Raw genomic sequence first — 72,089 nt, 5'->3', positions numbered from 1 at the left:
CATTCCATTATGATCAGATAGGATGCATGGTATTATCTCTACTCCTTTATATTGTCTAAGAGTTTCCCTCTGACATAATATATGATCTATTTTTGAGAAGGATCCATGTGCTGCTGAGAAAAAAGTGTAACTGCTTGATGTTGGGTGGTATATTCTATATATGTCAATTAAGTCTAGGTTATTAATTGTGTTATTGAGTTCTATAGTTTCCTTATTCAACTTTTGTTTGGAAGATCTGTCCAGTGGTGATAGAGGTGTGTTGAAGTCTCCCATGATTATTGTATGGTGGTCTATTAGACTCTTGAACTTGAGAAGAGTTTGTTTGATGAACATAGCTGCACCATTGTTTGGGGCATATATATTTATGATTGTTATGTCTTGTTGGTGTATGGTTCCCTTGAGCAGTATGTAGTGTCCCTCTTTATCCCTTTTGATTAACTTTGGCTTGAAATCTATTTTATTTGATATGAGTATGGATACTCCTGCTTGTTTCCGAAGTCCATATGAGTGATATGATTTTCCCCAACCTTTCACCTTCAGCCTATGTTTGTCTTTTCCTATCAAATGCGTCTCCTGTAGGCAGCATATTGTTGGGTCTTGTTTTGTAATCCATTCTACTAGCCTGTGTCTCTTGATTGGTGAGTTTAAGCCATTAACATTTAGGGTTATTATTGAGATATGGGTTGTTCTTCCAGCCATATTTGTTTATTTATGTTACTAAACATGGTTTGTTTTCCTCTTTGATTATTTTCCCCCCTTTAGTGTCCTACCTCCCACTGTTGGTTTTCATTGTTATTTTCCATTTCCTCTTCCTGTAATGTTTTGCCAAGGATGTTTTGAAGAGATGGTTTTCTAGCTGCAAATTCTTTTAACTTTTGTTTATCGTGGAAGGTTTTAATTTCATCTTCCATCCTGAAGCTTAATTTCGCTGGAAACACAATTCTTGGTTGGAACCCATTTTCTTTCAGTGTTTGAAATATGTTATTCCAGGATCTTCTAGCTTTCAGAGTCTGTGTTGAAAGATCAGCTGTTATCCTGATTGGCTTACCCCTAAATGTGATCTGCTTCCTTTCTCTTGTAGCTTTTAAAATTCTCTCCTTATTCTGTATGTTGGGCATCTTCATTATAATGTGTCTAGGTGTGGGTCTCTTATGATTTTGCACATTCGGCGTCCTGTAGGCTTCTAGGATTTGGGGTTCTGTCTCATTCTTCAAGTCTGGGAAGTTTTCTCGTATTATTTCATTGAATAGATTGCTCATTCCTTTGGTTTGAAACTCTGTCCCTTCCTGTATCCCAATGACTCTTAAATTTGGTCTCTTGATGTTATCCCATATTTCTTGGATGTTCTGCTCATGGTTTCTTAACAGTCTTGCTGAGCTGTCTATGTTCTTTTCAAGTTGAAATACTTTATCTTCATTGTCTGATGTTCTGTCTTCTAAGTGTTCTACTCTGCTGGTAGTATTCTCAATTGAGTTTTTAAGTTGGCTTATTGCTTCCTGCATTTCTAGGATTTCTGATTGCTTGTTTTTTATAACCTCTATTTCCCTGTATAGTTGATCTTTTGCTTCTTGGATTTGTTTATGTAATTCATTGTTGAAGTGATCTTTCATTGTCTGATTTTGCTGTCTGATGTCTTCCTTGAGACTCCAGATCATCTGAAGCATGTATATCCTGAATTCTTTATCTGACATTCCATCTGCTGCAGCTATTACCTCTTCTAACGTTGAGTTGACCTGCAATGCTTGTGGTCCTTTCTTTCCTTGTCTCTTCATACTGTTCGCGTTCCTTTCTACTTGGTGAAACTGTTGTGCTATTGAATTTTCCCCCTATATATTTATATTGGTCTTGTATAGTTGCAAAGTCTCCCTCGCAGGCGTGGGCGGCGGCTCTGCCCCTCCTTTAATTGGGGCAATGTGCCTACCACGCCGGCAGGCCGCTGGGCCTGCTCTGCCGGTTGGTAGCAGGTCCGCCAACCTTGCAGGCGCGGGCGGCGGCTCTGTCCCTCTGCGGGCCGCTAGGCTTGTTCTGTCGGTGGTCGCAGTTCTGTCTACTTTGCAGGCGCAGGCAGCGGCACTGCCCCTCTGCAGGCCTCTGGGGCTGTACTGCCAGTGGGTCGCAGGTCCGCCTACCTTGCAGGCGCGGGGGGGGGCGGCTCTACCCTTCCTCAGGCCACTGGGCCTGTTCTGTCTCTCGGTTGCAGGTCTGGCCTGTTCTGATGGTGGTCACAGTTCCCTCTACCTTGCCGGTGCAGGGGGAGGGGGCGGCTCTGCCTCTCAGCAGGCCGCTGCTCCTCTTCTGCCGGTGGGTCGCAGGCCCGCCTACCTTGCAGGAGTGATTGGAAGCTCTGCCCCTCCGCGGGCCACTGGGCCTTTTCTGTCAGTGGTCACAGTTCCGCCTACCTGGCAGGCGCGGGGGGTGGGGGGCGGCTCTGCCCCTCAGCAGGCCGCTGGGCCTGCTCTGTGCGTGGTCACAGTTCCCTCTACCTTGCCGGTGCCGAAATTTTAGTTTTGATTTGCATTTCTCTAATTGCTATGTTGAACTTTTCATATATATTTGTTGCTCAATTGTATATCATATTCTGAGAAATGCTTTTTGAGTTCCTTGGTCCATTTATCAATTGTGTTCTTTGGTTGTGTTTTTTTGGTGTCAAGATTGAGTTCTTCATATACCCTAGAGATGAGTGCTGTATCTGACGTGTGAGTTGTAAGAATTTTCTCCCAGGATGTTGGCTGTCTCTTCACCTCACTGATTGTTTCTTTTGCTGAGAAGGTGTTCAGTTTTGATCCATCCACTTATTGATTCCTGGTTTTAATTCTTATGCTATAATAGTCTTATTAAGGATGTCAGGGTCTAATCCAACATGATGAAGATTTGGACCTACATTTTCCTCTCTTAGGTGCAGGGTCTCTGGTTTAATTCTTAGGTCCTTGATCCACTTTGAGTTGAGTTTTGTGCATGATGAAAGAGAGGGTCTTAATTTTATTTTGCTGCATATGGATTTGCAGTTTCCCTAGCACCATTTGTTGAAAAGGCTATTTCTTTTCCAATGTTTTTGGTACCTTTGTCTAGTATGAGATAACTGTATTTTTGTGAGTTATTCTCTGTGTTCTCTATTCTATACAATTGGTCTACTTGTGTATTTTGGTGCCAGTACCATGCTGTTTTTGTTACTATTCCTCTGAAGTATAGTTTAAGGTCTGGTATAGTGATGCCACCTGCCTTCCTTTTCTAAGGATTGCTTTGCCTCTTCTGGGTCTCTGTTTTACCAGGATTAAATTTTATTTCTTTTTCTATTTCCATGAGGAATGTCATTGGGATTTTGATAGGAATTGCATTAAATCTGTATAGTGCTTTTGGTAGCATGGTCATTTTGACAATATTAATTCTACCTATTCAAGACAAGGTAGAACTTTCCATCTTCTAGGTCTTCTTTAATTCTTTTTCTTTAGCATGTTGTAGTTTTCATTGTACAAGGCTTTTACCTCTTTTGTTAAATTAATTTAATCCCTTTCAATTCTCATTACCTTATTTTTTTCCCTTCATTCTTTTCCCCCATTTTTCTCCTCAATAAGTTAGACAGATATAATTAAATAGATATTTTATTAATCTTTTTATTCATTTATGTTTGATGCTTTCTACATATACAGGAAGGTGGAATTCACAGTGGTATATTTTTATATACCCATTTTTTAAAAGATTCATTTGATATTCTCCTTTCCTGTCACTCCCACCCAGTCTCCTCATACTCCACTAATCTTCTCTACATCTTTATGATATCCAATTCTCCTTTCCCTTTTTGTTTTGCTGTAGCTGTCACATGTGAAAGAAGACATTTGACCCTAGATCAGTCTGATTTATTTTGCTTAGCATGATGTTGATAATTTCTGTTCATTTACTGACAAATGTCACAATTTAAATCTTCTTTATAGCTGACTAAAAACATATTGTGTGTATCACATTTTATTAATCAATTCATCTATTAATAGGCATGGGAACTGCTTCCATAATTTGGCTATGGTGAATTGGGATGCTAGGAACAAAAATGTGGCTCTATCAAAATATAGAATTAATTACAATTACAGATAGCCAATATTCATGGCTACTCGGACATGCTTTTCTGATACAAATATAAGTCAGGCAAAAGAAAATAATCCACTGTTGATCATTATATATAGGCAGTAGCATATTCAAATAAATTTTTCTCATTATGGAAGTAGTGTTATTTATTGGGCAAATATCACTTGCATTTTTGTTTGCTTTTTTAATCTTTTTTTATATACTTATTATTATTTTTGCTGTGGTTTTGATTTTTTTCTTGTGCCTCTTACAAATACTTTTTTTTCTTCTGGCAAAATATAAGTAAAATCTAATTTACCATTTTTAAGTTTATAATCCCATAGCTTATACAGTAGTCATAATGTTGTAAAACGATGACCAGTGTTTAGTTTCTGATATTTTTATATATAAAAAATCAGTTCCTTTTAACACCCATTTACATTCTCCCAAAGATTTATAGAGAATGTAATTTAATTTTTGCATCCCTTGTCATTTTTAATGTTTTCTCATTTTTAGATTTTGTGTAAATTTTAATACTACTCTGTTCTACTGTTTAGATTTTGTGTAAATTTTAATACTGTTTTGTTCACTAGACAACATATTTTAGAAAGATAAAAGGCATAAAAATTTGTTCCTTATGGCTTTGACTTTTAAGAACCGATTGATACATGGGCTCATCCAGGGCAGGGCTATCAGTGTAGATTCCCTAAGGGGGGCATTTTGTACATTTCAGCTACAGTTCTTGGAACCATGGTGATTGAACTGGAGGAACAATTTGGGAACTTTATGAACTCCAAAGTAAATAAGGCTGGGAACTAAGTAGAAACATAAGAAAAGTAAAAATAAAAGTTTAAACAAATATTATTCTTAAGATACACTAGAGTCATGATTGATTCTTTTAACTTGATGACATTAGAAATTAATGGGGATTGGTAAAAAAAAAAAGTATTTCAAGTAGAACTTTTCAGACATTGAAGTTTCTACTACAGATAGGAGACACAGAAACCCACTGAATTCTGTGGTTTTCCAAGAAAATGACTTAGAGTAGATTTATGAAATATCTGTCAAATCTCACTATGTTATCAAGGCCTTAGTGGAAACTATTGCATTTGTTTTTGTGCTGCTGGTAATAAAACCCAAGGCCTTTCACATGCTGAACAAATTCTGCACCACTTAACTACAACCATAGCTCCATAAAATATTATTATGTAAATGTCTCTGTAGGTTGAAGCCTTACAGGTTATTTTGTATTTATGCATAAATTACATATAATTAATGAAATATAATTCATAATGTCACATAATTATTCATTAATATGACTCATTATAATAAATGATTTTAAAGATATATGCTTAAACTATGTAACTCTGCAATATTTTATATATCTATAATTATAAATCTATGTATGTACATATACAGACATCTATAGAAAAACAGATGTACATACACAAATCTTATCTCCAGGCATCTGTATATGTTTATTATAGTTTCAGATTATATCATTCTTACTATTGTTCCTTATAAGTTTCTAATACCATTATATGTGATAGTGCCCATTTTAAATTGCTTGTTATCTCGCTCAGTATTTTTAAAATATATTTAGTTATCAATGGACCTTTATTTGTTATTAATTTATATGTGGTGCTGAAGATCAAGCCCAGTGCCTCATACGAGGTAGAAAATTGCTCTAACACTGAGCCAAAACTCCATTTCTTTTGCCGAGTTTTAAGAGCTCAATGTATTTTTTTTTTATTCCAGACCTTCATCATATATATATTTGGCAAATATTTCATCCAGTTTCTTCTCATTCAGTTAATAGCATACTTCAAAATACAGAATGATTTTCAACAGAGTAAAATTTTATTAACTTTTTCATTTATAGATCCTGCTTCTGGCTTTGTTCATGTCAAGGACAAACCATATAGAATTTCTGCTATGTTGTCTGACACAAGCTACAAATTTTACATTTTCTTTCAGATGAATGATTTAATTTTTCAAAAGTTGTAAGTTCTGTGTCTAATTCATTTCTTTGCATACAGATGCCAGGGCGTTCATAATTCATTAAAAAGATTATATCATCTCCAGTGAAGTCCTGCCATCTCTTGTATGTTTTTTGAGTTTATTTCCAGGTTTTCAGTTCTATTCCATGAATCTGTTTGTATACTCTTTGCCACATATCTCACCTTTTGGGGTACTGTAAGTTCATAGTAAATTTCAGTGTCAGATATTTCAGTCCCATAAACTTATTCTACAGAATTGTTGACCATTATATATGCCTTCATTTTCCATATAGCCTTTAGAAGCCATTTTTTATATTTGTGCAATTGGTTGTTACGATTTTATCATGGTTGTGTTTAATTCATTTACTAGAGTTGTATATAGCTAATATCTTAATATTGAATGATTCTTTGTATGTTTGGTAGTTGTAGGGTCCCCCAATTTACAGAAAGTAGATCAGCAGTGTAGATGACATTCTGGGACTTATAAGTGACATCAGAATTAGGTGAAAGACTGCAATTTTGAGACCTGAAGTAGTGACACTTGTGCCAACCAGTGTCAAAAATGTGTTAATTTTAAAAATATTTTTTAGTTGTTGATGAACTTTTACCCTTTATTTATATGTGGTGTTGAGGATTAGACCTGGTGCCTCACACATGCTAGTCAAGAGCTCTGCCACTGAGCCACAACCCCCATTTGATTTTCTGCAAATTCACACATTTTCTTTTAGAAAAATAAATTTTAAAGGACATTGTAGGTGAGGCCTTTAAACTGACTCCAAGTATGTGTCTGTTAACTGATGAGAATTGTGACTATGGAAGACTAAGCATTTCCTTTCTTTGCAATAGGGATCTGAGATGTGTGGACTTTACAGAACTATTTTCTTATCTGCCCAGAATTACCTGACTCTGCTTAGGAATGAGCCACAGAAGGCCACAGTGTTACAGAGAGGGTTCTCCACAGTTTGGAAAAAAAATATTTATTCTAAAATGTCAGGATTTTTATTTTTTGCTTTTTGTGAACAGTGACTATAATCATCTACTAACCTGATTTGTCTTGTTGTTGTTCCTTTCATAAAATCTTGATACCATATAATTCCAATTGGCTCAAGTATTTAAACATTTTGCTATTGAAGATTTTTAATTGGTTATTTGCGTAGATGGGGTGATTATGCTCTGATGTCAAGGTAATTCTTCCAATAAAGTAGCTATGCTTAAGTAATTAGGATCCATCCACATGTGGAAAACCCGTGTGGACACTTCCGGTGTGTCTTACTGATCTCATCTTCCTTTTGCACACAGAGATGATGACAGCCCTGTGACTTTTTATGACTCCTAATTTTATTATGTATTTCTCAAAGCCATCATTTTCCTTGGTTATATTTCCTTGGTTGTATGAGTTTTAAGTAACTTATTTTTACCATTATTTTTCCATTACAATTATATTAAAAGGTCTATTTTCTTTTATTAACCATTTCTTTGCCTCAGTCTTTTGAACACATACATGCTGCTGTCTGGGCCTCTATTGTACCAAATTTATTCACTCGTTGGACTGCTTATAGAACTTAATATTTCAAGTGTGTCTTTTCACGAGGTGGAAGTGTCACTTTACATGTCTCCAAACATTAATATTTCATGAATATTTTACACATTGCGAATGTGTCATGGATGATACTTGAAACTAATTGTTTTTGGGAGCTCAATCTATCTCATGGATCCAAAGCAGAAAGAACTACTCCCAGATTGTTTTCAAAAGCTTTTTTACAACTTTTTGTCTCCCTTGGGCACAATCACCTTATGAGTATATCTTTGACAAGTCTGATTTGCATCTGGAATGTCCCACAAAATTCATTCACCAGTGGCAGAAAAGTTAGGAATTCAGCTTTTATTCAGTTCTTGGATTGTGGTATATATCTTTGACTTCACTCTGATATGGAATATATATATATATATATAATATATATATATATATATATATATATATATATATATATACACACTGTTTTGGGACTTACTTTCCATTATCTAATTCAGAGGAAAAGGCGTATCTTATTACATAATTAAAGTAACCCTCCTACATGACAGTCAGTTCTACTAACACTTAATCCAAACTACACACTGAATAATGGTTTTGTCCGTTTGCTATTGATCTACCAATTTTTATTTTAGGAGCCATTTACATTCAAGGATGTGGCTATTGATTTCTCTGAGGAGGAATGGGAATGCCTGGATCCTGCTCAGCAGAATTTATATAGAGAAGTGATGTTGGAGACCTACAGCAACCTGGTCTTTGTGGGTGAGCATAACTTTTCTTCAAAACTCCTAATTATTATTATTTAATTTTCTTCCCTTGAAGTATATCTTTTGGGAACTTCACCATAAAAATTGGATGATTCAGATTTGTGTTTTCAATAAAAAAGATGGGGTAGTTCTTGGTGCTGACAAGAAAATATTAAGTTTCTTTTCGTCCTTAATGTTTTCCTTTGTTGTCATGATGTACATCCTTCACTTGACATATGGTTGACTTAGAGAAATGCAGTCATGTCAAATACTGTGGCCCACATATAGCAGAGGACATAGTTGAGGTAGAGGAGGAAGCCTAAATGCAAAAAGTTTGATTGAGAAGTTATCCAGGAGAAAAGATTTTTGAGAAGCTTGAATTTCTTTCTCTTGTGATCATAGAAGAATCTGTCCTGTGTTTTGTGCTTTCAACTAGTCTAGTCTCCTGCTTTTCCTCCAGTAATGTCTCTGTACATGCAAATTAACAACAAAACACTCCCCTTGCCTTGTGAGTGTCGATATTATCTGACAGCTCTTCCATAATTTTTAAAGATTTTTTTTAGTTGTTAGTGAAATTCCCATTTATTCATATGTGTTGCTGAGGATCAAACCCATGGCCTCATACATGGAAGGCAATCCCTCTACCACTAGTCTATAACTCCAGCCCCTCTTTATATGCAGGAATTTTTTGTACATTTCTGGAGACCACTAGGTCAACCCATTGTAATACATTAATATCACAAGTAAGTTACTCTAAACTTACTTGTACATTTTTTTCACTAAAATTTCCTTATCAGAGTTCTTTCTGATATGTGTAATGGAGTTTTTGTGAAATTATCTGCCATGGAATGAAAGTCAAGATGGACAAAGACTGCTCTTTTGAGAGATGGTTTAAGTAGTATTTGAATAAGAGCATTTGTAAAATAACATCTGTGTATATTGATAATTTGATTGGTTAATTTTTTCCTTATTTTTTCATTGTGTACAGTAGATTCCGTGTTGCAGACTGGGTTTCCCCATATCAGTTCATTGCTTCACAAATTAAGATATGCATGACTCTTGTTTGTATTGCCAATAATGTTATATGTGCTTTTGCTTGTATAAATATTAAGCCTCTTTTTGTCTATGACTTTTATATTTGATCTTGATTGTCTTTTAATCTGCCCATGTACGTAGAAATTGAAATTTTCTATATGTAAATGTAATGGGGATTGATGGCAGTGATACTCTAATGCTGAACTACACCCCAAGCTCCTTTTCACTCATATTTGGAGAGAGGTTCTCACTAAGTTATTGAGGATGTCTTGAATTTGCAATTCTCCTGCCTCAGACTTCCTAGTAGCTGAGATTACAAGCATGCCCATCATTTGTATATTGATGAGTTTGTTCTTATTTATAAGATAATGACCACATTATTTTCAATGAAGGTTTGAGAAAAGTTGCAAATCTCTTTTATGTATTGTTTGTAATTTTCATTATGATCAAAACTACAAAATAAAACTTACTGTCTCCAAGAATTTAAATATACAGTTCCGTAACATTAATTCAAATTGTTATGCAATATATCTCTAAAAAGTTTAGATCTCAAAAAAAAAAAAAAAACTATGCCTAGGAAGCAAGGATTCATTTCTGTCTCCTCATCACAAAACCATTCTTTTGTTCAGAAAGCTGCTACTTTAGTTTAGAGATGTCATACTTGTAGAATTCTGCAGTATTCTTTCTGTGACATTTCAGTTAACCTAGTGTGTATACATTTTGTAAAATATATAATTAGAATAAATTCTTTGACTTCAAAGTTCTATAGTTTCTATATTCCACATTGGCTCATTGTTCTTTTCAAGGGATATTTGTTTTGAATCCCCCATGATGGCTCTATTGAATAACAATGTCAAAACACTGGTGTGCAATGTTATTAATTTGCTATTGATATGAAGGTTATTGTCACACTCACTAAGAAGTCCGTCTCTCTAACTCCATGTCTGCATTTACAGACATGTTGTAAATTTACAGACCTGTTGTAAATTTACAGACATGTTGTAAATTTTACTATATTTTGAAGCAGGGAAATACTCTTATTTGTACTTTGAGTGATATTCATACAATTTAAAGCTTAGATTTCTCTGCAAAAAAAAAAAATATTTTTAACAACGGGAGTCTGATGCATATTACCTGGAGTCTCTAGTTAACTTTAAGTAGTATAAACATCTTTGAAATTTATCTTTCAATTCTTGAACAACAATATGCCCAAGAGTGTTCAATCAACTGACACATATTTAGGGATTTTTGAACATCCCTATCACTTTTGACTTCAAATTTTTATTCCATGTTGGTTACAAAATAACTATCACTTAAATATTTATTAACCTTTGTTTTAATACATAAAATTGGTCTATCCAGCATAATATCCCACTTGTGATTAAGAATAGGGATTCTATAAGTCTACAGTAGTTTCAAATATTTTCAAAGTCTTATGCTTTGCAATTACCATTTTGCTTCACTCTATTTCCCTTTTCAGTAAGTGGGGATTGATGTCTCCTAGGATGACAGTGATTCTTGGTTTTCATTCAACTCTCTCAATGTTTTCTTTGTGTGTTTGGGAAGTAGGATATATGTTGCAAATGTATTTACTCTTAATTCAGAACCTGGGGAAATGTTCCTTTTCTTTATTTTGCTTCTTTTCGAAGTCTTTTTAAAATTTAAAACGATTTCTATGTCCTAATACTGTCTTAAACTATGTTTTGTGTACTATAATTTAGACTGCTCAGGTTTTTTTGGTCACTTTTGTATGTGTCATGCTTGTATCCCTTTGCTTTCAGTATGTGTGTGTCCTTAGATTTAGAATATACTGTGGACTACCTAGAGTTATAATTTTTAGAGTTAATTCAGATAGCCAAGGTTTGTTTTCATCAGAATTATGTAATCTTGAATTTGCCAATAAAAATATCTAAAAATGAAGAATCTCCTACTCATACTTTGTATGAGGATCAACTTGACTTCACTTTTTAAAAAGTCAATATATTTGTGGCTTTTCAAAACTATTATTGTTACAGGTTTATATGCCTATTAACAGTTTTGCTTTTATGCTTTTGCCTTTCAAATTCTATTTCAAAATTTTTGTGTCCCATTATTACAATAAAATCAATTTTTTGAACCAAGAAATGTTTAGAATTTCATATGACTTATGTTCTGTGCACACTTATATTTCAGTATGAAGGATCACGTTTCATACTTTTCGGGGAACAGATCTAGTGTTGATAAATAGTGTGTGCATTTATATCTTTAAAGTCTATATTTTCCTTCTCTTTTGAAAGATAGTAGCTGTGAATATAATGTTTTGGTTGATAATTGTATCCTTCCATCCCTTGAAAATAGCCCCAAATACCATTCTGTGTTGTGAAGTTTTGACTAAGGATTTTACAATTATGTAGTTACATATTTCTAGGTGACCCAACTTTTTCTCTTGGATGCTCTGAATATTGTCTGTAAGTTTTAAAACTTGGATTAAAACCTGCTTTGAGTCTTTACAACTTTGAGCTGTTTTGGATGTTTTATTTTTCTTATATTCTGAGATGCATTTATTAGTACTGGAAAGAGAACTACCACTTTACATTTTTTACCTTGGCTGGCCTTGAAATTTTGATCCTTCTGGCTCAAGCTCCTATGTTGCTATGTACAGCCACCTGTGACTCTTTCAGACATTTTCTAAAGAAAGACTTTAAAAACACATTTTCTGCTTATTACTATTAACAATTCTTGACTAAATTTAATTCCATTTTTGTGTGTGTTGGTTTAATTCAGTCAACTTCTTTTAAATGATAATTTACTATTCCCTTTGAGTAATTCATAACGTATTTTCTTACAGTAAATTTAGCCATGATTTTTTCTGTTGGTAAGCAGGAACCCCTTTTTGAACAGTCCCCAAATATTTGCATATTTCATATTTTTTCTTTTTTAATGAAACAGAAGAAAGTCGGTAGATTTTTAAAATATATTCTGAAGGAGGAAAGGCTTTGTGTAACACAGTGTATTTTCCTCTACTATATTACTCTACAGAGGAATGTACTCATCTTGGATACTGTGAGCACTAAGATGATTTGGAAAGTTCTCAAAGTAATTTTCTGTGTAAATTTTTATTTGATTTATATGTTTCTGTATTAACAATGGGCTTAGATTTAATAACCTACTCCCCTGATGATGTTCCTTTATTGCTGTAATTTCTTATGTTTGCAAAAAATACTCAGCCCAGTACAGTAAGTAAACATGATTATCATTTTTATTTCAGCCATGACTTCTCATCACCCTGAAGAAACTTTTCCAGAGCAGGGAATACAAGAGAGAGAGGGAAGATATGGAAATTATGACATTAACCATTTACAACTAAGAAAACAATGGGAAAATATAGGTGAGAGTAAAGTTCAAAAATCGTATTATAGTGGTCAAAACCAATTAGTAGTCCCTATTTACGATAAAAATTTTATGGTCAAATGACAGCAGAAACAATTAATATCTGAAAAAAATTCAATTTATTTCACTTACTTCTGAGGAGCTGTGTGTCTGTAAGAATATATCCACAGCCATTTTTGAAGTGAAAAGAATTGTGGAAAATTTGAAATCTGGTCCATGCATCAGTTTTTAACTTGGCCAATTAAAAATGTAGCACCGAGGTAAACTTCCATTCAAACATTTGCAAGAGAAGACATTTTTAAAAGTGATAATTTGAGAATTTCTTTACAAAATGTCCATATTTCTGCAACAATACAGTAATTTCTCCTTGTGCCCAAATAGACAATATTAAGAATTGCAGAAATGTTTCTAATTCCCCACTATTGCTCAATGACAATTCTGATACAGACTTTTGGAAAGTGCACTATATAGATAATGCTATAAGTAACACCATTAGCCACGTCTCTACCCTGAGTAATTACCATTATATTTCCATTGGTGAGAAAAATTATGAATATAGAGGAACCCCTAGGCATTTTCTAAAGGAAATATACCAAGATGAAAAATGTGGGAAAGTTTGCTTCAGTCGAGACAAAACTTGCAAGTGTAAGGTATATGAAAGGGTTCTTTATCACAGTGCAGAGCTTGCTCAATACAAGATAATTTATAGAGAAAGAGAGCCCTATATGTTTAAAGAATATATCAAAGCATCAGCTTTCTCTACATCTTCTAAACACAGTAGATACTATGACAGTGATAAACCCTATAAATTTAAAGAATGCAAAAAAAAACTTTTAGTGAAAGGTTACAACTTGTTGAGCATCAGAGGATTTATACTGAACTAAAGACCTGTAAATGTAAAAAGTGTGGCAAAGACTTAAAAAATTTTCAACTCTTACTCAACACCAGAAAATTTATTCTGCAGCGAAGACCTACCAATGTGAAGAATGCAATGCACTCAAGAACTTTACTCAACATCACAGTGTTCATACAGGAGATGTGCAATGCAAATGCAAGGAATGTGAGAAAACTTCTAATAAAATCTCCAATCTTATTTGTCACCAGTGGACACACCCTGGAGAGATGCCCCACATACATAAACAATTTTGTGAATCTTTTAGTAAAAAAGCAAGCCGAAAAAATCACCAGAGAATTCATACAGGAGAGAAGCACTACAAATGTAAAGTCTGTGGCAAGAGTTTTAATACAAACTCAGACCTCAATCACCACAAGAGTATTCATACTGGAGAGAAGCCCTTCAAATGTAAAGAGTGTGGCAAGAGTTTCAGTCAAAAATCATCACTTACTCAGCACCAGCGAATCCACACTGGAGAGAAGCCCTACAAATGTAAAGAATGTGGCAAAAGTTTTAATAGAAACTCACATCTTGATTGCCACAACAGGATTCATACTGGAGAGAAGCCCTACAAATGTAGAGTGTGTGGCAAGAGTTTCAGTCAAAAATCATCAGTTACTCAGCACCAGCGAATCCACACTGGAGAGAAGCCCTACAAATGTAATGTGTGTGGCAAGAGTTTCAGTCAAAAATCATCACTTACTCAGCACCAGCGAATCCACACTGGAGAGAAGCCCTACAAATGTAAAGAATGTGGCAAAGCTTTTAATACCATCTCACAGCGTAATTGGCACAAAAGTATTCATACTGGAGAGAAGCCCTACAAATGTAAAGTGTGTGACAAGAGTTTTTATACAAACTCAGAGCTCAATCGCCACAACAGGATTCATACTGGAGAGAAGCCCTACAAATGTAAAGTGTGTGGCAAGACTTTCTGTCAAAAATCATCACTTACTCAGCACCAGCGAATCCACACTGGAGAGAAGCCCTACAAATGTAAAGAATGTGGCAAAACGTTTAATCAAAAAATATTTCTTACTCAGCACCAGAGAATCCACACTGGAGAGAAGCCCTACAAATGTAGAGAATGTGGCAAAGATTTTAATCAACAATCCTCACTTACCCGACACCAGAGAACCCATACTAGAGAGAAGTTCAATAAAGGTGAAGAATGGCAAAGCTTTTCTAATTGAAGGTCACATCTTACTAAACATTATAGATTTTTTACTGCAGAGAAGTTTTACAAGTGAAAACATTGCATCAGTGTCTTTAAGGATGAATCAACCCTTATTTCACAGTAGTTCAACACTATTTCACACCAGAGATATGAGAGCACAGAAATTATACAAGTGTAAAATAGGTGACAGTCTCTCCAACAGTTGTTCACACCTACTCAGCACCTCAGAATTCATACGAGTGAGAGGACATGTGGGAAAAGTTTTGCAAAACTTTTGGCCATTGATCAAACATTTTTAAAACACTGGAGGATTATAGCTTATAGAAACCCAAAGAATGTGTCCAAGACTGTATTCAAATTTCAGACATTTTTCAATTTCTGACCGGATATCTGTAGCAAGTGTGCAATAGCATTTGTCCAAAGTATGTACCTTAGATAACAGCAAAATATTTACAAAAACACCTTGACAAATATAAAGATTGTAGTAAGTTTCTTATCTAGAGCCCATCCCTTGAAGTATTTGGGACCTAGGAGGGGAAAAAATCATTTAAATGTAGAAAATGGGTAATTGCTTTTGACATTTGCTGAAAACTTTCTTAACATCTTTAACTGATATTGTAGAAGTAAGGAAATACAAATATAGAATAGTGCATCCCTAAAAGGATATAATTTTACTGTAAATCAACAATTACTAAAGAGTCTCATTTTTCACAACTGGAGAAATAACAATTCTCAGAGTCGATTATTTCAGAAGTCTCTTATGATTTATATGAAATTTTAAATTTTTAGTTTTTATGTTTGTACATAAACTTAGGGGCACTTAATCAGTAAACCACATCCCCAGATATTTTTTTTCCATTTTTTTTTTAGAGATAGGTTTTGCTAAGTTGTATAGGGCCTCACTAAGTTATGGAGCCTGACTTTGAACTTGCAAAGCTTCTCACGTCCCTAGGGTCACAGCATGGTTCACCATGCCCGTTTTACAGAGCATTTTTACTTATATTTCATTACAGATGCAATTTGTTACTAAATAAAGTGAATTTCTTAATGTAAACCTTGTCATGCATTTAATGATGTTATTAGGTCACACATCTCCCACTATTCACTTTGCTAATGGATTGATGCAATAGTAAAACATTCTATTGAGTAAATAGTGCTATAAAGTCTCCATTAATGATTTCATATGTTTAATCAAGTATTATTTGGAGAATATTATTTATGTAAATTATATACTCTCTTGTTTGTAATTATGGGAAAATTAAGAGAGTTACAGGAAGGACCTATGGATACTAAAATAATGCCCAGATATCCCTAGTTTGAATTATGAGTTTAATATTTCACCTTATAGAGTAGCAGTACACCCTAAGGGATCTACAACTCCAGAGATTTATACAAGCTCCCAATCAGGGAGAGGAGAAAGACCCAAGAGACTAGGAGCCAACGTGCGTATTCAGGCAATAAAGGAGGGTTGCTGAAGGGGGAAGTAGTCTTAATGTTTCCTGGGGAATCCACATGGTCCATAGGCCCATCCTGACTCTTGGACTGAAGAAATCATGCAGTTCCTCATGAATTCTATGACGTTCATCTCTGAGGTGACTATACTCACCTCTAGTGTAGGAAAAACATCACAATTTGGTACACATCCATTGATTTACATATTGCCATACTAGTGTCTGTGTAACTGATGTGATTCTGCATTCTGTATTCGGGGTAAAAATGGGAGTTCATAACCCACTTGAATCAAAGTGTGAAATATGATATATCAAGAACTATGTAATGTTTTGAACAACCAACAATAAAAATTAAAAAAAAAGACTAGGTTAAGCAACATAGTAAGACCCCATCTTCAGAACAGAAATAAAACTATTTTTTCCCTTATGAAAAAAAAAACACATCACAATTTGGCACCACTTCTTTAGTTTTGGATACCCAGTAGGAAAGTGTAACTAGAAACATGTAAAATGATGACTGTAAAAAGAAAAAGACATACTATAGGAGCATTTATGCCCCCACATTTTTTATTTCATTATATATTTTGATTTTGTAGACCTTTTGGTTCTACTTACTAACTTACAATATAACGTTTGTTATATTTATTGGATTATATGATAAATAGTATGTGTCATGGTCTCCCAGACCCCTGTGAAACCCAGTAATTATAAGATACTATAAACTAACTCTGTCCCTCCTCAGATCTTAAAGCTCCAAGAGCCCATGACACCACAGAGAGAGAAACACAATTTGGATTGAAATAAACCTCTAGACTCTCATCTACAAGTCCTGTTCAAAAAGTGAAAACACAATATTCTCTTCATATGTGAGCCTTTGGGGTCAACAAAACACCACCCACAAACATTTCATTTAACTTGATTTGGGAAAATAAATATTGAAATATAATAAGTTCTAGGAGAATAATATTCATACCATTCTTTATTCCAAAGGGTAAATATCTAGGTTTCATGCTTATCGCCACATTATTTTATGCAGAAAACTGGCTTCATTTTACATATGAGAGTTTCAACTATTTATAAGGCCAGGAGGGAAAATTCAGTTCTATAAGTCTAAGGAAAATACTAAAGATCTTCCCTTTTCTTGATTGAATAATGTCTGCAATCCTTGATGAAACAGCTAAAGAATGCTGATTTCTCAATGCATCTGGCTGGGTGGCTCACTCATTGGAACCACAATTTACTTAGTCATCTCAAGGCTATCACTCCCTCCTCTAGGGTCTGACCTGTTCTTGGGAGGACTTGGTGTTCTTCAGGGGATCACCAGGTCATGCAAGATGTTAGAATGAAGTTTTCTTTGTTCTAACTTGTATTTATTAGGCCTCACTTTCAATACAAGGTAGAACAAGACTTCAGACTCTCACCTGTGGAGAGGATGCTCTGCCCAGGACTTCCCAGTCAGGACCCTGAAAAGCTCTTTGGGACTCCCCAGTACATAGGTTCAGTGGTTGGGTTTTCCTATTCTGGCAATACAGTTGCCTATGTCTTTCACTTTTGCTTTCTCTCTTACTTTCATAGTATTACTCAAGGAAACACTGTCTCGTGTGAAGAGAATGTCTTCCTTATCTATTGGATCTGACCTGCCAAGTTGAGCAGCTGCCCACACACTGAATGTCACAAACACATGTATGTGTTATCTAATCAGTAAGTAGTGTATCTTTCAACTACATGATTTTTTATTGCATGGGGGTGGAAATTGAGAATGCTTTGAGTGCACACAGCACTATTAATAGTATTCATAACACTGCTATGTAATGTTTCCTCTCTGCTCAACTTGTAAGTATTGTTCTCATGCTGCTTTGTAAAACAAATAGAAAAGAGTTTTAAACCAAAAAGTTTGTGATAATTGATAGTTGCACAAACTGCCTTGGGCAACTCTATTTATCATTGTTGTTTTGTATGGGCTCAAGGTACTCTTTTATACTTTTATTTAACCTTAATGACATTACCATTCATTGAAGAGTTTTTAAATCACATTCTTGGTATACAAATTTTCCCTTGTCATTTTTAAAATTTCTTACTCTCTTTAGGTATACATGATAGTAGAGCAAATTTTGACATATTATACACGGAGTAATACTCATTTTAATTAGCATTCCATTCTTGAGGTGTACATGGTGTGGACCTTCCCTGGTGGTGTATTTATATATAAACATTGAAAAGTTGTGTCTGATTCATTCTACTGTCATTTGTATTCCTGTTTCCCTTTTCTTCCCTTCAATCCAACTTTGTCTAATCCACTGAATTTCTATTGTCTCCCCCTCCCTTATTGAGTGCTTTAGCATCCATATATATTATGTATTATATGTAATGTCTGTTTAATCCTACTATCATTTCTATCCCCATATTCCCTCCCCTCCCTGCACTCCTCTCTACTTAATCTAAATAACTATTCTTCCCCACCCCCATTGTGAATTAGCATACACTTATTGGAGAGAACATTTGGCCTTTGTGTTTGTGTGTGTGTGTGTGTGTGTGTGTGTGTGTGTGTGTGGCTTATTTCACTTAGCATGATATTCTTCAACTCTATCCTTTTACCACCAAATGGCATAGTTTCATTCATCTTTAAAGCTAAGTAATATTCCATTGGTGGGGGAAATTATATATATATATATAATCACATTTTATTTATCCATTCATCTGTTGAAGGAAACATAGGAGGGTTCTATGGTTTATCTATTGTGAATTGTGCTGCTATAAACATTGGTGCGGCTGTGTCCCTGTAGTATGCTTTTTAAAATTCCTTTAGGTATAGTCCGAAGAGAGGGATAGCTGGGTCAAATGATGGTTCCATTCTGGTTTTTCAAGGCGTCTCCATACTGCTTTCCATGGTGGTTGCACCAATTTGGAGTCAATCTCATGAGCAATGTGTGAGTGTTCCTTTTTACCCACAACCTCACCAATATTTATTGTTGCCTGTATTATTAATGATTGCCATTCTGACTGAAGTGAGATAAAATCTTAAAGTAAATTTGATTTACATTTTCCTAATTGCTAGATGGGTGGAATGTTTTTTCATATCTTTGTTAATGGCTTATATTTCTTCTGTGAAGTTATCTGTTCAGTTACTGAGTCCATTTGTTAATAGGTTTTTTTGTTGTTGTTTGTGTTAATTTTGAGTTCTTTATATACCCCAGACATTAATGCTTTTTCTGAATTACGTGTGGTAAAGATTTGTATAAAATCTGTAGGTTCTTTCTTCACATTATTGTTTGTTTTGCTAGAAGCAGCTTTTTAGTTTGAATCTATCCCCTTTAATTATTCTTGATTTTTAATTTTTGTGCTGTAGGAGTCTTGTTATGGAAGTCAGATTGTGGACCAACATTCACCTCAGATTTTTAAATGACATCCCAAGTTCATGAATGTTTCAATTTTATTGTTTCTCTTACTATCTTGCCTTATAGATCTACATGTTCTAAAGAGTCATGAAATGATCTAGCTTCACATACATGATTTTCTGATGACTGTCATTTTTCAATATGTAGCTGCAGATTATTTAAAATATATATATATATACTATTTCAGACTTTAAATAAAGCACATACATGCCTTGTGTAGGAAATATTCCATCAATAGATCAACATCAAATCTATAATATATATATAAATATATATAAAATTCTGGATTCAAATGCATGCACATCCACCCAAGAGCTTGGCCCATAACACTTATTCTATACTAGTTCTACACTTTAGAACCTCCATGAAAGCTGTTATAAATCCAAAGCCTGAGACTCACTCCCCAGACATTCTTCTTTTTTTGGGGGGTACGATGATGAAGATTGAACTCAGGGGTATTCAACCCCTGAACCCCATCCCTATCCCTATTTTATGTAGAGACAGGATCTCACTGATCTGCTTAGTGAATTTTTTTCACTGAGGTTGGCTCTGAACTCATGATCTTCCTTCCTCAGCCTTCCAACCTGCTGAGATTACAGGCAAATACCACCATGCCCAGCTCCCCAGAGAGCCTTCTTTAACTGGTTGGAATCCACTTGTTCAGTATGTTTTGGCCTAATCCTCACAATTAGAGATGAAATTATTTTCCTCTCTATGAAAAATCATGGCTACAAAGAGATTGGACTCAACAACACCCAATTACACAGCATGTCCACATTACAACAAAGGTGTGGTCTGCAATTCTCCACCTCTCCAAAGAGCTCTTCTTGGCTCCACAAAGATGGGAGTACTAGCCAACCCTCTGCCATGGCTCATTCAGAAGCCTCCAAGGAAGTGAGTGTATATGAGGGACAGTATTCCAGGTGGCACCTTGGTGATTCATGGGCTATGCCAGGGAGTAAGGCAGAGCCTAATTCACCAAAGGCACAAAACTTTAATGTGGCTGGTCCAGGATGGGGCTGCATGAGGCGATAGTTTTCCTCCACCCTTGATGTGTCTTTCCTAACTGTTCATATGCTGAAATACTTGTTCAATGACTTGCACTCTTTTCCTGTTTTATGTTTCACTCTCATGTGGCTTTGGAGGTCTCATGCTTTGGCAATTATTGTGACCTTCTTCTTCAGTTTTCCAACCTCCCTCATCCCATCCATGTGGAATTTCTGTCTGTGCATATTAGTTTTCATTTTATATATTTCCATTTTGTCAAAGTTTCCAGTTACCTCTAGAAAAAGCAAATGTTTAATTCATTATCATGCTTGTACTTACCCTTCACATGTTGATAATGGCAGTGTTCAAGAACTATCTTCTGATTTCTACAACTGGAACATAAGTGGGTCTGCTTGAAATAACTGTTCTTTCTTTTGACTCCAGATAATGGGGATCCTTTTTAATATAGCACTTTAATGCTTTTATGTATATTTGTATACAGTACCCAGGAGACTGAGCCTGATTTTTACATGGTTTTCTCTCAGAGAAGGTGGAGTTGATCATGTAGGTTTCTTAGAGTAGACTCCAGCTCGGACTCTGCCTCAGCTCTGACTAGATTCCATTTGCCTGTGATTTCTACAACATGTGACCTATAGCTCTTCCCCTTCTTTTCTTGATTTTAATATTTCACTTAGAGCTTGAGCCACAGGACTGTCACTTTGGAAAGGATGACATACCAAACCATCACTAACTGCAAGAAGGTGTGCTCCATGTGCAAATTAGGAAAGAGGGGCCCATCACACACTTCAGGGCTTCAGGGAAATTATGGGGGTGCCAGGAGTCCCTCACATCAAAGTAGAGGCATTATAAGTTGTGGAACATGTTGGGACTAGTTTGATTTTAGGACCAGAATTAGAGTAATTTAAGTTTCCTTATCAACGTGAGAAAATGATCTCAATCAAGATCCTTTTCCAGATGTGTCCAGGAAACTTTAAGAGTTTGAAGCCCAGATCTCTTGGATTGCTGTTATCCATCAGAGAAGACAATAAAATTAAGAGAGATGACATGTCCCACTGGGGAAGCCACAGTTCTGTGTTCTCCAGTGGGAACTTCTTGCCTTTCTACAGACATTAAAATTACAAATCTGCAGAGACAGAACTTAAACACATCCTTTCCATAACACTTACAAGTGTTTGTGCTCTTCTCAGCTTATTCAGGTGACAAAGTACCTCTGTGTCCTCAGATGCAGAGTTAGTGTGGATTCTAAAAAGGGCATTGGAGGAGGAAATTCAGTCTACTAGTGAGGTTTCCCAGTAGCTTCTTTGCTTCTCAAAGAAGCAAACACCTTTAGAAGACAATATCCTCATTGCACCATACAGAACATGGTCCTCTGGGCTCACTAGGACTGTTGGAGGACCAGAGGACCATGTTCTGTATGGTGCAATGAGAATATTGTCTTCTAAATATGTTTGCTTCTTTGAGATCCTGCTAAAATGAGTCAATTTTTCTTACAGGGAATGTCAGTTTTACTTCTTCATTTTTCAATTTAATAACTTCATGGGACATAACTTACATATGGTATGTCATATAGAGATTTTAAACACTACTAATTTGTATACTTATTACCAGAGAATTAATAAGTTTTAATATTTGATTGATAATCTTGCTTTGGTCATCTTCATACCTCAAAGAACAATTATTGTTTGTGTAATTGTACATTTTTAAATCTTTAGAGGGAAATGAGGTTCTATGTTCAAAACCTCATTTTATAGAATGGAATCTCACATGGTTAAGAACTTTCAGTTGGTAAATGTCAGAGAAGGGACCATGATCAAAAGGAAGTACATTAAATATTTTAGAAAATCAAATAAATGTGCTGGTAAGTTCCAATTCATGGTGGCAAATTATAGGCTTGTGGATATAATTCACAAGAATTTGGAAGAATATTTTTATGTATTAGTCCATTCTGTTTTAATCACTAAAAACCTTTTGCAATATCTAATAATGGAAATGTGTAAATTTAATTTTGCTTAGAGGAACATTCAGGACACTTGAAATCCATCCTGCCTTGGTCACTTTCAGATTTTTTTTCCAAAATTCAGTTTTTCATGTCATTAGCATGCACAGATAAATGTGACCCTAAGACACACAGAACAAGATAAAGCAGGAAAGCTGAAAGCAGAACTTGACTCTTCCATCGCAATATCAGTCAGGGAAAATGGACCCTCCTGCAGGATCCTGTGGATTTCCCAGTAATGAGAGCTTGGGGTCTGCAGAGAAGTGCATGGGCTCTCTCATCCCTGAGGATGTCCACAAAACAGAATAGAGGAGAGTGTGGCTGTGGAGTCTCTAATCAAGACCTCCAGAGACCAATCAGGAAGCAGGCCTGATTTTATTGTGCAGTTACCATGTATATGTACTCAGGCAGTGCCTAAGCAAAATATAGACAGCAACCAATGCAATGTCTGCTAACTGTCCTTGCAGTGAACAATCAAAGAGTTGGACTGTAACATATGGCCTCGTGCCCAGAGCTGTGCCGATGGGGTAAGCAGTTTGCCACTCACATGCCTAGCATGGGGAGTGGCCTGCCATACAGACACCCTTAACCTATGCCCTGTATGCAGTACTCCATGCACTTGTGCCCACAGAGAAGCACGTCTGGGGCTTCTTCTTTCTTGACTTTAAAGAACAATTTCTCTTCTAGTTGCTTTTCTCAGGAGAAATTTAACATAATAGTAATATAAATACCACAGATGTAAGTGTGAACCCTGAGCTGTATTTTCAAACCCTGACAATTTACAAAAGCAACCCATGGTTCTCATATCTACTTCTCACAAAGAGCTGCCATTCATTCAGTCAAGTATTGCCCAGGGTTTGCTCTTCGTGTTACTGGAGGGTGTGTTTTGCAGAAGAGGGGCTGGATGATGGTGTCTCCCTCTCTGAGATGTCAGTCATTTCTCCCTAGTGCTATTTATAGATTCCCAGCACACAGAGAGCCACAGGTCAGAGGTTTCTGCCTAAGCTGACATCAGTCCCAAGCCCACTTGCTTGAAGCAAGTCCAGTCTCAATTCTCCATCTCCCTTTTGTCTGTTTTTACGTTAGTGATTACCAAGAGTTCATGGTGAGGGTTGGCAGTAGTGGTGAAGCTGAGCTGGGTGATGATGACAACCCCAAGCTGTAAGTCTGCACATGTGTTATTAGGGGTGACAGATCCTATTTCCTCACCAGTTATGAACAGGATGGTGCTCAGATTGCATATGGGAGAAGAGATATTTCTTCCTCTCACTTTCACCATGAAATGTGCCCACCCAGAGGGTCCAAATAACTGTAACTTGCAGCGGGGTGTTCCTCTCCTGTAATTCTCTCTACTTCTGTCCTGACCACTAGCTCATGTCCACTGCCTTAGCAGTCCTCACTACATGGTTACAACACACAGATGATGGTGCATGTATCACACAGCCTCCCCTGACTTTAGTGACAGCATCATATCTAACATGACTCCTTCCTGGATCCAGATACTAAAGGGAGTCTTTACTATCAGCTCTAACAAACAAAACTTCTGATTTTTTTGGAAAATTTCTTTTTCATGTGTGATCTGTTTTTTCTCATCTGCTCACTTTGCCTTTCCTTCTTCTCACCATATGTGAATTCTTCAAATGTAACCTATTTCAGAAATCTGTGTTAGATTCCCTGTGATTTACATATCCTTCCACACAGAATGCCCACTCTAGGGGGCAGCTTGATTTCTTCAGTGCATAAAGGACATGAGTGCCCAGTATTATAGGGCATCCATGGACCAAGCTGGAAGCATCACTCCGTAGACCCTTGTTTGAAGGGTGTTTCTCAGATTACCTCCCTGATGTCAGAGAGCTTGTGTTATGTCTCATGATCTCCTGGACTGTTGTGCCAGGCATAATGTGCACAGCTGGGAAGGTACATAGCTCAGGATGGACATTACTATAGATATTTCTTCACAATCACTACCATGGTACATTTACACAATTTTAACCATATATACTTGATGCACATCGTTTAGTGATGATTGTGGTTCAAAACTGGAGCTAGCAAAATGACCAGACTGTGCTTTCTCCTGGCCACTACCTGTATGAAGATTAGTTCTCCTCATTATTTCATGAAATTGTGTCCCTTTCTTTGAAGCATACTATCAGGAAAGGGTCTAAGTTCTTCCCAATACTGATACAGAAATTTACCATCAGAAAACAATTTTCCAACAGTTTCAAGGCAATCAAAAACCCATCCATGAGTTCTTGACTATTACTGCAAATTCATGGCACCTACACACTCCAGTTTGTATGACTGCATTTTCCTCAGCTACACTGATCTTAAATTCATCTAATAGCCTGGAGACACACATGATTAAAACATGTCATTTATTGAGTGATAGAAAACTTGGATTGTGTAAGATTCAAATGTCTAAAATGAATTAAAGCAGATTCTGCGTGTTACAGAAAAGTGATAGAATGCAGTTTTTGGTTTTAAATTTCACATGTCTTTTTGTTGCTGAGACAAGGCAATTTTAAAACCCTCCTCCTTTCCTTTGTACCCCAGATTCAACCCAGGGCACTTAGTCATTCAACTATCTCACCAGGCATTTTTTTATATTGGGAGAAAATCTTGCTAAGTTACTGAGCTTTGGCCTTGTAATCTTCTGACTCCTGAGCCGATGGGATTGCAGGCATTCAGTCTCACCTAAAAGCATTTTTAAGTTATTTTTTTACATGCTAATATAGATCAATTTAAGCTTATACTGTAAAAAATATTTATATAATATTTGTCTTCCATAAAATAAATTCATAAAAATTGGCATATGCCATTTATATATAGATCTCACCAAAAAATAACTAAGGCCTAGTGATTAAATGTAAACCCTAGAATATTTGGGGTTGAACTCATGGGCACTCAAACATTGAGCCACATCCCCACTCCTATTTTGTATTTTATTTAGAGACAGCATCTCACCAAGTTGCTCAGGGCCTTTCTGTTGCTGGATTTGAACTCACCATCCTCCTGTCTTAGCCTCACAAGGCCCTGGGATTATAGTTTATAATTTTTAAATTTATCTTCTTTTTTCCTGGATTTACCATGGGAGACTGTCTTTTTCTAGTGATTTTTCATATTTCACAAATCCTGTATGTTTGCACTCATATGTTGAAGCTGAAAAAGTTGATCACAAAGAACCACAAACAAGAAAAGCTTTTTATATCTGTTTTAAGAGACAGTTGGCAAGGAGTGCCAAAAAGCCGTTAAGAGGGAAAAGTAACTCTTAGGTTTTATAGCCCATAGTTTGAATTGTATAAGTAATTATTAGACTCTGGACATTCTAAGAAGACTTCACAGGTTTCAAACATCCAAATGATATTTTAGAAGGTAGAAATTGCACTGATTTGATCACTACACATGTTCAATTAAAATGCTGGATCCTATATGTAGATACAAATTAAAAATTAAACAATAATTAACACTTCAAGTCAAGTAGCAAAAATAAACAAGGATAGCTGGAAATACAAACCATGTCTCAATAGTAACCTTAAATGTTACTGGCTTAACACACCAATCAAAAGACATAGGCTAGTAGCCTGGATTTAAAAAGTCCAACAATATTCTGCCTCCAGGAGACTCAGGAAAAGACAGACTGAAGGTGAACGATTGGGAAAAAACATACCACTGACATGAACCTTGAAAGCAAGCAGGGGTCTCCATACTTTTATTAAATAAAGTAGACTTCAAGCCAAAGTTAATCAAAATAGATAAAGAAGAACATCTCATAGTGCTCAAGGGAACCATACACCAACAAGACATAACAATAATAAATGTATATGCCCCAAACAATGGCGCACCTATGTTCAAACAAACTCTTCTCAAGTTCAAGAGTGAAATTGACCACAACATGATCTGGGGTGACTTTAACACACCTCTCTCGCCACTGGATAGATCTTCCAAACAAAAGTTGAATAAAGAAACTATAGAGCTCAATAACACAATTAAGAACTTAACTGACATATATAGAATATGTATAAGACCGGAGGAGGAAGCTCAGCACCATGCCAGGCCAGAGGGAGGAGGAAGTCCGGCTCCGCCCCGCGCGCTAGTCTGGAGGAAGCCTATCAACCCTTAAAACCCCAAATCAAACTTTTAATCATTGAATATTAACAGTTTCCCCATTTTGTTTCCATGATCTTTTTTGCATTTTACTTTCACCTTTACTTTTTACTTTGCAGTGAACAATTCTTTTGTTAATACTTTCATTTAGATTATTTTTCCTATATTTGTCATTTTAACACTGCTCATTGCTACTGTATATAATTTAAATGATTTAATGTTGACCATTTAACCCATGACATGATTGAACTAATTCTTATGTTTCATTAGTTCATGGATATTGCTTAGAAACATTATAGAAATAATAGTATCATCTGCATATGCTATTTGGTTTTTGATGTATAAAATCCCATTTAATATTCTCAAAATTTAGAAGTTAGGAAAAGAAAAAAAAGTATGCTTTTCTAAAAATAAATTGATAAACACTTCAGTTCACACCATTAAGTATGAAAACAGTTCATAGCTGCCTTTAAGTGGATTGAAAAAGAATTTTCCTCTGGTCATAATTGGCCATAAGTTTTACAGTAATTTGGTAAGTGATTTTCCAAAAGCTTTGCTCTATCAAAATGATTTTTGGAAACTTCCCATATGACAATGTCCCTCTTGGTCATGAAGTTCAATCATTCTTTTTGTTGTTGTTCTCAGTTTGCTAGGGGTTTTGAATATCTGGGTCAACATCTGTAAAAAGATGGTCAGCAATTTTCATTCTTCTGATGTGTTATCTGGTATTTCTGGCCTTACAGAAAGAATTAGTCAATTTTCTTCTTCTACATTTAGATGTGATCATGAATTATTGTTACTGATCCTTATTTCATATTTCATAGAAATCACCCGTGAAGGCTCCTTTTAAAAAATGTGATTACTGTTTGGTTTTTTGGTGGGTCAATTTTTAGAGCTGGGTTTTTGCCAGGTTGGCCTCAGATTCCTTAGCCTAAATCCTCCTCTTGCTGTGGCCTCATGGTAGTGAAGACTAGTGGCATGTGCTCCCATATCAGCTTAACTGCAAGTATTTTTATGAGCAGCTGCAAAGTTAAATGTTGATTTGTAGGTCTATTTTATATTTCTTCACATCTGGGTCTACTAATATATTCTATTGATTTCTGAAGTAATTTTCAAAGTCGATGATTATCTACCAATTTATCTATATTTTGTTGTTTTCCAGACTCGAGACTTTCTTGGCAATTAAGATGGAATAATGAGGAAGCATAATGTGGGAAAATGAGAACCTAGCATTTTGCTAATTGATCTCAAGATGCCCTGTGAAGGATGGAGAGTGTGCACCCATAATCCTGTGAGACAAATAAAGCAGAAAAGCTAAATTATCATTTTATGTAGCCTAATACGTGATCTTGAGTAACTTTCATATGTCTTGACACACTTTTTTAATTTTTAGGGCAGAATCTAAGTATTTTACCATATTTAATTTAGGTTACGAGGGGTTTGTATTAAATTTTGGTGAGTTGTGTAAGTTTCTTATATTTTGGATGTTGAGCTTTTTCAGACATGGGGCTAGAATCAGTTTTCTTTAACCCAGTCTACTTTTACATTTCATTGATTGATTCCTTTGCTGTACAGAAGCATTTTTAGCTTTATATAGTCTCAGCTGTCTTTCCTTGCACAGTCTCAGCATATTCTATCTAAAACCATTGCCAACACCAATGGTAAAAATTCTTTTCTCATTTTCTTCTGGAATTTTTATGATTTTAGTTTATATCACAATGAGATATAACCACAGGCTTGTGGGCTCAATCCTCAAAATGTTGGTAGGAAACTCATACCGCAGAGGATATGCAGAAAAAGAAACACTTGGACATCCTTTCCAGGAATATAAATTTGAATAGGCATTAAAAAACTATAAGGTTTTTTTTTTTTCAAAAAATTAGAACTAGACATGCAATATGACCCAGACATTGAGAATATGCCTGTATTTTTAGGATTCTTCAGAAAAATAGAATACATAAAAAATGTACATGTGTATACAGAAGGGAGCTTATGATATTTACTCACATAATCATGGGAGTAATAATCACCAAATGTTTGCCTACAGGATGGCAACACTGGAAAACTGGTAACAGCTCAGTCCAAGAAGCTGGAAGCTTCACAATATGAGGTAGCAAATGAAGCAGCTGTGGTCCAGGATAGAGGACTTAAATGATCCCAGTAGATGAAAAAACAAATAACCTGATCAACAAGTGGGCTAAGGACCTGAACAGATACATCTCAGGAGAGGATATACAATCAATAAATATATGAAAAAATGCTCATCATCTCTTGGAATCAGAGAAATGCAAATCAAAACTACTCTAAGATATCATCTCACTCCAGTCAGAATGGCAGCTATTATGGAGAGAAACACCAATAAGTGTTGGCGAGGATGTGGGGGAACAGTACACTCATACACTCCTGATGGGACTTCAAATTTGTGCAGCCAATTTGGAAAGTAGTATGGAGATTCCTTGGAAATATGGAAATGGAACCTCAATTTGACCCACCTATTTCTCTCCTCAGTCTAAGCACAAAAGTTTAAAAACATCATACTACAGGGACCCAGCCACATCAATATTTATGGCACCACAATTCACATTAGCTAAACTATAGAGCCAACATAGATGCCCTTCAGTGGATGAATAGATAAAAAATTGTGGCATATATACACAATGGAATTTTACTCAGCAATAAAAGAATAAAATCATGGCATTTGCATGTAAATGGATGGAGTTGCAGAAGATAATGATAAGTGGAGTTAGCCAATCCCCCCCAAAAAAAACCAAAAAACAAAGCCTGAATATTTCCCTGACAAAGGGGGGCTGACTTATAGTGGAGTATGCAGGGGGAGCATAGGAGGAATAGATGAATTCTAGATAGGGCAGAGGGGTGGGAGGAAAAGGGAGGGGGACAGGGATTAGCAAGGATGGTAGAATGTGTCATACATCTAAAATACATGTATGAAGACTTGAGTTGGGTGTCTACATACGTTACATAAAAAAGATATAAAAATTGTGGTATATATGTGTATTAAGAATTGTAATGCAAAAGAAAAAAAGAATAGCATTAACAGATTAGGTAGAGGAAAGTGAAAGGAGGGGAAGGAAGGGGATGTGGGAATAAGAAAGAGAATGAAACAGACATTAGTACTTTATGTATGTAAGTGACTGTATGACCCATGTGATTCCACAATATGTATACTCAGAAAAATGAGAAATTATATCCCATCTCTGTATGATATATCAAAGTATATAAATGCTTTGTACTGTCATGGATAACTAATTGAAACAAATAAAAATTTTAAAAAGACCCAGGTAGAGCCAATGGTGCAAGTCCCCAAAGGTTACTTCAAGAAGCTTGGAGCATAAGTGAGTGACTGCTTCTCTTGCTTTTTTCCAAATCAAACCTATTGAACACCAATATATATGTTCATTACAGGTATTCCCCATGCTTTCTGACTCAGCCTTCTGGAAGCACACTCAGACACCTGCAGAGATCTTCCACACCAATTCTCTGGGTATCTCAATCCACCCAAATGGACACTTGACATTAACCACTTCAACAATTGAAGAAAATAAAATCCATTTTTAGGAATATCTACCCTCCCAAGTTAACTGCAGTACTGTCCACAACCTAAATTTCCAAAGAGTAACTCGGGAAGAAGAAGCTATGGTATATTACAGATAATAGCGAAAGAGATTTATCATCGTGTTTACACACAAATGTATCAACATACATATATAACCTTTTCAGTTTTTTTTACAATTATTTTGAGACAAGGTCTTTTAAGGTGCAGTGGGTGTCACCAAGATGCGAGGCTGGCTCCAAGACAGTGCTTCTCCTCCCTCAGCCTATCGAGTCCCTAGCATGACAAAAGAAATGTGCCTCCACACGTCACTTATTACTCAACTTTAAAATAAGGATAATGTATATGGTAGTGTCGCCAAAATTTGAAGGCCAGCCTTAGTCATTTGGTAACATTCTGTCTTAAAACTGAAAAAGAAAATGATGGTGGATCTCTCTCACTGGTAAGGCAACCCTGGGTCGAAACCCCAGAAACAAATGAATATTCTCCAATAACACAGACAAGCTGGAGGACATTAGGCTAAGTGAGATGATTCCAGATGCAGAAATACATTGTATACTCTATGTTCAGAGCCTGGAAGAAAATAGAATGCATGTGTAGGGAGAGCCGGGTTGTTATCAGCCAGCATCATTAATAATATCGCATCATATACTGGAAATTCCAAAAGAGAGCAGGATTGTGTTCTTAGTGCAGAATTGGATAATTATGAGAGACGATGGGTTTTATCATCACATAGCAATTGCACATACTTATGGGATTCAGTGTGATGTTTATATATATGCAGATACATGTATTCATAATATCCAAACATCCTCTTCTGCCCTTGATGCCCCCCACACACTCCTCAGCCATACTCATCACTATTGTACTTGCACATGATATCATATTAGTTAACATATGAGATGTAACACTATTGTGTATTTCTTCACTTAGCATGACATCATCCAATTTCATCTATTTTGCTGACCATTAGAGGAGTTTGTATTGATGGCTGAGTAAGACACCATGGTGAATATATAATATACTTTCTGGTGGATATGTTCAATTGCTTACCTACATCACTGGCTTTTCTTTATATCTGTATTGTTAAACATACTGTTATTCAACTTGAATTTATGTAACAAAAGAATGCAACAACTACAAAAGAATGAAGAAACTGGGAGTGGGGGCACACACCTGCAATCCCAATGGCTTGGGAGGCTGAGGCAGGAAATTCACGAGTTTAAAGATAGACTCAGCAAATTAATAGGGACCTATATGGCTCAGTGAGACCCTGTTTCTAAAAAAAAAATTAAACATGACTGGGGAAGTGGTTTTGTGGTTGAGTGATACTGGGACCTATCCCTAGTATAACCCCCCCCGCCAAAAAAAAAAAAAAAGAATAAAGAATCTAGAAAACTATGTCCTAACCTGATTTTATCAAGTGAAAAGAAGCCAAGGCATAAGAAAAATCATATTCTTTAAGTTTGTTAATATAAAGTTAATAAGCTATCCCTTTGAATCTTTCACAAAGTGCAATATTTCAAGAGCATTCAGTAGGTTATATTACATGAAAAACTGCTCTTGTGCAAATAATGAAATAAAACATTAGCCAGGTGTGGTGGTGCATGACTGTAATCCCAGTGTCTCTGGAGGCTGATACAAAGCCAGCCTCAACAACTAGGAAAGGACTAAGCAATTCAGTGAACCCCTGTCTCTAACTAAATTACAAAAAAAGATCAGTAATGTTGCTGAGAGGTTGAGTGCCCCTGGGCTCAATCCACAGCATTAAAAACAAAAAACAAAGATAAAAAAGAAATAAGACATTAGGCTGCTGAACATTTGTATTTTCAGTGTTTCAAATATTTGGCCCAATACTCCCAAGTTCACTTCATCCATCAATTTATAATTGAAATCTCTAGTTATTTGTTTGTAAGAGCAAAGAGACAGAGATGTTCCTGAACCCTGCCATTCCTTTGCTAGTTTCTGCCATAAGCTAGGCAAAGATCTGCCCATTGTGATCCCCAGGATACTGTGGCTCAGTCCTTTCTCTTCATGCAAGGATGCACCTTGAGGAGTGGATGTTGGCTTGACTGCTAAAGTGGGGAAGAGGTAAAAGGAAAGTAATGTGTGTGGGCGTGTGGGTGGGGTGTGGTAATGATGACTTCTGACCAAGTCCTACCCATGATCATCTTTTTAAAATGTACCCAGTAAATGGTTTATTTTCTTATATATCTTCTGTGATCCTACAGTTAAATGTGAGGGACCCTATTCTCCATACCCAGCTAGCTTAGCATTGTATTTCTCAGTCTGATGCCTCACAATTTGAAATACCTAGTTCCCCTTCCTAAGAGCCTTGACCTCATGTCTCTTTTGCTTATATTTTCAATATCTGGGAAATCGTCAAATACTAGATTGCAGGTGAATCCACATTTGATGTTCCACTTCCAATGATAAAGATAGACATTTTCTCTCATTGTGGCCTCTACCTTCTACTCACAAAATGGGGACATTATACACGTTTGCAAACCTAGATATTATCCTGAGCCAACCTGTAATGTGAAAGTCAAGAATTGAATCCCTGGGGCTGGGGCTCAGGGTTAGAGCACCTGCCTAGCACATGTGAGGCACTGGGTTCAATCCTCAGCACCACATAAAAATAAATACTAAAATAAAGGTACTCTGTCCCCTACAACTAAAGAAAACAAAAAAAGATGAATCCCTACCAGGGTTGTGATGGCACATGCATGTAACCCCAGCTGCCCTGGAAGTCGAGCCTTGAGGGTCACAACTTTGAGTCTAGCCTCACTAACTTGGCAAGACCATCTCTCAAAGAAAAAGAAAAATGGGATGATGATAGAGCTCACTGGTAGACCATACCTAAGTCCTGTCCTCAGGATCACAGGGGAAAGTTTTTAATTCCTATCTTTTTCTATGAGTTAAGGTCACCACAAAAGAAGAAGGTGGCTTAGGGATAATGGTATATTTTCTAGAAACAAGCCATGTTAAATGTGCAAGTGTTCACATTTCTTGAAAAATTCTCAAATATTTTGCTTTTGACATTATGGTTATTAGAACTGTCTTTAATTTTATGTTTGGTACTTATTTTCTTATGCACATAAATAACTGATGATATTAAATTGTATTACTGTACTGAGCTCATCTGTTGCTTTTTATAGTAATTAGTGAACTCTTACATTAAAAATATCCACTTAAAATCCACTTATACCTCATACCTCATATTGGAAAACCACAAAAGTTAGACAGCAAGAAACAGAAGTAAGTTTCAATACCCCTTTGACAAAGGCAAAGATACTGGTGAGAATCTCAGAAACATTCTATTCCCTACAAGTCAGAAACCAAGAGAACAAGACCATAATCTCCCCCCCACACATGATTTTATTCTGTTATTGCTGAATAAAATTCCATTGTGTATATATAACACATATTTTTTCTTATCCACTCATCCACTGAAGGGAATCTAGGTTGGCTCCACAGGACATCTGGGTAAAATGGTGGTTCCATTCTCAGATTTCCAAGGAATCTCCATACTGCTTTCCATATTGGCTGCACCAATTTGCAGTCCCACCAGCAGTGTATGAGTGTACCATTTTCCCCACATCCTTGCCAACACTTGTTGTTGTTTGTCTTCATAATAGCTGCCATAATAAAATTTTTATTATAGTAAAATTCACAAACACACACACACACACACACACACTCACACACTCGGGTTTTGCTTTGGTGTCTCTGGACAAGACCATGTGGAGTAGGAACCTACAAACACGATGTCATCCTACTGCCAGTTAAGAGTAGGAATTGGTCCATGGGCAGGCCTCTGGAATCACCCACAGCATCTCCCATAAACTTGAGGATCAAAGGGGTGTGAGGCCTAGAGATGTCAGAGAAGCCTCACTGTTTTCCTCCCCCCTTCTTGATAGTGATTTCTGGGCCAATAAACTTTGCTCTACTTTGATTACATTTTATGTATTATCTAAAATCCTCTCTTGCAAGAACACAAAAGCCAAGAAACACCACCGAACCTCCATATCCCTGGGATCACAACCAGCTACAGTGTAAGATCTTTTATTACTTTAGTTATTTACTCACTTCATTTGATCTATTTATTAATACAGGTGGGCACCAGCAACAGCTCTTGGTCCTATTGGAAGGTGACAGTCACACACCTACACACAGCATCCTAAGGGGAGACGGTTGAAATAGGAATTCTGACCCTTCATTGTTCATGAAGACTCACCCAATATCAGAACTTTGAATATTTTATTTTGAGGCAGGGTCTTGCTAAGAGGCCAACTGTGGCCTCAGACTTGAGATCCTCCTGAAGCAGCCTCCCAAATGCCTGGCCTTACAGACATGTGCTACCAAAGCTTGTCATTTGCTTATAAAAAAATGCATAGCTGCTGGTTATCTCCCTCCAGTGATGTATGTGATATCAGACCCCAAACAATAAAAACCCCACACAATTCCAAAGCTCAAGTCTGACTCTGGTTGTGTGAGGTTGTGTAATGGGAAGGGATTCCAGGGAGAGAGAGGGACATCAGCTAAGAAAAAGTCGGGTTCCTCGGTTTTCATGGCAGAAAAGAACATCATTTGTCAGGTGCATGGATACACCTATTTCGAAAAGCAGATGCACATTCAGGAAAGAACGTGAGGAGCTGGGGATTCAGTGAAGTCAGTAGCGTGCTTGCCCTGCATGCACAAGGTCCCAGGTTCAATCCCCAGCACCACAAGAAGAAAAAAAAAAGAAAAAAAATGTGAGAAAGCCCTAAAGAGAGAGACAGCAAATACGTGGTCTGAGGTGTTGCTATTTGGAGAGGGATATTTAAGTGGGGCTGGACTAGACATGGGGCCAGAGCAGACTTCTGTAATTTCTCACCCATTTTTCTAAGCTTGCTCATATCATGCTAGTATTTGGGGGTCCAGGAAGCTGGTCTAGGGGAAATGCTGCATATCAGGGAGTTGCTTTTTTTTTTTTTAATAAATCTGATCTTTATTTTTAAAAATAGTTTTAAGTTGGACAGTATACCTTTATTTTATATATTTCTATTTAATGTGGTACTGAGGATTGAATCCAGTGCCTCACAGGTGCTAGGCAGGTGCTGTGTCACTGAGCCAAAGCCCCAGTCCCTTGCTTTTAATTTCAAATATTTTATGGGCATTTCTGCATTCTGGTGATTTATGAATCTTTTCCTTTGAAGTTCAGAGTAACTTTCTTCTTGGTATCCCAGCATTTCTGTCCCAGCCAGACATGTTCCACAGTTCTTTATGGACCTCAAGTGTTGCTAGAGGAATGATTATATGATCATTTAGTTATCAAAGCAAATAGGGCAGTGTTTTCAGGACAGAAGTTTTAAGAAAATGCTCATTATTAGATTTCTATTTTTACTTGTACTTAGCCATGGACTCATATGGATTTGCAGTGATCCACAAACCAGCAGATCTCAGAAACTTTTCATGTTGACAACTCTTTTCAAATAGTTTCATTCAGATTGAGGCACATTTGACTGAGGATAAACATTAAGATGCTTTTAAAGTGCTTATGAATTTTCCTGGCTAGAATATTGCAGAGGGTTTTGCGAGTGTTCTCACCACTTTGTTTATCTCATTGGTGTTGAGAAACCTCCCAGATGCAAGGAATGCACCCCAGAGGCAAGCTCCTGCAGCTGGCCACCCACAGACCCCCACACCCACTGATCCAATTCTCCGTCCCCCATTAATTGGGTGTCGGGTGCTGTTGGATTGTTAATTATTGGGTAAAACCCAGTGTTTTGTCCCCAAGGAGCCCAAGGTCTAGCTTGTTGGTTATTGGAACCACTGGGTTGGTTATTCCCTTTTCCTTGCCTCTCAAGACAAATCTGAGCTCCATCCAGGGACCTATATTTAGTGGCACTGGTACCTTAGGAAAAGCTCTCATTTTGGTGAAGAAAACTAACAGCAAGAATAATTAATCATTTCCCTCATGGGGGAAGAAGGGGTTCTGGCCCCAGGGGGTCCCTGCTCTTTCCCTCTTCTCAGCCACATAATCTTCTCCTCATCCTGGGCAAGACAACCGTGTACTGCTCATCCCTGGAATCCTGGGCATGTGGCTTGACCTTCTCAGTCTTCCTTCAAGAGAAATGTTCCCATTTCACAAATGCAGCAATACTGGTCCCCCACATAACTGGGCTGCTGTTACTGAGAAGCAAAAGTAAAAACTACTGAAAATGAGGGCTGTGGATGGGGCTCAGCTGCAGAGTGCTTGCCTAGCACCTTCAGGCACTGGGTTCCATCCTCAGCACCACAGAAAACTAAATGGATAGAATAAAGGTATTGGGTCCGATTCCAATAGAAAAAAATATTTTAAAAAATAAATACTGAAAAGGCAATGTATTCTAGCAATTAGGGAAATGCAAATTAAAACTGCCCTGAGCTTCTCTTTCACTCCAGTCACAATAGCAATTATCAAGAATAGAGTAACAATAAATTGGTGAGGATGTGGGGGACAGGGAATGCTCACACCATGTTGGAGGCACTGCACATTGCTGCAACCCCTCTGGAAAGCAGGATGGAGATTCCTCTAGAAACTAGGACTGGAAGTACCATTTGACTCAGTTATCCCACTCCTCAGCATAAATCAGAGGATTTAAAATCAGCATACTACAGGGACACAGTCACATCCATGTTCATGATAGCACAACTGACAATAGCTAAGCTACAGAAGCAGCCTAAATGCCCACCAATAGATGAATAGATAAAGAAATTGTGGTATGTATACATGGTGGAATATTCCTCAGCTTTAAAAAAGGATGACCTCATAACATTGGCCAGTAAATGAATGGATCTGGAGATTATCATGCTAAAGTAAAATACAGCAATCCCCCCAAACCAAAGGTCACATGTTTTCCCTGACATGTGTTATCTACATCACAAGGAAGGGGGCCCTCACAAAGAGAAGTTCAGTAGATTAGAAAAGGGGGAACAACAGGAAGGGAGGGGGAGATAAGAACAGGAAAGACAGTAGCATGAATCCACCATAATGTTCCTATTTAAATATATGAAAATACCTAAGTGAATGGGCCCATCTTGCCCACCCACTCGAATGGGGTCCTAAGGAGAATAAGGTATATTTTATGTTTGGATAAGTTTACCACAATGGACTCTATGGGCATGTATAACTAAGACGAACCAATAAAACAGAAAAAAAAAAAAAGTACTGAAAAGACCATGGGACCAAATTGATAGCATCATAGCTGGATGAGGAAATGTCCTTAGGTACATTCCAGAATGTTCTAAACCATTCCCCCATTGGATGCTCTCAAAGGTGTTGAAGCCTGAAGGGAAGGCGGAGGTTCAGGGCGCTGCATGGAGAAGAAAGGACCCCCCACCCGCATTCATCTGCAGGAGCAGGGGTCCCAGGGGACAGGTAACCTTGAGGCCTCCACGGTTAACTAGAGAGGAGCAGGGTGCATTGGAGTCTATGGAGTTATTTACCAAATTAGGAAAATCTGGAATTGGCTTTCCCGGACTCCCAGTCAAACCCAAATTGTTTTTCCTTAAAGGGACAGACCCTTGAGCCCCTCTTAACAGGAAGTCTTCTCTGTATTATTGACTTTTTGCATCCCTGAATTGGGGGGACAAGATGCAGAGCTCTCTTTGGAGACACATCATCTTTGTTTGCATCAAGACAAGCAGGTAGGGTTTGTCCTTTTTTCTATTTCTTTTTCCATGTGAAGTGCAGAGTATTCAGCTGATACTAAGGATGCACACCTGGGCAGGGGATCTCTGGTTTTTGGAGGAGGCAGGATCCCATTGCCTGGGATCCAGGGGGACTGGCGGGAACCAGGGAGAGCACCCAGGGTGGCCTTGATCTGTGCAAGGCTGTTATCCTGTGGCCACCGCAGGTATTTCTCTCAAAAAGAAAGAAAGAAAAAAAAGTGGCATAAGCTTGTCATTGCAGCGGCTGGGGAGGCTGAGGCAGGAGATTGGCGAATTCAAAGCCAGCCTTAGCAAAAGCAAGGTGCTAAGCAACTCAGTGAGACCCTGTCTCTAAATAAAACTCAAACTAGGGCTGGGGAAGGGGCTCAGAGGTCGAGTCCTCTGAATTCAACCCCCAGTTGCCAGAGACTGAGGGAGCCCGGGTGCAGCTGGGGTTTACCCAGGTCTGTGCTCTCGGGGGGTCTCTTCTGTGCTGATCTCCTTACTCTGCCTCAGGCTCAACGTGGGCTCCAGACACAGAATCAACTCAGCTGGAGGAGCATCAGCTCTCAGGCTGCCAACCTGGTCGGAGCCTCCTCCAGGGCGCCTGCCAGGTCCCCATGAGCCTTCACCAGCGCTGGCCTTGATGCCCTGGGCAGTTCCCAAGGGACGAAAGGCCAGTTCTGCTTGGAGAATTTTGCACAGATGAACAGAGGACAAGTCAGCACCCGAAGACGCTCTGGGTGGTCTTATTATAGGAGGAGGCCCAGGTGGTGACACTTTCAAGAAATGACTTCAATTTCCTAACATCAAAACCCAACAGAACTTAGAATTCTGGTCACCCTAACCCTAACCCAATGCGCAGACCTCAAAAGGAAAAGAAAAAAGCTGCACCCATACCCTGCCATTCTGGCCTCCTTCTTGCCTGAAGCGCTGTCACTCAAAAAGAAGGCTCCCTGGGATCCGGCTGGCGGGGGGCGGAGAAGAGACTGACGCCCTGTCCAATCAGAAGCCCCCGTGCTGATCTCTGTCCAATCCTGAGCGCAGCCAACGAGCAGGGGGCGGGCCTCCTCGCTGCGGATGGGATTTATTTCTCCGAGGTCCGTGCTTCTAGGATTCCTGCAGTTGGACTCCAGGCTTCGCTCCGTGCCGGATCCCGGGTGGCCCTGCCATGCAGGGACTGAAGCTTTCCAGGGCAGGCTTGGCTGCTGGGCACTAGGAAATGGTGAGTGTGCAGTGGCACCTTGTGCCTGGACAGGGAGGCTCGGGAGGGAGGTCGGGAGGGACCCACTGTGGCGGGAAGCCGAGTTGGCCGACCCCGATTCCGGGCGTTCTCTGTGTCCTCAAGCATGAGCCCCTGGGGGACAGAGCCCCTCAGTCCGCCTGGCCAGCCGGGTGGGGAGCGTGACACTGGCGGAGACCCCTGGCAGCCTCGCCATCCCCTGGGGCAGCCTCAGCCCCTGCTGGAGTCCTATCTATCTGGCAGGTGAGCGCGGCTGCCGCGTCATCCTGGGCTGTGGTGATTGACAGGTGGGAATTAGGGAATTGCAGAATCTAATCTCCAAGCCTTGGGATGGCACACACCTGTCATCCCAGCGGCTGGGTGGTGGGTGGTGCTGATGCAGGAGGACTGCGAAGTCAAGGCCAGCCTCAGCAAGTGGGTGAGGCACTTGGACTCAGGGAGACCCTGCCTCGAAATAAAATGCAAAATAGGGCTGGGGATGGGGCTCAGTGGTCGAGGGCCCCTGAGTTCAATGCCCAGTACCCCCCCCCCCCCCGCGCCAAAAAAAAATAAAATCAAATCTCCAAACACCATTTTCCTGAAGGAGGGAAGCTGCGGAGAACAGGGACCTTGCCTATTCCTGAGCTAGTTTTGTGGAATTTATTTATTTTTTGTAGTTAACAGAAGGGTGCTTTACCACTCAGCCATGTCCCTGGTAGTTTTTAGTTTTCATTCTGACCGCGGGTCTAGCTAAGTTGCTGAGATTGGCCTGGCTAGGGTTTGATTGATAATGACTTTTCCGTTGCAATGAAGTGTATGATTTTTACAAACACATGGGTTTGTGGGTGGACTTTGTTGACGTTGTGATTCCTTGATGACAATTGTAACAGTACAGCTTCCCAATGCATATGTTGAGTAATAACTACTTCTTCTTCTTCTTCTTCTCCTCCTTCTTCTTCTTCTCCTCCTCCTCCTCCTCCTCCTCCTCCTCCTCCTCCTCCTCCTTCTTCTTCTTCTTCTTCTCTTATAATTCAAATGTTTCTTGGTTAAGTTTACATATATTTAACTTTGTGGATGAATTTTAGGACTGGATGCTACCATTAAGAGTAAAGCATGCTGGATTGTTAATTTGTGTGTCATAGTTACACATAATACCACATGCATATGGCACCCGTGTAAAACTTACCCATGGTATTTTATACTATTTTTGAGCCGAATGTACCATGACTACTAACGTATTATCCTGGTCATATGAACTGATTTGAGTAAGTCCCTGTGGTGGGGAACTATCATGTGTCTTTAATGGCAAAACAGTTTCCACAAATAATTAAGAAGCACTTAAACTGTTTGAGTTTATTAGAATTCTTTTGTTTCCTTTCTTCATTGATACTATTTAATTTTCTCTCTGATAGGATTTTATTTCACATTTCTCGGGTTTCTAAAGATGTTGGATTCTTTTTATTCTCATTATTGAACACATGGGTATCTCCTGGACAAATTAGCAGCTCAAGTCTCCTCCCTGAATTTCTTCTGTGGTGGGTTTCAGGGTGTCATGGCTGTGAGAATCGCCACTCCGTGGGCCCTTTTCCTACCCAAGCGGGCTTGGATCTGCAGGGGTCTCAGGTTTTTCTCCCCCCTGAGGAGGTTTTCTTTCTTTTGGGGGCATGGGGAGCATAGTGGATTGAATGCAGAGGTCCTTTCCCACAGAGCTATATCCCTCGTACTTTTTATCATTTATCTCCTGACAGAAGCTGAGATGCTGAGTCTGGCCTTGAACTTATACCTCAGCCTCCTGAGTGGCTGAGATTACAGGTGTGTGCCCGCCTGCCTGGGGCCCCCTAAATGTTCTAAATGTAAGGGAAGCAAAATGTCAGATCCACAACCCTGTCTCCCAGACGAAACCTGTACACATGTATCCATGAATTTCTCAAATTCCACTCCCCTGTCCCCATTTCCAGTGACAGTTTTTCCTCCTCATTGTAATAAAATAAGAAGCAAAGTTTTGGTTTTCTGTTTATGAGCATTTCACATGAGAGAAAAGTACACCAAAAACCACTTGACATTTGAAAAAAATATGTGAGTGTGTGTGTACTCTCCCTTTCTCTCCCAGGCCAGATACCTTGTCAGGATGTCTTTGGGCTGAGTGTCCCCCCTGTGGACTGCATGTCCTAGGGGTCTCATGCCCTCTGTGATATTTTCCTGGTCCTGTTTTGGCTCTGCCTAACACCTACCATCCCACACCTGGGTCATCTGAGGTCTCCTGAGCGTCTGGTAAATCTCAGCCACCTGTTGACCTATGAGCAGGTGCATTTAGGGGAAGTAGTTTCTCAGGGGAGTAGGTGATGGCCCTGCAGCTGGGAGGAGTCTCCTTATCCAGAAGCCACTTCAGATGTTCCCTCGTCCTGGCTCCTGTGGATCCTGGAACAGCGATGGGCATGCAGCCATTTATGAACACACTGGTTCAAGTTCCTCTGGAAATGCGTCCAGAGTGGTCTTACTCTGTTAGCTTTTAAAGAACTCCATGCTATTTTTAAAAATGGCTGAACTAAGCTTATATTCTAGCCCCGTGTGAGCGGGTCTTTCTCCATATCCATGTCATTGGAGGACTAGTTCCTTCGCCTATTTGGTAGGAGCCTTCCCCACAGCTGGAGTCGGGCTGCAGAAGGTCTCCTACTTGGCTGGGGGCTGAATTCCTGATGCAGTTGGTTAGAACCCAGGCTGCCTGTGCTCACTGCAGGAAGGTGGTGTGAGCCTATTCTAGAAAGAAACAGGGAGCTGTGGTTTTCATCCTTTTTCTTCACTCCTGTGTGTGTGTGTGTGGGGGGGGGGTGATAGTAGTCCGTGGAAGTGTTTCCAGCCAATGTGAAGCCCCTCCTTTGTGATCCAGGGAGATTTGCACATGCACAGTTGCCATTGCTCCCAAAGCTTGGTGGGTTAGGAAGGAGTCCATGGGATGGGAAAACATGTTGGGACCCTGAGTGTCTGGACATACTCCTTCCAGAAAGAACTGGTGAGACCTAGAGTCATTACTGAGGTAGGGGGGAGAGGGCTCAGGCAGGGCTGCTGGGTGGACTGCATTTGTCCTGTCTACCCTCAGGGACTAGCTAGAGAGGAGCTCAGCTGTTAACAATCACAGTTTGCAGATCATGCTGGCAAATCCCTTCTAGGGATAAACTGGGACCCTTGATCCCACTCCCCTTCTACCCTGGTCCCATGGATAAAGCTAATGACCCACCACAGCCATAGAAAACCACCCCTTTTCTCTCATCCTGGTACTTGTGTATATCTGGCTCTTTATGTGCACCAGAGAAATCGCGTTTCCAGCTACAAGTCATTTAGTGTGCTCCATTTGTGACCCAAATCAGTTTTCCTATACTCTGGGTGACACTGGAATGGGGTATTCTGTCCCAATTATGTGGCACATTGCTCAAGGCAGGTCTAATGCCCACATGTGCCCCAACTTTGCCTGCCCTTTGGATGGTAGAGATTTTCTCAGTGGTCCAATGCATAGGTCTCTCAATCCATGTATAACTTTATTGAAGAGGGACTCCAAACAGATGTAGGTGTTTATTTGGTGTATCCATGTGTGGAGAGAATCCAGGAGCCTCCTATTCTGGTATAATTTTGAAACATAATCCTACTTAATATGTGCTTCTTTGGGATGCTGGAGTGTAATCCAGTACCACGCACGTCCTACACCCAAGCCCTACCAGTGCTCTACACCTCCAGTTCCCACACCTCCTTTCACGTTGGGTTGTCTTGTTCATTCACATCAAATCCTCTGCTGGAGATGGTTGCATTTATCTAGGACTTCTCAGTGCACTTCATAATAAAAAGGACATATACATACAGATGGAGTCATCTATGAAATTTCTGCATTGTGATTTCTTTGGTCCTCAAATTACTGCAATATGATGATTTTATAACATGCATTAGTGCCTGGTAATGATAGCTCCTGCTTTTGCTCTTAGAGTTCAGAATTCCTGGCTAATTTCATATCAATTCAACCTTCCAGGAGAATTTTCAAACTGTTTGCTTTGGTCCCTTCTTCAGTGAAAAGGAAATCATGGTGAAATTTTGATGGGGTGTTGTCATAGATGAACCTGAGGGAAGCTGTCCTCTTTATAATGAGGAGTCCTATCATGTATACCCAGAGTGTGTAATTCAGTCTGTTATGTGCTCATCTGCATTTGTATTTTTTCAAATTCTGCAGATGTACTATTTAAGTATGCTTCTATGTGAAATGTGACATTTATGTGACTGCTATGTAAAACTGACATGGAGTTTCATAGTATTTGTCAAACTGTATGCAGTATGGCAAACAAAATGTGGCTGATTGCCAGAAATGGTTATTTTCCATAGTTTATTATTTATCTATTACCAAATGGACATCCTCTGTCACCAGGCCCTGGGTCTCGGCTCTGGAGGAGTGTGCTGTGTCCCCATATGAACAGGTGCTGTAGTGTCCACATCTGTTTCTGTGGACCTTCATGATAACCCCACATGTTCTTCAACACTGTCTCAATTTGTGTTCAATGTGACTTTCTTGTACAGTCCCTCCTTTCTAAAGACGTTGATTGCTTTGTGATGAAGGGACATTTAGATACCTGCTATTTGAAGGGGCTGTTCACGGCTCTTGCCTGCGTTTCTCTCACAGTCTCTGTTCTCCTTTCTTAGAAGAGTTTGGTTAAAAGTGAGGCAATTGGTTTCTTTCATCTGTCACTTCTCCTTGTTCTCTTTAATGGAGTCATTTGAGGAATAGAATTTTTGTTTTCCATATATACAATTTATAATTTTAAAAATATTTTTTCTGTAACTTTGAAAAGGACTTTTTTTGTTCTTTTTTTTCCTTCTGTGAAACTGGGGATTGGAACCAGGATGTCCTATTACTGAACAATATCCTCAGTCCTTTTAAAATTTTTATTTAAAAAATTTATTTTTTTCTTAATTTTTAAAAATTACTACTGCCTATTTATTTTTAAATTTAGGCAGGGTTTCACTCAGTTGCTAGGGTAAACTTCACAATTGTGATCCCCCTGCCTCAGCCTCCAGACCACTGGATATATCAGGTATGTAGCACCAAATGCATCCTGTCTCAGTTTGTTTGTTTGTTTGTTTGTTTGTTTCTTTTTTTCTAGATGTTTTTTAGATCATGATTTTTTTATGCTTTTATTATTATTTTTAAATACACAACAACAGTGGAATGCATTATAATCCTTATTTCACATAGAGCACAATTTTTCACATTTCTGTATATAAAGTATATTCACATCAGTTTATGCCATTATACATGTACTTTTTTCATTACAACTCTTAATACACATATATATCACAATTTTTCATCTCTTTGTATATAAGTAATGTTGAGACCCAATTCAAGTCTTCATACATGAACTTTGTATAATGATGTCCATCACATTCCACCATCCTTGTTAATCCCCTGCCCCTTCCCTTTCCCTCCCACCCCTCTTCCCTTTCTAGAATTCATCTATTCCTCCCATGCTCCTCCTCCCTACCCCGCTATGAGTCAGCCTCCTTATATCAGAGAAAACATTCAGCATTTTTTGGGGGGGGGGGATTGGCTGACTTCACTTAGCATTATCTTCTCCAACTCCATCCATTTATGTGCAAGTGCCATGATTTTGTTCCTTTTTAATGATGAGTAATATTCCATTGTGTATACATGACACATTTTTTTATCCACTCATCCACTGAAGGGCATCTAGTTTGACTCCACAGTTTAGCTATTATGAATTGTGCTGCTATAAACAATGACCTGGCTGTGTCCCTGTAGTGTGCTGTTTTTGTTTCTTGGTATAGTCCGAGAAGAGAAATAGCTGGGTCAAATGGTGGTTCCAACCCCAGATTTCCAAGGAATCTCCATACTGATTTCCAAGTTGGCTGCACCAATTTGCAGTCCCACCAGCAGTGTATGAGTGTGCCTTTCCCCCACATCCTCGCCAACACTTATTGTTGTTTGTCTTCATAATAGCTGCTCTTCTGACTGGAGTGAGATGGTATCTTAGAGTGATTTTGATTTGCATTTCTCTGATTGCTAGAGATGATGAGCATTTTTTCACATAATTGTTGATTGTGTATCCTCTTCTAAGAAGTGTCTGTTCTGGTTCTTGGCCCATTTATTGATTGGATTATTTGGTTTTTTGGGGGGTTTTTTTGGTGTTAAGACGTTTGAGTTCTTTATATACCCTAGACATTAGTGCTCTAACTGATGTGTGAGGGGTAAAGATTTGCTCCCAGAAAGTAGGCTCTCTATTCTATTGGTTTTTTTTTTAAATAAAAATCTTTAGTTTAAATTTATCCCATGTGTTGATTCATGGTTTTAATTCCTGTGCTATAGGAGTGTTATTAAGGAAGTTGTGGCCTAATCCCACATGATGGAGATTAGGGCCTACTTTTTCTTCTATTTGGAGAGTCTCTGGTTTAATTCCTAGACCCTTGATCCATTTTGAGTTAACTTTCATGCATGTTGAGAGAGAGGGATTCAATTTTACTTTGCTGCCTATCGATTTCCAGTTTTCCCATCACCATTTGTTGAAGATGCTCTCTTTTTTACAGTGCATATTTATAGCTCCTTTGTCTAATATAAGATAATTGTAGTTTTGTGGGTTGGTCTCTGTGTCCTCTATTCTGGGCTATTGGTCTACCAGCCTGTTTTGATGCCAGTACCATGTTGTTTTTGTTACTATGTCTCTGAAGTATAGTTTAAGGTCTGGTATAGCAATACCGCCTGCCTCCCTTTTCCTGCTAAGAATTGCTTTATCTATTCTGGGTCTCTTATTTTTCCAGATGTATTTCATGATTGATTTTTCTATTTCTATGAGGAATGCCATTGGGATTTTGATCAGAATTGCATTAAATCTGTAGAGTGCTTTTGGTAGTATGGTCTTTTGATAATATTAATTCTGCCTATTCAAGATCAAGTTAAATCTTTCCATCTTCTAAGGTCTTTGATTTCTCTTTAGTGTTTCATAGTTTTCATTGTATAGATCCTTCACCTCTTGTTGATTTCCAAGTATCTTTTTTTATTGAGGATATTGTGAATGGGGTAGTTTTCCTCATTTCTCTCTCAGAGGATTTGTCACTGATATACAGAAATGCCTTTGATTTATGGGTGTTGATTTTATATCCTGCTACTTTGCAGAATTCCAGTTCTAGAAGTTTTCTAGTGGAGTTTTTTGAGTCTTCTAGGTACAGAATCATATCAGCAGCAAATAGTGCTAGTTTAAGTTCTTCTTTTCCTATACTTATTCGTTTAATTTCTTTCATCTGTCTAATTGCTCTGGCCAGTGTTTCAAGAACTATATTGAATAGAAGTGTGAGAGAGGGCATCCCTGTCTTGTTTCCAATTATAGAGGGAATGCCTTCAGTTTTTCTCCATTTAGAATGATGTTGGCTGAGACTTGGCATAGAGAGCCTTTAAAATGTTGAGGGAAGTTCCTGTTATCCCTAGTTTTTCTAGTGTTTTGAACATGAAGGGGTGCTGTATTTTGTCAAATGCTTTTTCTGCATTTGTTGAGATGATCATAAGTTTCTTATCTTTAAATCTACTGATGTGATGAATTACATTTATTGATTTCTGTATGTTGAACCAACCTTGCATCCCTGGGATGAATCGCACTTCATCATGATGAACCATCTTTTTGATATGTTTTTGTATTTGATTTGCCAGAATTTTATTCAGAATTTTTGCTTCTGCTTTTTAGAGGTATTGGTCTGAAGTACACTTTCTTTTCTGTGTTTGTCTGATTTTAGAATCAAGGAGATATTGGCCTTATAGAGTGAGTTTGGAAGTGCTCCCTCTTTTTATATTTCATGGAATAATTTGAGGAGTGTTGGTGTTAGTTCTTCTTTGAAGGTCTTGTATCCATTGAGTCCTGGGCTTTATTTATTTTTTTGGTTGGCAGGCTTTTGATGGTGTCTTCTATTTCATTGCTTGAAAAAGATCTGTTTAACTTACTCAGTTTGGGTAAGTCACATGATTCTAGACATTTGTTGATGACTTCAATATTTTCAGTTTTATTGCAGTACAAATTTTCAAAATAATTACTAATTATCTTCTGTATTTTTCTAGTGTTCATGGTGATATTTCCTTTTTCATCATGGACTTTAGTAATTGGAGTATTTCTCTCCTTCTCTACAGTAGCATGGATAAGGTTTTATCAAATGTATTTGTTTTTCAAAGAGCCAACTTTTCATTTTAAAAATTTAAAAAAAATTAAAAATATATGGCAGCGGAATATATTACAATTCTTATTACACATACACAGCACAATTTTTCATATCTCTGTATATAAAGTAGGTTGACATCAATTTGTGTGTTCATACATGTACTTTGGATAATGATGTCTATTATATTTCCACCATCCTTGATAATCCATTTCCCCTCCCTATTCCTCCCACCACACTGCCCTAAATAGAATTCATCTATTCCTCCCATGCTCCCCCTCCCTACCCCACTATGAGTCAGCCTCCTTATATCAGAGAAAACATTCAGCATTTGTTATTTCGGGTTTGGCTAACTTCACTTAGCATTATCTTCTCCAATGCCATCCATTTACCTGCAAATGCCATGATTTTATTTTCTTTTATTGCTGAGTAATATTCCATTGTGTACAAATGCCACATTTTCTTTATCCATTCATCCACTGAAGGGCATCTATGTTGGCTCCACAGTTTAACTCTTGTGAATTGTGCTGCTAAAAACATTGTGACTGTGTCCCTGTAGTATGCTGTTTTTAAGTCCTTTAGGTATAGACCAGGGAGTGGGATAGCTGGGTCAAATGGTGGTACCATTACCGGTCACTTTGTCAATTTTTATTTGCTTCTTTTGTTCCAATTTCATTGATCTCAGCTCTGATTTTAATTATTTTCTGTCCTTTACTGCTTTTGGTGTTGATTAATTGTTTTTCCTAGGGCTTTGAGATGTAATTTTAGGTCATTTATTTGACTTTTTCTTTTTTAAGGAATGAACTCCATGCAATGAACTTTCCTCCTAGTAATGCCTTCATAGTGTCCCAGAGATTTTGATATGTTGTATCTGTGTCCTCATTCATCTCTAAGAATTTTTAAATCTCCTCTTTTATGTTTTCTGCAACCCATTGTTCATTCACTAGCATATTATTTAGTCTCCAGGTATAGGAGTAGCTTCTATTTTTATCATTGATTTCTAATTTCGTTCCATTATGATCTGATAGAATGCAGGGTAGTACCTTTACTTTTATGTATTGCTTAGAGTTCCTTTTTGGCATGACATATGGTCTATTTTAGAGAAGGATCCATTTGCTGCTGAGAAGAAAGTGTCTTCGCCTGTTGAAGGATGAAATAGTCTATGTATGTCAGTTAAATCTAAGTTGTTGATTGTATTATGAGTTCTATAGTTTCTGTCTGGATATTGTTTGGAAGATGTATCCAGTGGTAAAAGAGGTGTGTTAAAGTCATCAGAATTATTGTCTTGTGGTCTACTTGGCCCTTAAACTTGAGAAGAGTCTGTTTGAACATAGATGCTCCATTGTTTTGGGGGTGTGTATATTTATAATTGTTCTGTCTTGTTGGTGTATGGTTCCTTTAAGCAGTATGTAGTGTCCTTCTTTATCCCTTTTGATTAACTTTCACTTGAAGTCCACATTATTTGATATAAGAATGGAAACCCCTGCTTGCCTCCACATTCCATGTGAGTGGTGGTATGTGTTTTAATATTTATTTTTTGTATATGGACACAATACCTTTATTATTTAGTTTTATGTGGTGCTGAGGATCGAATACAGGGTCTCACATGTGCTAGGCGAGTGCTCTACCACTGAGCCCCAGCCCCAGCCTGAGTGATATATTTTTTTCCAACCTGTCACCTTCAGTCTGTGGGTGTCTTTTCCTATGATATGAGTCTCTTGGAGGCAGCATAATTTGGTCTTTTTTTTTATCCAATCTGCCTGTCTTTTGATTGCTGAGTTGGAACTAAACTTTCAGGGTTATTATTGAGACAAGATTTGTATTCCCAGTTATTTTTGTTTATTTTTGGTATTTAACTAAGTCAGTTTCTCTTTGATAGGTTTTTCCTTTAGAGTGATACTACCCTTTTCTGATTTTTTATTGTTGTTCATTTCTTCCTCATGGAATATTTTGCCAAGGATGATCTGTAGTGCAGGTTTCTCGTTGTAAATTCTTTTAATTTTGTGTATGATGGAAGGTTTTTATTTTGTAATAAAATAACATCTGAATTGAAATCTAATTGCTAATCAAAATTTAATTTTGCTGGGTATGATTCTTGGTTGGCATCCATTTCTTTCAGAGCTTGGTTTATATTGTTGCAGGATCTTGTAGATTTCAGGGTCTCAGTTGAGAAATCAGAGATCCTGATTGATTTTCCCCATATGTAATTTGATTCCTTTCTCTTGTGGCTTTTGAAATGCTCTGCTTCTCCTGTATGCTAGGTGTTTTCATTATGATTTGCGTTGGTGTAGACCAGTAGTGATCTTGTTCATTTGGTGTCCTATACGATCCTTGTATTTGATTTCCCAATTCACTCTACATGTTTGGAAATTTTTCTGATATTATTTCATTGAATAGATTGTCCATTTCTGTAGGTTAGACTTCTATGCCTTCATCTATCCCAATAGTTATTAAATTTGGTCTTTTCATATTATCACAATTCTTGAATCTTCTGCTCATGATTTCTTACCATCTTCACTGGGGTCAACTTTATTTTTTTCAAGATTTTATATTTTGCCTTCAATGTCAGAGGTTCTGTCTTCCAAGTGATCTATTCTGTTGGAGATGCTTCCTATTGAGTTCTTTTTTTTTTTTTTTTTTTTTTTTTTTTTTTTTTTTTTTGCAATTGGCAGAAGGGGGATTTATTGAACCAGCATGCTGGGGCTCCGTGCCCACTCAAGAAGGGAAAGCAGCCAGAGCCCCGAGCAGGGGCTGAGCACTGCTTAAGTACACTTTTTGGGGAGGGTGGAGGGCTTTGTATACATCAGAACAAATCATCATTAGGCGCGGGAAAATTGAACAACAACTCCTAAACCTGATTAGTTCATTCATTGGCGGGAACAGTTCAGGCTGGAGTGATAGGTCATTCCTAAGGAGGGGGTTACATTTAAACTGATTGGTCCAGGCCCTGCAATGCCTGCGTGCAACCTCACAGACCCCTTCAGTTATTAAATAACCAGACAATCAGGGGAAATGTTTACTGGGCGGTTCTAAGCATTGTCTTAACAGCTAACTCAGACCTTGCAGCTTAGAAACTTTTACAACACCCGGTCTTTTACCCTTTAACTTTTATGCTTTAACTTCAATTTCTTTTACCCATACATTCCCCACTCCTTTTTCTGACTACTTTTAATCTTAAAAGTAATGCATCACGATTATTGAAGGGTTTTACATTTCATGAGTTGTTTTGCGTTCCCTGGAATCATTTTCAGCATGGCCTCCATTTTAGATTTCACTCGGTATTAGACCCCGATTTATCTAACTACACTGACTACCTAACTTAAAATCTGGCTTCATTCCCCCCTCTAATTTGGGAACTCCTTACTGCTGTGAGGAAGGGGGGCGAAGAAGATCTTTCGGCTTCTTCAGGCTGAAAAGGGACGATGTGGGGCAAGCAGTTTGGAGTCCCCCTTTAAAAATCGGGTCTATCAAGTGGTCCATGATAGCAGTCTGATTGAGAAGTAATAGTCTGGAGGGCCATTTGAGTGATGGATGGTCTATAAGAGAAACAAGAATTCATTAGTACTGGAACCATATTGATGCAGCAATAAATGCCATAGCACAGGAATATGCCAATGAGTATGATGGCAAAGACAAAGACTAACAATGTTTTCCACCAGGAAGTACCAAGAACTAGGAGCTAAGATATTGTTTCCATGACAAAGTTGCTGAGGACATGGGTTCTATCTAAGCATGTAAATCTTTAAGGATATTTGTCACCTTGCCAGAAATGTCAGGGATGTAAACACAACAACTAACATTTAGGTTTACAGATGTCCTTTTTACTAGTATGACCTATGTCTAATAGAGAAACCTTTAATTTTGCTGCTTAGGGCTGGATAACCATACTAGCAAACACCAAGCCTACCTGTGTAGGTTAGGAATATCTGTGGGCCTTAAACTAAAAACTACTCTGGCAGTTCCTTTTAATAGTTATCAGACATTCCTGTCTGAGAATCTCTTTTGTAGCCTCCAGTTTACTTATTTTTGGAAGTTACATTTAATTATTATTATCATTTAAAATGTCCAGGAACAACTGTGCTTTGGCTTTAACTGTCTTTGCTAAGTGTTTAAGATGAAGCAAGTCAAACTGACTTTTGTTCTTATCTATTGTCAACAGTCAGCTGAGTTTCCCTGGGAGTCCTCGGGGAACTTCATAGCAGCTTCTCAGTTCTGCTAGTGCCATTTACCTTAGGATGGGTCCAGGCCTTGCTTGACCATGTGGCTTCCCTAGGAAGCATCAGGGATGTCTCCCCTTTCTGATGACCCTCCTCTTCACAGCAAATGTACCGATTGGCTTTCTGCCCTCCACTGGTCTCCTTAATCTCCCTGCTCAGGAGGTTATGTGGCCTAGAGTTGCAGAGCCCTTTGGAGAAGTCCCCTATTCCCTGATTCAGACTGACTCAGAGGGCAAGAGCCAAATTTTTAATTTTAAAACTTAATCTTAAACATCCAGCAAATAAGTTAACAGCCTTCTATTAAGAGCACTGGGCTTTAATGTCTATGTCTCTATCCTGTAGGTGATAACTCCTTATCTTAAGTTGACCCAGGTTGTGAGTTCTTAAAGCAGTACCTCTTTAAAACATTAACAGGCAATCCTTAAACCATCTATAAGCAAACAACAAAACAAAACTAACTAGGGTAAAAACATATTTAGCTTACATAATAGCTACCTTGAATTCTGGCAGGGTTATACATCATAATTCCCTATTTGAGATCCTAGTAATCTTGGCAAAAACCTACTTTTGGACACAACTTTAACTGTACTGAAATCTGGCTTACTTCTTTCATAGCCACTTTCACATGTAGTGAGATGAGACAGAGCCTTATCTCAAGTAAGGCAGGGCTCTTTATAAATCTCAAGTACTATAGTTCTGAAGCTGATCATTTTACAAAGTTTACATAAATTGTTGTTCAAGTTTACATGAACATTAGCTAACACAACATAATATCACACCTAAAACATGAATTAAAGGCTGAAAGCTTTTAACCTTTTGTAGAAAAGTAGCAAAGTACTTTGGTGTTTTACAATAAAACCACACAGATTAGGCTCTCATTAACTTAAAAATACATAAATTGTATCTTAGAGTAGAAAGTAACATGGAACCGTACATATCTTATTGATAACAAGTCCAGTTGTAGAACACAAATGATATGAATAAATCTCCAACATGTTTTTTTTAAGCCTAAAATTACCATACAACTTTAGAATACCAGCTTGATATAATGTTCTTTTGAAGCTTCTACCTTACAGACTTGTATACCTGGAAGATATGAACACATTAATAGCACCATAATTACATTGATGTTTTTATATTGACCAAATTTAGCTTTTAAAGAAACAACATTACAATATTGAAAAATAACAGCTGTTGTTTAACCATAGTTGTATAATCTTTAATTTTTTTTAAGATTACTTGCTCAAACTTATACATATAACCAACTTACACAGACCTTTCTTATCACTTACTTAAACCTTTTTAATTACTTAATCACATAGACTCTCTTATCCAGAAACACATTTTCCCTCTATTAAATCCATACCTAAAACTTTCTAGTTTTTTTTATCTGTTAACCTCCTTCTGTTCACACTTTAAAACAATATCTGTAAATTTCTGAATTTAAGCAGATTATTTTATAGACATCAACATTTTATCTGTTTACCCAATTTAAATTGAACCATTTGAATCATGTGAATCAAAGATATTTGGATCCATTTTTAAATTTTTTTATGAGCGCTCCTCATCTGTCAATTGTCATATCACTGCAGGATATATGGACATACACACATACAGACATACCGACATACGACACATAACACAAGTGTAACACCCTTGTAGCTTTTTCAGGTGAAATCTCCATTGCAATGTTTAAAAACTCCACAGTTGATCACAAATAGAACTGATCAGAAAACATTAACCCGTCTGTGGGATTAAAATCATGAGCTCCAAAAAAAATGCAGAATCTAACAAAAAGCAAGAGTCCTAAAAAAGATGACTGGCCAGTAATTAATAAATACCATATAATTTACTTTTTAGTTGGGGTCTAGTTTGAGTTCAGGTAAAAAGACACTTTAACCTTTTTTTTTTCCCTTGGGCCTGAAATCTGCTCTCTGTTGAGCCCCAGGCTTCTTCTACTTGCATATCAGCTTAAGTCCTGGCTGAGGCCTGGAAGGAACTGGGAAAACTGGAATTCTGAGCAGAAACCTCATGCCTAAGGCATTTTAGCTATAAGTCATAATTTCTAGGTTTAAGATGTAATTTTTAAAATTTTATATCTTTATATCTTTTTACATTAGAAACACTTGCTCACGCAAAACTGAAAATAGGATCTTTTTCTGATAATATAAAGGCCACCATCAGAGGAAATTCCCTCAGGATCATTAAGCTGCTTCCTTTGTTCTGAAGTTTCTAAAGTAGTATTAAGTTTTATCATGTATATCCAAAATCAAGCCTTAAAAATTTCCAAGACTGTTGCTAATTAATGTCATTTCAATAAGCCAGACCAACGTTTTAATTTAGCACCCCCCCCTTTTTTTTTGAATCTTACACACTGAGGGGAACAGATATCATATCATAATTTATTATCTTTGCCCAAGTTAATGCACTGGAATACCTAGTGGAATTTTCTCAGGCTACCCAGTTCAAAATTGAAACTTTCTAATTTTTTTTTACCCTAAGTATTTAAGTTTTTTAGCATGAACTATCTGAAATCAAACTAAACAATTGCTTAAACCCAACTTTTAACTGCAAGATAGTGCAATGCTTTAGAAACCCATTCAGATACCAGATTGTTACAATAAAAAAAATTTATCTTTTAGATACACATTTAGCCAAGATCATCCCCAAGAAATAATTTATAACATCAACACATTACTGCATTTATTGTTTCATTAGTTAAGCAAACAGAGGTGGGGTAATCCCTAAAGTGCGGGTAAGGAAGGAGGAGACTCCCCAAAGCAAAATGGCTTTGGCAGCTGCTGGGAGCCCCTTAGTTCCACCTTTTACTTATAGGATTAGTTCCTCTGGCTTGGTCTGACCCCAGGCACTAGGCATTTCTCACATCTCCTAACTTTTCAGTAGTCAGCTTCCCAAAGTCCATCTTCTGCTTGCAGTTGTTTTGAGTTTGAGAAAAGCTTAAGCGAGATATCAAAGTTTTTAGACCCCAGGCATTTCCCTCTGCAGTGGGCGTGCTCAAGCCAACTACGGGAAGAAAAGAAAACACTGCTTCCCTAATCTCGCTTAACCAAGGGGGGGTAAAGTTTATCAAAGTTCTTTAAAACACAGCTAAGAGAGGTGTAAAAGGTGAGAACAGAAAAGCTGGCGGTTCTATTGACTTTTGGTCCCTCACAGGAGAAGCATTAGGTTAAAATTTAGCTAAAGTTACTTCCACACATCTAAGGCCGTTTGGAATTTGGGACTCTGCATCGGTCCAAAGTAAAACAATGCCATCACACTTAACAGAGACACAGACAAAATGACACACAAAGATCATCATGCAGCTCCCGTTCATTCACAACCCCAAGATCTACAATCTTGTGACTCAAGGAGAATGGAGGGAAAAGGGGGAGGAGCAGAAGGATTGAGTGATAGGATCTTGGGGGAAGGGGTCGGAGTGGAGGCAGGGACCAAGAAAGGCTTCAGGGACAGAGGCGTGGAATGGCTTTGTCCCATACTGGGAGTTACTCAGGCAGAGACAGGGACAATACAAAGGTGACACAGAGACAAGGACAAACAGTAAACAGTTATCACAAGTTGAGAGGCAAAGATTAAAGACAGACTGTGAATCCAATCTGAGAGAAAGAATTGCCGGCAAAACCAAACGGGTTGGCAGCAGAGTACAAACGAGGGCACTCTTGTCCCTCTACCAACTGGGGGCACTTTCGCCCCCCCCCATCCTCTAAGGCGTCCCTTAAGAGGGGTGGCCTGTGGATTAGGACACGTCTGTCACCACTGCCAGGGAGAATTTACACTCTCCACTGACGGCCACGCTGCCAACCCAACCAAACCAATCCAAGCCAAAGACCAAACCTGAACCAAAAAGCTCTGAGAACTTACGCTCTCCACCGAGCCAAAAACCAAAAGGCTCTGAGAACTTATGCTCTCCATCGAGCCAAAAACCAAAAAGCTCTAAGCGATCGCAAAGGAAAAACAAGAAGGAGAACAAGGAGGAGAAGAGAAGGAGGAAGAAGAAGAGGAAGAGGCGCCTTACTTACCCCCTAAAGGAGTCCATTGGAGGTCTCCTTGTCCGGCAACGCGCTTTTCCCGGCCAACGCACCAAATGTAAGGGTCCCGCGAAACGTCGGAGAAAGAGACCACCAAGTGACCACTCATGCAATTGGCAGAAGGGGGATTTATTGAACCAGCATGCTGGGGCTCCGTGCCCACTCAAGAAGGGAAAGCAGCCAGAGCCCTATTGAGTTCTTAATTTGGTTTACTGTTTCCTTCATTTCAAGGATCTCTGTTTTTTTTTTTCAAAATCTCTATCTCCTTATTGAAGGAATCTTTTGCTTTCTGAATTTGCTTATGTAGCTCTTTATCAAAATGATCCTTTGCTGTCTGTATTTGCTCTCATATCATCCTTTAATTCACAGAAAATTATGTACCTTCTCCCATTTATCCTGCTATTCTGACCATGGATTCTAATAATGTAGCATCTTTGTTTGGGGCACATTCTTTCTTGGTTTCTCATGTTGTTCATGCATCTTCCCTTCCAGCTCTGTGTTTTTAAGATATATAGCCATGTAGCCTTATAGTTTCCACAATGGGTTTCAATACCTTTCTTTTAAAAAAATTATCTATTTTTTTAAATACACTACAACAGTGGAATGCATTACAATTCTTATTACACACATAGAGCACAATTTTTCGTATCTCTGTACAGAAAGTGTATTCATGCTAATTTATGCCATTATATATGTACTCATTTCTTTCTGCAATACAACTCTTAATACACATATATATCACAATTTTTTCATATATCTGGTTGTATATAAGGTACGTTGGCACCAATTTGTGTCTTCATACATGTACTTTGGATAATGGTGTCATCACATTCCACAATCACTGCTAATCCCCTGCCTCTTCCCCTCCCCTCCAACCCCTCTGCCCTATGTAGAATTCATCTATTCCTCCCATGCTCCCCCTCCCTACCCCACTATACTCAGCCTCCTTATATCAGAGAAACCATTCAACATTTATTTTTTGGTTTTGCCTAACTTGACTTCTCCAATACCATCCATTTACGTGCAATTGCCATGATTTTATTATTGCTGAGTAAAATTGCATTGTGTATATATGCCCCATATTTTTATCCATTCATCCACTGAAGGGCATCTGGGTTGGCTCCACAGTTTGCTATTCTGCATTGTGCTGCTATAAACGTTGACGTGGCTGTGTTCCTGTAGTATGCTGTTTTCAAGTCCTTTGAGAATAGTCCGAGAAGAGGAATAGCTGGGTCAAATGGTGTTTTCATTCCCAGATTTCGAAGGAATCTCTATACAGTTTTCCATGTTGTTTGCACCAATTTGAAGTCCCACCAGCAGTGTATGAGTGTGCCTTTTCCCCCACATCCTTGCCAACACTTGTTGTTTGTCTTTATGATAGCTGCCATTCTGACTGGAGTGAGTTGATATCTTAGAGTGGTTTTGATTTGCATTTCTCTAATTGCAAGAGATGGTGAACATTTTTTTAAATATTTGTTGATTGATTCTACATCCTTTTCTGAGAAGTGTCTGTTCAGGTCCTTGGCCAATTTGTTGGTTGGATTATTGGGTTTTTTGGTGCTTAGCATTTTGAGTTCTTTATATACTAGATTTTAGTTCTCTATCTGATGTGTGAGGGGTAAAAATCTACTCCCAGGATGTAGGCTCTCTGTTCACCTCAGATTTGTTTTCTGAGAAGAAACTTTTTAGTTTGAATCCATCCCATTTGTTGATTCTTGGTTTTAATTCTTGTGCTATAGGCATCTTATGAAGGAAGTTGGGGCGGCCTAGCCCCATGTGATGAAGATTATGGCCTACTTTTTCATCTATTAGATGCAGATTCTCTGGTTTAAATCCTAGGTCCTTGATCCACTTTGAGTTGAGTTTTGTGCATGGTGAGAGATAGGGTTTTAATTTCATTTTTTTGAAAATGGATTTCCAGTTTTCACAGTACCATTTGTTGAAGAGGCTATCTTTTCTCCAATGCATGTTCTTGGCACCTTTGTCTAATATAAGATAATTGTAATTTGGGGAGTTAGTCTATGTGTCCTCTATTATGTACCATTGGTCTACCGGCCTGTTTTAGTGCCAATACCATGCTGTTTTTGTTACTATTTCTCTGTAGTATAGTTTAAGGTCTGGTATAGTGATACCACCTGCTTTGCTCTTCCTGCTTATAATTGCTTTAGCTATTCTGGGATTCTTATTTTTCCAGATGAATTTCATGATTGCTTTTTCTATTTCTATGAGAAATGTCATTGGGATTTTGATCAGAATTGCATTAAATCAGTATAGTGCTTTTGGTTGTATGGTCGTTTTAATAATATTAATTCTGCCTATGCAAGAGTAAGGTAGATCTTTCCATCTTCTAAGGTTTTCTTTGATTTCTTTCTTTAGGGTTCTGTAGGTTTCCTTGTATAGGTCTTTCACCTCTTTCATTAAGTTGATTCCCAAGTATCTTATGTTTTCTTTTTTTGAAGTTACTGTAAATGGGGTAGTTTTTCTTATTTCCTTCTTGAGGCTTTGTCACTGACATACAGAAATGCCTTTTTTAATGTGTGTTAATTTTATATCCTGCTGCTTTGCTGAATTCATTTTTTAGTACTAGAAGTTTTCTAGTGGTGCTTTTGGGGTATTCTAGGTATAGAATCATATTGTCAGCAAATAGTGCTAATTTAGGGTTTTTTCCTGTAGTTATTCCTTTAATTTCTTTCATCTGTCTAATTGTTCTGGCCAGTGTTTCAAGAAATATGTTGAATAGAAATGGTGAGAGAGAGCACCCCTGTCTTGTTCCAATTTTTAGAGGGAATGCCTTTAGTTTTTCTCCCTTTAGAATGATGTTGGCCTTAGGCTTAATGTAGAGAGCCAGTATGATGTTGAGGTATGTTCCTGTTATCTCAAGTTTTTCTAATTTTTTGAACATGAAAGGGTGCTGTATTTTGTCAAATGCTTTTTTTTTCTGTGTCTCTTGAGATGATCATATGATTCTTATTTTTAAGTCTATTGATGTGATGAATTACCTTTATTGATTTCTCTATGTTGAACCAACCCTGTATCCCTGGACAAACCCCACTTGATCTTGGTGCATGACGTTTTTAATATGTTTTTGTATTTAATTTGCCAGAATTATATTCAGAATTTTTGCATCTATGTTCATTAGAGATATTGGCCTGAAGTTTTCTTTCTTTCATTTGTCGCTGCCTGGTTTTGGGATCAGAGTGATATTGGCCTCATTGAATGAGTTTGGAAGTGCTGCTTCTTTCTGTATTTTCTGAAATAAATTGAAGAATATTGGTATTATTGAATTTCTTCTTTAAAGGTCTTGTTTAACTCGGCAGTGTATCCATCTGGGCCTGGGCTTTTCTTGGTTGATAAGCTTCTGATGGCATCTTGTATTTCATCATTTAATATTGGTCTGTTTAAATTGTGTATGTCTTCCTGATTCAATCTGGGCATATCATAAGACTTAAGAAATTTGTTGATGCCTTCAATGTCTTCTATTTTATTCGGGTATACATTTTCAAGATAATTTCTAAATATCCTCTCTATTTCTGTAGTGTCTGTTGGGATATTGCCTCCTTCATCATGTATGCTGGTAATTTGAAGTTTCTCTCTCCTTCTTTTCATTAGCATACTACTGGTCTGTCAGAGAACCAACTTTTTGTCAAGGTTTAATTGTCTTTTCATGCAATTTCAGTTCTAATTTTAATTATTTCTTGCCTTCTACTGCTTTTGCTGTTGATTTGTTCTTCTAGGGCTTTGAGATGAAGTATGTGATCAATTATTGACTTTTTCTTCTTCTAAGGAATGAACTCCATGCAATGAAGTTTCCTCCTAATACTGCTTTCATAGTGTCCAAGAGATTTTGATATGTTGTGTCTATGTTCTTGTTTACCTCTAAGAATTTTTTAATCTCCTCCTTGAAGTCTTCTGTGACCCATTGTTCATTCTATTGTACCAAATTGATTCACTCGTTGAACTGCTTATAGAACTTGAAATATTTCAAGTTTGTCTTTTCACGAGGTGGAAGTGTCACTTTACATGTCTCCAAACATTAATATTTTATGAATATTTTACACATTGGGAATGTGTCATGGATGATACTTGAAACTAATTGTATTGGGGATCTCAATCTATCTCATGGATAGAAAGCAGAGAGAATAGGAACCAGACTGTTTTCAAAAGCTTTTTTACCAGTCTTTTTGTCTCCCTTGTGCACAATCACCAATGAGAATATCTTTGACAAGTCTGATTTGCATCTGGAATGTCTGCCAAATTTCACATTCACTGATGGCAGAAAAGTTAGGAGTTGGGCTTTTATTCAGTGCTTGAGTTATGGTATATATCCTTCACTTACTCTGATATGGAGTATATATACTGTTTTTGGACTTATGTATTTTCCTCTGAATTAGATAATGGAAAGTATCTTATTACATAATTAAAGTCACTCTGCTACATGACAGTCAGTTCTACAAACTCTTAATTCAAATTAAAAACTGAATAATGGTTTGGTCCATGTTCTTTTGATCTAACAATTTTTATTTCAGGAGCCATTGACATTCGGGGATGTGGCTATTGATTTCTCTGAGGAGGAATGGGAATGCCTGGATCCTGCTCAGCAGAATTTATATAGAGAAGTGATGTTGGAGAACTACAGCAACCTAGTCTTTGTGGGTGAGCATAACTTTCCTTCAAAATTCCTAATTATCATTATTTAGTTTTCTTCCCTTGAAGTATATCATTTGGGAACTTCTCCATAAGAATGTGTTGCACATTTATGCTTTCAATAAAAAAGATGGGGTAGTTCTTGGTGCTGACAAGAAAATGTTGATGATGTTTCTTTTCATCCTTAATGTTTTCCTTTGGTGGCATGATATATATCTTTCACTTGGCATATGGTTGACTTAGAGGAATGCAGTGATGTCAAATCCTGTGGCCCACATATAGCAGAGGACATAGTTGAGGTAGAGGAGGAAGCCTAAATTCAAAAAGGTTCATTGAGACATTATCCAGCAGAAAATGTTTTTGAGAAGCCTTGTTACCATAGAAAAACCTGTCCTGTGTTTTGTGCTTTAAAATTATGTAGTATCCTGCTTTTCCTCCATACATTCAAAGTAACAACAAAACACTCCCCTTGCCTTGTGAGTGTCAATATTATCTGACAGCTCTTCCATAATTTAAAAAATATTTTTAGTTGTTAATGAATTTCCTATTTATCCATATATGGTGCTGAGAATTGAACCCAGGGCCTCACACATGCTAGACAAGCTCTGTAACACTACTCTACAACTCCAGCCCTTCTTCCATTATTTGCAGGAAAGTTTTGCACATTTCTAGAGACCTCTAGGTCCACCCATTGTAATACATTACTATCATAAGTCAGTTTATCTAATCTTATTTGTACATTTTTTCACTAAAATTTCCTTATCAGTGTTCTTTCTGATATGTGTAATGGATTTTCTGTGAAATTATCTGCCATGGAATGAATGTCAAGTTGGATAAAGACTGCTGTTTTGAGAGATGGTGTAACTTTTATTTGAGTTAGAGGATTTGTAAAATAATACATCTGTGGATATTTACAATTTGATTGTTTTTTTTTCTTTTTTTTATTGTGTACAGTAGGTTCCATGTTATAGACTGGGTTTCCTCATATCAGTTAATTGCTTCACAAACTAAGATATGTATGATTCTTGTTTGTATTGCCGAAAATATTATATGTGCTTTTGCTTGTATAAATAGTAAGCCTCTTTTGTCCATGACTTTTGTATTTTATCTTGATTGGCTTTTCATTCTGCCCATGTACATAGAAATTGAAGTTTTCTATGTGTAATTGTAATGGAGATTGATGGCAGTGATACTCTCATGCTGAACTACACCCCAAGCTCCTTTTCACTCATATTTGGAGAGAGGTTCTCACTAAGTTATTGAGGATGTCTTGAATTTGCAATTCTCCTGCCTCAGACTTCCTAGTAGCTGAGATTACATGCATGCTCATCATTTGTATATTGATGAGCTTGTTCTTATTTAAAGGATAAAGACCACATTATTTTAAATGTAGCTTTGAGAAATGTTGCAATTCTCTTTATCTTTTAATTTTCATTGTAATCAAAACCACAAATTAAAACTTACTGTCTCCAAAATTTTAAATATACAGTTCCGTAACATTAATTCAAATTGTTATGCAATATATCTCTACAAAGTTTACATCTCAAAAAAAAAAAAAAACAACAAAAAAAAACACACAATGCCTAGGAAGCAAGGGCTCATTTCTGTCTCCTCATCACAAAACCATTCTCTTTTGTTCAGAAAGCTTCTTTTTTAGTTTAGAGATGTCATGTTCATAGAATTCTGCAGTATTCTTTCTGTGACATTTCAGTTAACCTAGTGTACATACATTTTGTAAAATATATAATCAGAATAAATTCTTTGACTTCAAAGATCTATAGTTTCTATATTCCAATATGGCTCATCATTCTTTTCAAGGGATATTTGGTTTGCGTCCCCCATGATGGCTCTGTTGAATAACAATGTAACAACACTGGTGTGCAATGTTTTTAATTTGCTATTGATGTGAGGGCTTATTGCCACACTCACTAAGAACTCCATCTACCTGACTCCATGTTTGCATTTACAATTGAATGCTGTAACTTTTAGTATATTTTTTTAGCAGGTAAATAGTCTTATTTGTATTTTGGGGGATATTCATACAATTTAAAGGATAGATTTCTCTGCAAAAACATTTTTTTAACAATGGGAGATTGATGAATATTACATGGAGCCTCTAGTTAACTTTAAGTAGTATAAACATCTTTAAATTTAATCTTTCAATTTTGAACAACAGCATGCCCAAGAGTGCTCAATCAACTGACACATATTTAGGGATTTTTGAAAATCCCTACCACTTTTGACTTCAAATATTTATTCCATGTTGGTTACAATATAACTATCACTTAAATATTTATAACCTTTGTTTTAATATATAAAATTGCTCTAACCAGCATAATATCCCACTTGTGATTAAGAACAGGGATTCTATAAGTCTATAGTAGTTTCAAAATATTTTCAAAGTCTTATGCTTTGCAATTACCATTTTGCTTCACTGTATTTCCCTTTTCAGTAAGTGGGGATTTATGTTTCTTAGTATGACAGTGATTCTTTGTTTTCATACAACTCTCTCAGTGTTTTCTTTGTGTGTTTGGGAAGTATGAAGTACATAGCGAATGTATTTACTCTTAATTCAGAACCTAGGGAAAGGGCCCTTTTCTCTCTTTTGCCTCTTTTCAAAGTTTTAATTTAATTTAAAATGTCTTCTATGTCATATAACTGTCTTAAACTATGTTTTGTGTACTATAATTTAGACAGCCCAGGTTTTGTTCGATCACTTTTGTATGTGTCATTCTTATATCCTTTTGCTTTCAGTATGTGTGTGTTCTTAGATTTAGAGTATCCTGTAGACTACCTACAGTTGCAATATTTAGAGTTAATTCAGATATCCAAGTTTTGTTTTGATCAGAATTTTGTAATCTTGCATTTGCCAACAAAAAACTCAAAAAATGAAGAATCTCCTACTCATACTTTGTATGAGTATCAACTTGACTTCACTTTATTAAAAAACTGAATATATTTATGTGTCCTTTTAAAATTATATTATTGTTACAGGTATATATGCCTATTAACAGTATTGCTGTTATGCTTTTTTCTTTCAAATTCTATTGCAAAATTACATGTTTGGAGGCCCATCATTACAATAAAATAGAATTGTTTTTGCCAAGAAATGTTTAAAATTTCCTGAGACTTATGATGTTGTGCACTTACATTTTATTATGAAGGATTACCTTTAGTATTTTTGGAGAACAGATCCAGTGTTGATGAATAGTGTGTGTATTTTTATATGTTTAAAGTCTTCATTTTCCTTCTCTTTTGAAAGGTAGTAGCTGTGAATATAATGTCTTGGTTGATAATTTTATTCTTTCATCCCTTGAATATAGATAGACTTGAATTCCTTCCTGTGTTGTGAAGATTTGACTAAGGATTTCACAATTATATAGTTACACATTTCTAGGTGACCCATCTTTTTCTCTTGGATGCTCTCAGTATTCTGAGTTTTAAAACTTGGATTAAAACCTACTTTGAGTCTTTACAACTTGGAGAAAACTGAGCTGCTTGGATGTTTCATTTTTCCTATTTTCTGAGATGTGTTTATTAGTACTGGAAAGAGAACTTAAGAGCGATTTAGCACTTTGCATTTTTTACTTTGTCTGGTCTTCATATTTTGATCCTCTAGCTCAACCTCCTATGTTGCTATGTACAACCACCCCTGACTCTTTCAGACATTTTCTAAAGAAAGTCTTTAAACATACATTTTCTGCTTATTACTATTAACAATTCTTGACTAATTTTTATTCTGTTTTTTTGTGTGTTGGTTTAGTTCAGTAAACTTCTTTTAAATGATAATTGATTATTCCCTTTGAGTAATTCATAACTTTGCTTACAGTTGATTTAGCCATGTTTTTTTCTGTTGGCAAGCAGGAACCCCTTTTTGAACAGTCCCAAAATATTCACATGTTTCATATTTTTATTTTTTACTGAAACAGAAGAAAGTTGGTAGATTTTGAAAATATATTCTGAAGGAGGAAAATCTTTGTGTAACACAATGTATTTTTCTCTACTATATTACTCTCCATAGTAATGTACTCATCTTGGATACTGTGAACACAAAGATGATTAGGAAAATTTTCAAAGTAATTTTCTGTATGTATTTTTATTTGATTTATATATTTCTACAGTAATGATGGACTTGGATTTAATAATCCACTCTTCTGCTGATGTTATTTTTTGCTGTAATTTCTTAGGTTTGCAAAATATACGCATCCCAGTAAAGTAAGTAAACATGTTTGTTATTTTTATTTATTACAGCCATGACTTCTCATCATCCTCGAGAAATTTTACCAGAGCAGGGAATAAAAGAGAGAGAGGGAAGATATGGAAAGTGTGACTTTGACTATTTACAACCAAGAAAACAATGGGAAAATATAGGTGAGAGTAAAGTTCAAAAATTGTATTATAATAGACAAAATCAATCAGTACTCCCTATTTATGATAAAAATTTTATGGTCAAAAGACACCAGAGACAATTAATATCTGAAATGAAAATTCAATGTATTCCAATTATTTTGAGGAGTTTTATGTCTTTAAGAATAAATCCACAGCCATTTTTGAATTGAAAGGCAATGTGGAAAATTTGAAATCTAGTCCATGCATCAGTTTTTAACTTGGCCAATTATAAAAGTAGCACTGAGTTAAAATTCCAGTCAAACATTTGCACAGAAAAGATATTTCTAAAAGTGATCCTTTGGGGAGTTTCTTTATAAAATGTCCATTTTTCTGAAACAAAAGATTAATTTCTCCTTGTGCCCAAATGGACAATATTAAGAATTGTAGAAAAGTTTCTACTTCCCCACTATTGCTCAATGACAGTTCTGATACAGATTTCTGGAAAGTGCACTATATAGATAATGCTATAAGTAACACAGTAAGCCATGTCTCTACCCTGAGTAATGACCAGTATATTTACATTGGTGATAAAAATTATGAATATAGAGAAATCCTAGTCCTTTTCTAAAGGAAATTTACCAAGATGAGAAATGTAGGAAAGTCTTGCTTCAGTGATCAAAAACTAGTATTCATTAAAATATTCATAGACAAGACAAAACCTGCAAGTGTAAGATATGTGAAAGGGCTCTTAACCACAGTGCAGAGCTTGCTTAATACAAGAAAATTTATAGAGAAAGAGAGCCCTATAAGTATAGAAGATATTGAGCAAGCAAATGCTTTGATATATTTTTTAAACACAGCAGATACTATGACAGTGATAAATTCTACAAATTTAAAGAATGTGGAAAAACTTTTAGTGAAAAGTTACAACTTGTGAAGTATCAGAGGATTTATACTGAAGGAAAGACCTGTAAATGTAAAAAGTGTGGGAAAGCCTTTAAAAATTTTTCAACTCTTACTCAACACCAAAAATTTTATTCTACAGAGAAGACCTACCAATGTGAAGAATGCAATGCACTCAAGAACTTTACTCAACATCACAGTGTTCATACAGGAGATATGCCATGCAAATGCAAAGAATGTGACAAAACTTCTAATAAAAGCTCAAATCTTATTTGTCACCAGTGGACACACCCTGGAGTGATGCCCTACATATGTAAACAATTTTGCAAAGGTTTCAGTCAAAAACCAAGCCTTAAAAATTACCAGAGAATTCATACTGGAAAGAAGCCCTTCAAATGTAAAGTATGTGGCAAAAGTTTTAATAGAAATTCACATCTTGATTGCCACAATAGGATTCATACTGGAGAGAAGCCCTACAAATGTAAATTGTGTGGCAAGAGTTTCAGTCAAAAATCATCACTTATTCAGCACCAGCGAATCCACACTGGAGAGAAGCCCTACAAATGTAAAGTGTGTGGCAAGAGTTTTAATCACACATCATCACTTACTCAGCACCAGCGAATTCACACTGGAGAGAAGCCCTACAGCTGTGAAGAATGTGGCAAAGCTTTTAATAGCATCTCACAGCGTAATTGGCACAAAAGTATTCATACTGGAGAGAAGCCCTACAAATGTATAGAGTGTGGCAAAAGTTTTAATACAAACTCACATCTCTATTACCACAACAGGATTCATACTGGAGAGAAGCCCTACAAATGTACAGTGTGTGGCAAGAGTTTCAGTCAAAAATCATCAGTTACTCAGCACCAGCGAATCCACACTGGAGAGAAGCCCTACAAATGTAAAGAATGTGGCAAAAGTTTTAATCAAAAAGTAATACTTACTCAGCACCTGAGAATCCACACTGGAGAAAAGCCCTACAAATGTACATGTGGCAAAAGTTTCAGTCAAAAATCATCACTTACTCATCACCAGCGAATCCACACTGGAGAGAAGCCCTACAAGTGTAAAGAGTGTGGCAAAGCTTTTAATAGCATCTCACAGCTTAATTGTCACAAAAGGATTCATACTGGAGAGAAGCCCTACAAATGTAAAATGTGTGGCAAGAGTTTTAATCACATATCATCACTTACTCAGCACCAGCGAATTCACACTGGAGAGAAGCCCTACAAATGTAGAGAATGTGGCAAAGCTTTTAATCAACAATCATCACTTACTCGACACCAGAGAACCCATACTAGAGAGAAGTCCTATAAATGTGAAGAATGGCAAAGCTTTTAATATTGAAGATCACATCTTACTAAACATTATAGATTTTATACTGGAGAGAAGTTTTACAATGAAAACATTGCATCAGTGTCTTTAAGGATGAATCAACCCTATTTCACAGTAGTTCAACACTATTTCACACCAGAGATATGATAGCACAGAAATCATATAAATGTAAAATAGGTGACAGAGTCTCCAATAGTTGTTCACACCCTACTCAGCACCTCAGAATTCATACGAGTGAGAGGACGTGCGGAAAAATTTTTGCAAAGCTTTTGGCCATTGATCAAATATTTTTAAAACACTGGAGGATTTACAGCATATAGAAACCCAAACAATGTGTCCAAGACTGTATTCAAATTTCTGACATTTTTAAATTTCTGACCTGATATCTGTAGCAAATGTGGAGTAGCATTTGTCCAAAGTGTGTACCTTAGATAACAGCAAAATATTTACAAAAACACCTTGACAAATATAAAGATGGTAGTAAGTTTCTTATCTATATCCCATCCCTTGAAGTATTTGGGACCTAGGAGGGAAAAAAAACATTTAAATGTAGAAAATGGGTAATTGCTTTTGACATTTGCTGAAAATTTTCTTAACATCTTTAGCTGATATTGTAGAAATAAGGAAATACAAGTATAGAATTGTGCATCCCTAAAAGGATATAATTTTAGTATAAATCAACAATTACTAAAGAGTCTCATTTTTCACAACTGGAGAAATAATAATACTCAGAGTTGATTATTTCAGAAGTCTCTTAAGATTTATATGAAATTTAAAATTTAAATTTTTAAGAGCCTCTTAAACTTAGGGACACTTAATCAGTAAACCACATCCTCGGATTTTTTTTCTTTTTTATTTAGAGATAGGTTTTGCTAAATTGTATAGGGCCTCACTAAGTTATGGAGCCTGACTTTGAACTTGCAAAGCTTCTCACATCCCTAGGGTCACAGCATGGTCCACCATGCCCATTTTACAGAGCATTTTTACTTATATTTCATTACAGATGCAATTTGTTACTAAATAAAGTGAATTTCTTAATGTAAACCTTGTCATGCATTTAATGATGTTATTAGGTCACACATCTCCCACTATTCACTTTGCTAATGGATCAATGCAATAGTAAAACATTCTATTGGGTAAATAATGCTATAATGTCTTCATTAATTATTTCATATGTTTAATCAAGTATTATTTGGAGAATATTATTTATGTAAATTATATACTCTCTTGTTTGTAATTATGGGAAAATTAAGAGAGTTATAGGAAGGACCTATGGATACTAAAATAATGACCAGATATCCCTAGTTTGAATTCTGAGTTTAACATTTCACCTTATAGAGTAGCAGTACACCCTAATGGATCTACAACTCCGGAGAGTTATACAAGCTCCCAATCAGGGAGAGGAGAAAGACCCAAGATACTAGGAGCCATCGTGCGTATTCAGGCAATAAAGGAGGTTTGCTGAAGGGGGAAAGAGTCTTAATGTTTCCTGGGGAATCCACATGGTCCATAGGCCCATCCTGACTCTTGGATTGAAGAAACCATGCAGTTCCTCATGAATTCTATGACGTTCATCTCTGAGGTGACTATACTCCCCTCTAGTGTAGGAAAAACATCACAATTTGGGACCACCTCTTTAGTTTTGGATACCCAGTATGAAAGTGTAACTAGAAACATGTAAAATGATGACTGTAAAAAGAAAAAGACATACTGTAGGAGCATTTATGCCTCCACATTTTTTATTTCATTATATATTTTGATTTTGGTTCTTTGATTTTGGTATATATTTTGAACATTTGGTTCTACTTAATAGTTTACAATATAATGTTTGTTATACTTATTGGATTATATGATAGATAGCATGTGTCATTGTCTCCCAGACCCCTCTGCAACCCAGTAATTTTAAGATACTATAAACTAACCATGTCCCTCCTCAGATCTTAAAGCTCCAAGAGCCCATGACACCACAGAGAGAGAAACACAATTTGGATTGAAATAAACCTCTAGACTCTCATCTACAAGTCCTGTTCAAAAAGTAAAAACACAATATTCTCTTCATATGTGAGCCTTTTGGGTCAACAAAACACCACCCACCAACATTTCATTCAACTTTATTTGGGAAAATAAATATTGAAATATGATGATAAGTTCTAGGAGAATAATATTCACACCATTCTTTATTCCAAAGGGTAAATATCTAGGTTTCATGCTTATCTCCACATTATTTTATGCAGAAAACTGGCTTCATTTTACATATGAGAGTTTAAACTATTTACAAGGCCAGGAGGGAAGATTCAGACCTAGAGGTCTAAGGAAAATACTAAAGATCTTCCCTTTTCTTGATTGAATGATGTCTGCAATCCTTGATGAAACAGATAAAGAATGCTGATTTCTCAATGCATCTGGCTGGGTGGCTCACTCATTGGAATCCCAATTTATTTAGTCATATCAAGGCTATCACTCCCTCCTCTAGGATCTGACCTGTTCTTGGGAGGACTTGGTGTTCTTCAGGGGATCACCAGGTCATGCAAGATGTTAGAATGAAGTTTTCTTTGTTCTAACTTGTATTTATTAGGCCTCACTTTCAGTACAAGGTAGAACAAGACTTCAGACTCTCACCTGTGGAGAGGATGCTCTGCCCAGGACTTCCCAGTCAGGACCCTGAAAAGCTCTTTGGGACTCCCCAGTACATAGTTTCAGTGTGGGGGTTTTCCTAGTCTGGCAATACAGTTGCCTGTGTCTTTCACTTTTGCTTTCTCTCTTGCTTTCATAGTATTAAGGAAACACTGTCTGGTGTGAAGAGAGTGTCTTCCTTATCTATTGGATCTGACCTGTGAAGTTGAGCAGCGCCCACATACTGAATGTCACAAACACATGTATGTTTTATCTAATCAGTAAGTAGTGTGTCTTTCAACTGCATGATTTTTTATTTCATGGGGGAGGAAATTGAGAATGCTTTCTTTGAGTGCCCACAGCACTATTCATAGTATTCATAACACTGCTATGTAATGTTTCCTCTCTGCTCAACTTGTAAGTATTGTTCTTGTGCTGCTTTGTAAAACAAATAGAAAAGAGTTGTAAACCAAAATTTTGTGATTATAGCTAGTTGCGCAGACTGACTTGGGCAACTCTATTTACCATTCTTGTTTTGTATGGGCTCAAGGTACTCTTTTATACTCTTATTTAACCTTAATTACATTACCATTCATTGAAGAGTTTTAACTCACAAACCTTCTCGGTATACAAATTTTCCCTTGTCATTTTTAAAATTTCTTACTCTTTTTAGGTATACATGATAGTAGAGCAAATTTTGACATATTATACATGGAGTAAAACTCATTTTAGTTAGCATTCCATTCTTGAGGTGTACATGGTGTGGACCTTCCCTAGTGGTGTATTTATATATTAACATTGAAAAGTTGTGTCTGATTCATTCTACTGTCATTTGTATTCCTATTTCCCTTTTCTTCCCTTCAATCCAACTTTGTCTAATCCACTGAATTTCTATTCTCTCCCCCCTCCCTTGTTGAGTGCTTTAACATCTATATATATTATGTATTATATGTAATGTCTGTTTCATTCTACTATCATTCCTATCCCCATATTCCCTACCCTCCCTGCACTCCTCTCTACTTAATCTAAATAACTATTCTTCCCCACCCCCATTGTGAATTAGCATACACTTATCGGAGAGAACATTTGGCCTTTGTGTTTGTGTGTGTGTGTGTGTATGAGTGTGTGTGGGGGGGCTTATTTCACTTAGCATGATATTCTCCAACTCTATACTTTTACCACCAAATGGCATAGTTTCATTCATTTTTAAAGCTAAGTAATATTCCATTGGTGGAGGAAATTATATATATATATATCACATTTTATTTATCCATTCATCTGTTGAAGGAAACATAGGTTGGTTCTATGGTTTATCTATTGTGAATTGTGCTGCTATAAACATTGGTGCGGCTGTGTCCCTGTAGTATGCTGTTTTTAATTCCTTTAGGTATAGTCCGAATAGAGGGATAGCTGGGTCAAATGATGTTTCCATTCTGGTTTTTCAAGGCGTCTCCATACTGCTTTCCATGGTGGTTGCACAAATTTGGAGTCAATCTCATGAGCAATGTGTGAGTTTTCCTTTTCCCCCACAACCTCACCAACATTTATTGTTGCCTGTATTATTAATGATTGCCATTCTGACTGAAGTGAAATCAAATCTTAAAGTAATTTTGATTTACATTTTCCTAATTGCTAGATAGGTGGAATATTTTTTCATATATTTGTTAATGGATTATATTTCTTCTGTGAAGTTGTCTGTTCAGTTACTGGTTCCATTTGTTAATTGGTTTTTGTTGTTGTTGTTTGTGTTAATTTTGAGTTCTTTATATACCCTAGACATTAGTGCTTTTTCTGAATTATGTGTGGTAAAGATTTGTATAAAATCTGTAGGTTCTTTCTTCACATTATTGTTTCTTTTGCTGAGAAGCAGCTTCTTAGTTTGAATCTATCCCCTTTATTTATTCTTGATTTTTAATTTTTGTGCTGTAGGGGTCTTGTTATGGAAGTCAGATTGTGGACCAACATTCACCTCAGATTTTTAAATGGTATCCTAAGTTCATGAAAGTTTCAGTTTTATTGTTTCTCTTACTATCTTGCCTTATAGATCTACATGTTCTAAAGAGTCATGAAATGATCTAGCTTCACATACATGATTTTCTGATGACTATTATTTTTCAATATGTAGCTGCAGATTATTTAAAATATATATCTACTATTTCAGACTTTAACCAAAGCACATACATATCTTGTGTAGGAAATATTCCATCAATAGATCAACATCAAATCTATAATATATATAAATATATATAAAAGCCTGGATTCAAATGCATGCACATCCAACCCAGAACTTGACCCATAACACTTATTCTATACTAGTTCTACACTTTAGAACCTCCATGAAAGCTGTTATAAATCCAAAGCCTGAGACTCACTCCCCAGACATTCTTCTTTTTTGGGGGGGTATGATGACGAAGATTGAACTCAGGGGCACTCAACCACTGAGCCACATCCCTATCCCTATTTAATGTGGAGACAGGATCTCACTGATCTGCTTAGTAGATTCATTTTTACTTAGGCTGGCTCTGAACTCATGACCCTCCTTCCTCAGCCTTCCAAGCTGCTGAGATTACAGGCAAATACCACCA

At 37.2% G+C, this 72,089-nt stretch overlaps 1 protein-coding gene across 1 annotated transcript; it reads left to right on the top strand.

The window, feature by feature from the left end:
- The first annotated feature begins 13,554 nt into the window (after window positions 1-13,554).
- Window positions 13,555-67,152, top strand: LOC124108508 (zinc finger protein 91-like). Its single transcript, XM_058586236.1, is given in 3 exon segments — window positions 13,555-13,660; window positions 13,663-14,785; window positions 65,517-67,152. Coding segments are annotated over 3 exon segments (2,610 nt in total). The 3' UTR covers window positions 66,898-67,152.
- Window positions 67,153-72,089: the final 4,937 nt, after the last annotated feature.

This window comes from Marmota monax, unplaced genomic scaffold (assembly GCF_021218885.2).
Source record: "Marmota monax isolate L192 unplaced genomic scaffold, Marmota_monax_Labrador192_F-V1.1 WCK01_AAM20220418_F8-fsc00249, whole genome shotgun sequence".
Lineage (NCBI taxonomy): Eukaryota > Metazoa > Chordata > Mammalia > Rodentia > Sciuridae > Marmota > Marmota monax.
Note: the sequence above shows the minus strand (reverse complement) of the source record. Positions and strands in the feature narration are given on the sequence as shown.